Raw genomic sequence first — 72,089 nt, forward strand, 5'->3', positions numbered from 1 at the left:
CACAAATAATTTCTGCTATTTATTTTTTGGAAATTTTATTTTACAGTAAGTAGTTTTTGCATGACCCAGATAATCAATTAATCATTAGTATATTTAGAAGCGAATGCAGAAATAATTATGAGTACAAGTAAATATTTCAAATTGCTCCTGTAGAATAATGATCATGTAGTTTTTTTTTACTTTGATCAATGAAGTCCTATCGGACGTCCCAGATATCGCTAGGGCGATGCTGTTGAAGCGGACTTGCGCGATCTCCAGGCCGATAACTGGCGGGAGATGGCACAGGATCGAGACAACTGGCGTCTACTCGTGTCGGAGGCCAAGACTCATTTTGGGTCGCTGCGCCATTAAGTAGTAGTAGTAGTAATGAAGTCAAATTATTATACAGGGTTAATTATAATATAATAATTAGTATAATTCAACTCTTAGCTATACTATACGCGATGAATTTGTACTGAACAACGTTTACTATGCAACCAACTCTGAAATAGCGATTAAAGTTCGGTTCCATATGTAGGCTGATCAGATTCAAAATTTAGAGGTTGGTTCCATTGTGTTTCAGTACGCGGCGTGTAATCGTGAACCTTGTCGGTATGCATGAAGGTTGATACTGGGCTGTCGCCGTGCGCGTCATATGACGTCTTTGGCGGTCAAAAGGTTAAAAAATCACCTTACACAATATGGCTAAGGATTGAAGTCTTATGTCAGATATATCGGAGCGGCTGATGCCCTAAAAAATAACTAAACACGCACGCCTTGACAATAGAGGCGTGTTTAGATATTTGTAAGCACCTTGGCCGCTCCGATATATCTGATGGCGTTGGGTTTAGCCGAGGCGTTAGACTAAAATAAATCACCTTGCAGAGCATGACCGGGCATTGAAAAAATACCCTTAACCGGTAAGACGTTTAGACTAAATTTGAGTGTTTCTACAAACGACAAATGTTAATTTAGTCTACAAGTGATGTAAGTACCTACTTAAGATAATTGAAAGCAGTTACCCATCCAAGAAAATAGCAGCATATTTATTAAAATCAATATGGCCGACGCACGCCATTTTAGCCAAAGCGGATCACGATATCTTTCCCTGCCACGGACAATAAAATAAGCCGCAAGAATTGAATTTTATTTGCTTGTGCAAATAAATGATGATTTAGTGTACACCGACGGTAAACGGATGGTTATCTAACTTTGTGTGTTCCAAGTGAAATATTAATCTTTGAAGCTAGATTTAAAAAAAAAACACCTTGGGAAAAAAGGCCGCTACTGAAAATGATAAGACGTTTTCGCCTGAAGTAGTCCAAGAGTAATGTACAAAGTAAAAAGAAAAGTAAGTAGTAAAGTTGCATGTAGTAACTATAACTATAAGTAGTCTGAATAGACAGGTATTTGAGACCGGATCCCTTTGTTTGGCATAATTATTGAAAGTCATAATGTAATGATAGTCATATTATCATTAGTCATAACTCTGAAACCGTTAACTTTTCAGAAGTTTCCTTAGGTTATCCTATAGATAGGGTCGGTTAGGTTTGTTTTATGGCAATCCTGAAAAGTTACGCGTTTCTGAGAACCAAATTATGGCTAACGAAAATGCGGACAAACAATACATTATGACTTAAAACTTTATGGGAAACATTCGACACCCATTTGAGACCGTTATTCCAATGTTTGATAACATGTTTGTTTCCTTTTATTACTATGTATGGATAGTAACTAATTAAGTAAATATTCTTTATTGCACCACAAAGAAAACAAATTTAAAAAACAGATTTACAATGTAAAGAAAGGTAGCAACAGGCGGTCTTATCGCTGTAAGCGATCTCTTCCAGACAACCTTAGGGTAGCAGGATATAAAGAACAGTAAGTTTTTAGAACAGGTAGTGCACGAATGAATTAGAGGAATAGGAAAATCACACATACATTAAGCAGACAGTACATACAGTACATTTACAATTTAAATAAACATATAAATATAACAACACATACCTATATTAAAATAAATAAATATTAGATACATATCTAAATATACATACATACATAATATAACACAGCGGCACATTAACACATTCAGTGCCAGCGCGTGCTACGCGCTACGAGCGTAGCCGATAACATGGGAAAATTCGTATGTAGCGAAAAGCGACTACGGACTGAGCGCCCGTCTGGCGGGTTGCTGGCAGTGAATGCGTTAAGCTAAGCAGGATAGATGGTGCCAACCAAAGAGGAAATAACCAGTGCCAACTAAAAGGACAGTCGAGAACGCTGAGATATTTTACATGTCAGGGAAAAGGAGCTAGAGGTCTTTTAAAAAGAGTATGAATAAGTTCAGTAGGTATATCAGGCATTGAAATATATTCTTATTACGACCTGTCTGGTCTAGTGGGCAGTGACCCTGCCTGTGAAGCCGATGATCCCGGGTTCAAATCCTGGTAAGGGCATTTTGTTTGTGGGTTGCGCATGGATATTTGTTCACAACACCCACTCGGTGTTTTCTATGTATTTAAGTAATTATACACCGTGTTTTTTTTTATTTCAAGGGTGCTTTCCTGAGCTTAAATTAAGTAACTTTCTCAAAGACTATATTCCGATAGACCGGTATTCTAAATAACTCCCGGTACTCTTTATTTTTATCCTTTAAGGCCTTTACGAGCGGATACACTTGCCTTAGAGCCTATTTACATATTTATTAGTGTTTAGTACGAGTTTACATTTGGTACATTTGATACAAAACAAAGTACTATCTCGGACGATTGATGTTTGAAATGATATTGATATGTCACATCAATTATTGTATGGAAGGTAGAGTTAAGGAATATAATCTCCATATACCAAAAAGTGTCCGTCAAAAAACTATAAATAGGTGTCGCTACAATATCTAGAATACTTCAGAAAAAAATCTAATCATAGACAGCGCACTTCACTCCGTCAATAACGCCCAGGTCCTTAGCTACTCTAGCGCTACTCTGGAGAGATTTGAAACTATTATTTATAGCTGACAGTTGGATATCTATGCGACAGTCCTGCCTATGGAGATTCTGTTCCTTGCCTCTACCTTCAATAAATTGTTGGTTGAATTAAATGTAATGCCCGTGTTACAACAGCGTTATATACAACATTTAATAACTTCAAATTCACTTTGCCATTTAGTTTCCTTTAACGTACTTACCCATACCCCGGAGTTAAGGATGACTCACGCTACACAGTGCCAGGGCCGGGCCGGGGCGGACCGGAGCGAGCCGTCACACGGACTTTCAGGAGCGCCACCGTCGCCGGACCGTTCCGGGGCCGGGGCGACCGGGCCATCATCTCTATATTATATAGTATCTCTATGCGTTGACACTATCGTTGAGTCTCCGAGCGCGAGACAGGCCGGGCCGGGCTGCCGAGCTCACCGAGCCGTCCAAGCAACGGACTGTTTATGACAAATGTCACAAATGTCAATCATATTGAAAAAATTGGTTCGATGGGAAGCAAGTCGATATAGAAATAAATAATAAAATCAAAATATTGGCCCTGGCTGCCATAATAGCTGATGAAGAGAATACTGCATACTCTGGGCAATTGTGCATTTGGACATTTCGCGGACACTTTCGGAAAAAGGAGAATTACACAACATTATGTGAAGAGCTTTATTTCCACATGACCCGAGACTCTTTCGAAGCCACCGTGTTCTCTGCTTAAGGTAATGGAAATACAATGCGTGTATATTGTCTCAAATAATCATGTGCCGAAGCATATTAAACTATTAAAATGAAAAGGGATGACCGGTTCTCCATACAAACATAGTCCCCATTTTCCTCTCTGGATATTGATATTCCCTTCGTTCTACATCCAATTTTGTAATAGTACATTACGATACAAGTGCGAAAAATAGGAAATTCGAAACAAGTGGCGATAAATTAAAACACGACCGAAGGGAGTGTTTTAAATCGACACGAGTTGCGAATTACTTATTCGCACATGTATCGTACAACGTTTTACAGTACATGGCTCTTTAAATGTTCGACACAGTAACGTAATATGCTAATTTTCGCACTAGTGCGGTAAAGTAGTAACATATGTACTGTAAAAATATTATCCGTAATGGGGACTACGTTTGTATGGAAAAGCGGTCTCGTTTTGAGGTAGGTAACTAGGCAGATTACTTAGAGATTGACTCATCACAAGCTGCCCTAAGTGCTTCTTAGCGAGTAGACAGGCCTATTGTTTTTCAGTATTATTTTCTTCTATTGAGGTGTGCATTTGTGTTGTATTGCAAAAATATATCCGTTGGGGTTCAGTGATACCCGATAGATATTAACCCTGAATCACAAATGATCATTTTGCTTAATGCCGCGTTTTTGCATTATTTTCTCCCATCAATCCTATCATAGACTTGTTCCGTTTCAGGAATGCATGAAAAACTTAAGTTTAAAAGAGAAGATATTTAAAATGGCTGTTAGGAATACCACAACATTTTAAAGTATCGATATAAGATAATCATCTACAAACATTCAGCTACAGAGAAATACGCGTACACCACTAAGAATGTCGGTGGTGCGCTCTCAAAGTAAAAAAATTAACTGTTAAGTTCGGTACACTAAGATAGAATTGTCTAACAAGTACAAAAAATAAACTACTTACTGGCTCACTTACTTCTTGCGAAAAAGGAATTTTTGATCTATAATACGAGTGGGTTAGGTAGTTGAAATTTACAGTGTGCATTTTATGGTTCCGTAGCCAAAATGGCAAAAACCCTTACAGTTTCGTCATGTCCATCTGTCTGTCTATCTGTCTGTCCGTATGTCACAGCTATTTTACTCAAAAACTATAAGATAACCAAAAGAGAAAAGTGGAAAGTAGGTATTTTTTATACTACGTTGGTGGCCCGCCTGATGGTAAGCTACTACTTAGTTTAGAAGTTCAAATGTATAAAAATATAATTTTTAGGCACGCCATACATGTAACTAAAAGTGAGAAGGTTATTCAAGTAAAAGAGTATTAAATTTAAGATTTTTTTTAAGTAAGTGAGATGGCAAAGGAGTCTTGCGTAGCCCGTCATGCTAGCCCGAAATGATATGAACGCTCTGACGTCCGGCTACAGCGGCGGCCTCATATTGAGAAAGTCGGGCGTAGCCCTTGTGCTATGCGTGCTCTAAGGCCCAGGGCCCCCTCATAACAAATGAATCGGGGGTAGCCTTACGTACCTAAGTAGCTTCCTCATACTAAAAAGTCGTGCAGAAGAAGATAACAATATAATTGTTTCAATATGTCAATTCCAGATTTCCTGTGTTTCTTAAATGTATAGTAATGGCAGCAGTTTTCATCTTTAGGGTTCCGTACCCAAACGGGACCCTATTACTAAGACTCCGCTGTCCGTCCGTCCGTCCGTCCGTCCGTCCGTCCGTCCGTCTGTCACCAGGCTGTATCTCATGAACCGTGATAGACAGTTGAAATTTTCAAAGATGACTTACTTCTGTTGCCACTATAACAACATAGTATTGTGTTCCTGCCGGTGAGTAAGGTTGCCAGAGCTCAACGAGGGGAAGGAGGGTTGTTAGGCTCGGCAACGCGCATATAATTCCTCTGGAGTTGCAGGCGTACATAGGCTATGGAGACTGCTTACCATCAGGTGGGCCGTATGCTTGTTTGCCACCAACGTAGTATATAAAAAACCAAATACTAAAAAGTACGGAATCACGTTGGGCGAGTCCGACTCGCCCTTGTCCGGTTTTTGTATTTATTCGTAAGCTTGCATTAATTGCCATGGCACTTTAGGCTTAGCTTGTAAGTACAGTCGAGGAAATTGATTCTTTAGCAGTTAACGTGTCACGTTACAATGGACAGCTCTTACCATAAGTATGTACAGCCAAATTTACTTGAACCGCAAGTTGCTAAAGAATAAATTTCCGCGACCGTACTAATAGGATATTCTTTGGTAATAGGTCTAATAAATACGGACTCTTTTCTTAAACCTTTTTACTTGTATACTTTTTACGACATTTGACGCTGTCATGTTATTCAAATAGTAAAATAAATCTGACAAGAGAGAAAATAGTGATCTTATTTACAGAAAGATACTTAATGTATGAAAAAATAAGCAAAAATAAGAATGAATGTTTTGTGAGTGTGAAACAATTTTATTTTCTTTGACAAATAGAGCACTGCATTGCATTAACGATTATTATTATTTTAATTTGTATGTCTTTCCCATCACGGAACAATGGTATTCCGGACCTTTGAGAAGCGTGCGCCGAGCCCTAACCTAACGTAGAGGCCCTTTTGACACGTTCATGAAATGTAAGATGTACACCGAGCTGATGCTGCCCTTGCCCATGTCATAGGACGCACGCAGAGGCAGGCCCGACAGGGTGTAAGGACTATTGAGAGTTGTTGGAATCTAAAATAAACTAGGTTATTGTGTGAAAGAGATGGGCTAAACACTGAGCTATGGGATAAAAAACCAGACGCCTGCCTAATAAAACGGTATACAATTTTATTTCCGGCAGACGACACAAAAAGCGACATCTGGGATGGCTCAAGAGTAACACTGGTGTGAGCGGCTCAGGGGTATCGAGAGGCGTGCACCGCTTTCAACCCAGTGGCTGTAACAGCCACTGTGCCAACTCGCGTCTTGCACTTCCACCCTTGCAACTTATAGCTCTAACGACTCCACCCTGGCCGGCCGGCCAAGGCAACCCAGAAGCAGATAATCCTGTCCCACCCACCCTCCTTCGAATGACAGAACTCCCTAGGAACACTCGGGTACGTGAGATCGTTACTCCCCAACTGCATGCCACAAGCTGCCCGAAGTTGACTGATTGCACTGGTAAAATCAGCGGGCCATAGATTATTAGTTTGCAGTTCCTAAAAGCCATTGCTGAAAGGATGTGTAGCTGTCATATACAAAAACAATGGGTAGACAGTCTCAAAGGGTATGTCTTATGATAAATAATTTCATGCCGCAGTAAAATAATGTGATTTGTAGTATTTAGTTTTAAAATAATATTTTTATAATGTGTATGCTAATCTTACGGTATTTATCTATGGGCCGCTAGTTGCCTGAAATAAATTATGATAGATAGACGGATAGATGGGGTGTTCTAAGAGAAAGTCGCTTTGAAAATGCTTTTGTCTTGTATGGCAGCTTCCTCAATCAACTGCGTAAAGCTCGAGAAAATACTGCCAAAAGGCTAGGCTAGATAATAAGTTTTTATAAAAGAAACATGTCTTTATGGGACCCATAACATTGAAGCAATACAAAAGTTAGAAATGAGAGTCAAATCTGACAATCGTTATCTACGCACGAAACGCCCCTTATTAAATGATACTTGATCGTGACGTCATGATTAAGTTTAATGCGTTTTATTTGCATTGCATTTACAAAAAGAGGAGCTTTCGAGTTTCGAGGATTATGTTTTTAAAATACGTGGTTTTTTGATTCTAGAAATAATAGTTGTATAGCCTTAATATGTATGTAGGTAAGTACTAAGTACATAAAAGGTACCGAAATAGGTCAGAAGAGCAGTAAATTCAATATTACTATACAGTATATCCAAAAAGAGCGCTATGATAAGTAAAAGTTCCTTTTTAGGGTTCAGTACCCAAAGGGTAAAACGGGAGCCTATTACTAAGACTCCGCTGTCAGTACGTCTATCCGTCTGTCACCAGGCTGTATCTCGTAAACCGTGATAGTTAGTTGATATTTTCACAGATGATGTATTACTGTTGCCGCAATAACAACAAACACTAAAAACTACGGTACCCTAGATGGGCGAGTCCGGCTCGCATTTGTCTGGTATTATTTATATATAGGAGGCAAATGAGGAAAGCCCATGAACAGAGGTCGTACCTATCATAGGATAAGTAGATATATATGTACAAAGAAACAGCGGTATGTTAAGTAGATTTTTTTTATATAGTAGGCAAACGAGCAGAGCCCATGAACAGAGGTCATACTCTTATCATAGAATTGGTAGATATGTACAAAGAAACAGCGCTATGTTAAGTAGAATCGATTTTTTTTAAGTAGGAGCTAAACGAGCAGAACTCATGAACAGAGTTCGTATCATAAGATTTGTAGATATGTACATAGAAATGGCGCTATGTTAAGTAGAAGTATTTTTTTAAATATAGGAGGCAAATGAGCAGAGCCCATGAACAGAGGTTGTATCATAGGATAAGTAGATATCTACAAAGAAATGGCACTATGTTAAGTAGATTTTTTTTTTATATATATGAGGCAAACGAGCAGTGCCCACGAACAGAGCTCGTATCAGAAGATTTATAGAGATGTACAAAGGAATGGCGTTATGTTAAGTAGAAGTATTTTTTTTAATATAGGAGGCAAACGAGCAGAACCCATAACAGAGCTCATATCATAAGATTTGTAGAGATGTACAAAGGAATGGCGTTATGTTAAGTAGAAGTATTTTTTTAAATACAGGAGGCAAACGAGCAGAGCCCATGAACAGAGGTCGTATCATAAGATTTGTAGATATGTACATAGAAATGGCGCTATGTGAAGTAGAAGTATTTTTTTAAATATAGGAGGCAAATGAGCAGAGCCCATGAACAGAGGTTGTATCATAGGATAAATAGATATGTACAAAGAAATGGCACTATGTTAAGTAGATTTTTTTTTTTTAATATAGGAGGCAAACGAGCAGAGCCCACGAACAGAGCTCGTATCAGAAGATTTATAGAGATGTACAAAGGAATGGCGTTATGTTAAGTAGAAGTATTTTTTTTTAATATAGGAGGCAAACGAGCAGAACCCATGAACAGAGCTCATATCATAAGCTTTGTAGATATGTAAAAAGGAATGGCGTTATGTTAAGTAGAAGTATTTTTTTAAATACAGGAGGCAAACGAGCAGAGCCCATGAACAGAGGTCGTATCATAAGATTTGTAGATATGTACATAGAAATGGCGCTATGTTAAGTAGAAGTATTTTTTTAAATATAGGAGGCAAATGAGCAGAGCCCATGAACAGAGGTTGTATCATAGGATAAGTAGATATGTACAAAGAAATGGCACTATGTTAAGTAGAATTTTTTTTTTTTTAATATAGGAGGCAAACGAGCAGAGCCCACGAACAGAGCTCGTATCAGAAGATTTATAGAGATGTACAAAGGAATGGCGTTATGTTAAGTAGAAGTATTTTTTTTTAATATAGGAGGCAAACGAGCAGAACCCATGAACAGAGCTCATATCATAAGCTTTGTAGATATGTAAAAAGGAATGGCGTTATGTTAAGTAGAAGTATTTTTTTAAATACAGGAGGCAAACGAGCAGAGCCCATGAACAGAGGTCGTATCAGAAGATTTATAGAGATGTACAAAAGAATGGCGTTATGTTAAGTAGAAGTATTTTTTTAAATACAGGAGGCAAACGAGCAGAGCCCATGAACAGAGGTCGTATCATAAGATTTGTAGATATGTACATAGAAATGGCGCTATGTTAAGTAGAAGTATTTTTTTAAATATAGGAGGCAAATGAGCAGAGCCCATGAACAGAGGTTGTATCATAGGATAAGTAGATATGTACAAAGAAATGGCACTATGTTAAGTAGAATTTATTTTTTTTAATATAGGAGGCAAACGAGCAGAGCCCACGAACAGAGCTCGTATCAGAAGATTTATAGAGATGTACAAAGGAATGGCGTTATGTTAAGTAGAAGTATTTTTTTTAATATAGGAGGCAAATGAGCAGAACCCATGAACAGAGCTCATATCATAAGATTTGTAGAGATGTACAAAGGAATGGCGTTATGTTAAGTAGAAGTATTTTTTTAAATACAGGAGGCAAACGAGCAGAGCCCTTGAACAGAGGTCATATCTTAAGATTTGTAGATATGTACATAGAAATGGCGCTATGTTAAGTAGAAGTATTTTTTTAAATATAGGAGGCATAAGATCAGAGCCCATGAACAGAGCTCGTATCAGAAGATTTATAGAGATGTACAAAGGAATGGCGTTATGTTAAGTAGAAGTATTTTTTTTAAATATAGGAGGCAAACGAGCAGAACCCATGAACAGAGCTCATATCTTAAGATTTGTAGAGATGTACAAAGGAATGTATGACCTATTATTCACCTCGCAAATTATTTGCAGGTGACTAAATAAACACCCTGTATATATTTGTTGTTGTATCAACAAATCAAGCATTTACATTAAAAAAGTGAGTGACATTTAATTAAGTGGAACTGCTGATGAAGACCAGACGGAACACCTCAACTACGCGTATTTCACGTTTGGCGATATCTTCTTCGTTACGATTGTTCTGCAAGTTATTTTTTAAGCTTCATTTTAGTCAAGATCTATTTCTGATAATGGATCCCAGGAATAATGGATGAAGCTCTTCAAATATTTTACATATAGTATCTTTTTATGTTTGCATTTAAACAGTGCTATTTGGTGAAACGTGTTCATGAAGATTAGAATATAACTTCTCCTTGACAAGTATTTTACGAGTTAGGGCTTAGGTATATTATATGGGCTTACCTATGGGCTATTGTTTTTCATTCAATAGTTTACATATGTGAAAGAGAAAGTATAACAATATGCTTGTTACACTAAAATAGCTTTAGTTTTGTTAATTTCAAAAACTTAGTAGGTGATAATTATAACATAGGTATAGAATCTTCAAAAATAAAACAGTAGATACAAAGCAGGTGTTATTGGCCCGTCTTTATATATAGAAAATCGATGGCATGATTCCTAAGAACAGATCTTCGTATGTGTTATAGTTTCAAACTTTCCCATACTGAACGATCTAAATAGGCCACCACACATTTTATTTCGTTGGATGAATTTAGGGTGTAGGGGAGAAACTACCCAATTATGACCTACTTACTTAAAACTATCATTAATAGACAATTGTAAGGATATTTAACATTGCCAAAATAAGGTTAAAGGTGCCCTCTAGTAGTACTTAGTCGATATTGTGATACAATGAATGGTATTATAAACATTTTTCTTTTTTCATATACTATGGACATTCCTCGATGGCACCAAGCTGCAACTGGAAAGCGATGATCACACGGCAAATAAAATCGTGAAGACTGTAGCAGCCACGTCTAAGGAGGATGAATGTATCCACATTCAATATTTTTTATTTATTTTTTGTTTGCACGTCAATAAGGTGGCAAACTATTATTAACAGAGACCGGAATTATTGTGGCATTCTTGAACTGTCATAGAGAGTTCTCATTTATCGACTTCGGGTACACATATATCGATACAACGTAGAACACAAAATATTAAAAAGTTAATGGATATTTGACTGTAAAAGAAGTAACTGCTTTTTTTGCATTTCTTTTTACTTATTAAAAAATAGCTCTATAGTTAGGGAGTACAAGTCCAGTAAGGGTTGCTAACTTGCTAGATAGCATCTCTCCAGCAACTCTTACTGAGTTTCAACATAATTACTTATATTTTCAAGAAATGAGAGGGGTAAAAAATTATAACTAACCATATTATTCTCAAAATGTTGGATTGTTTTAAGCATGACATCAGTGGAATACATTTTGAGCGCTGGGATTCGGTGGTTAACAGTCATAGTCGGTCTTTCGCATGTATTTTAAAAACGGATGGGAAAGTTACTTACATTTTATTCACAAGAAATGCAAAGTAATTTAATCATTCAAATAATGAAATATTTTATCACCTAGGAATGTAAAATTAACGACGACGACGACTTGTGATGATTTTGAAGTTTAAATATTTTTTGGCGTTGGTGTGGTAATTATACATTAATTCATAACGAGTTCAATTATTCACAACCAGTGGCAGTAAATTAAAACACGATCGAAAGGAGTGTTTTAAATCGAAACGAGTTGCCAATTATCTATTCGCACATATACAACGTTTTACAGTACATGTGGCACTTTAAATTTTCGACATAGGCGCGTAAAGTGCTAATTAACGCCCTAGTGCGGTAAAGTAGTACCATATGTACTATAAAAAATGTTGTGTTTCAGTCGTTAGAAAAAATTGTTTAACCCTCGTGTCTTCAAACCCCCGAAACGCTCAAGATTTCCACTTCTCTAAAATACATAACTGTTTTAGCCAAAAATATTAACTGTTGAACTATATTGAAGGCCCGGTTCACATTGAGTGGGTGCACCACTGTGCACATACAAAGTTTATTCTAACTGTAACTTTTTTTACCACATTATTTTCAATATTTCTCGATTTTTAGCGAGGTAAATTTTTTTTGATGCCATGTACCAAATAATACAAAAAAGGTACTAAAACTGGGAGTAAGCGTCAGGATGTCAGGACCATGATAGCTATTTATATCGTTATAAATAGCTATCATGGTCCTGACACTTACGATACTACAATACAGTAAGGGCTATAACCGCGAACCACTTCATTAGTTCATCTATTCGCCTCTCTATCACTGCGCGATCTTTCTTTGTGCGAAAGAGAGGCACATAGGCTTCCCCTTCCCCCTGACGAAATTATGCGTTCCACGTCTTAATCATTAATTTAAGAACAATAAAACATACGAAGAGTATTATTGTATTATTTCAGTAGTTACAGTAATAATAGGCATAAAATAGGGAATATTACGCAAAACTCTGCGTAGAGGGCGTTACTAACGCACACGGGGCCTACCGCGAAATGGAAAATCTAAATTGTGGTTTCTGCCTCCATCATTCTTGCATATTCGATAGACAGAGAGGCAGATAGGTAACGAAATTTCGTTTCGCGTTAGACCATCTGTAGCCAAAACGCCTTGATGCATCAATGCCATAGTGAAAACTTGTCAAAAAACTGTTTAAGGCATAGTATGCATAAGTTACTCTCAGGTTTATAATACATGCTAGTGCTGCACTCTACAGCCTGATAAAATGTATGGCAATCTATTTCAGGAGAATGCATCGTACGCGAGCAGTTAGCAATAATATCGCCAACGACAGATTGCAAATGAAATATAGGCACCTTTATGAGTAATTCAATAACTGCACTGAAATATGATGTTCGTACTCTCTGCAGGCAGATTTATAGAAAATCAGTTGGACTCTAAATTAAGTAAAAGAAATAGTTTCCCGTAATCTACAAATTTATTAACGAGATATTTCATTATATATAACTTCGTACGAAATGAAAAGTAATACGTGGGAATATGAGAAAAAATTAGCATATTTTTATTAATTTATAACCTACATGCTCATTAATGAATAATTTTTACAAGCAGTAACATTACTAGATATCTCATTTAATATAATCCGACTAAATTACATTTCCGCAACACCTCCGTATTTCACAAAATAAATCAAGACATTATGCAACTTATATAATTTTGACGTATATATCCGAGTCGCCCGTGTTGCGACCGTTGCGACTTTCATGTAGTAACACCTAACATGGAAAAGTAAATAATAAAGACTGAATCTTCACGGATACCGCGTTGTTCGGGAAATATATATAGGTCAAATAAATACTTAACTAAGTCGCTTGTAATAAACCTTGCGTAGATAGATAGATAGATAGATGTATAAATAGAATACTCTTTATTGGAACACCTCAGTAAAAAGATACAAAAGAAAATAAAAAACAAACAATTGATTAAATGTAGAGGCAGACAACAGGCGGCTACGTAACGCCTTAATTATACTTATAGTACGTTATTCTTTTGTTATATAATTTATTTCATTGTCAATAATATGATAATCCGACAATATGTACGAAACGGCAGTATTTAGTTCTTAAAGCTCTGCTTCTTCTGAACATTTTTTTATTCCACTTCATTTACTATTAAAATTGGTAACAAATTCTTAGGCAACTTGTCTGGCGCTATCAACTATCTCAAGTAAAATGTGGAGCCAGCGTGACTAAAATAAATATAAGTACTATTTTTTTATTGCTTTCCACAAAACCGGCAATATGTAGAATTGTGTAGCTTTATTTACAGAAATTTGGTTTCATATAGAGATTGGCAGTCATTGTTAATTAACTTCTCTCTGCGCCGAGTAAAATATAACCCGACCAAGTAATGTATTGGCTATACCATTCATATTTAACAAACAAATTTATGACGTTTTGTAACCTTCTTATTTTGGCAAATATATACCGACACATCCGAGCATGCACATTGCGAAGGGTGGTATTCTGGTTTTTCATCTTTCCAATATCTTGGTCCAATGTGTATTTGCGTCTGACATTTTGCTTAATGAGAGAGTGAGACGCAATGCACATTGGACAAAGATCTTAGACTAGTGGAATATCACCCGAAAGGAAGAATTGAGTCACCGGGTGGCCCGGAGGCTCCGGGAAGTCCGATTTTTGCTCATAGCATGACCGGCTAGTCTCCGGTCCGAGCCCGCACCGGGCCACTACAGAGCTCCGGTGATGACGTAATGCTTTCCATAGAAAACGAAGCGCCGGAAGCTCCGGCCCGGCCCTGCCCCTGTGTAGCGTGAGTCAACCTTTAAAGTAATTTAATAAAAACACGGTGTATATAGGTATATATATATATATCGTTGTCCAAGTAGGTACACAAGTCTTATTGAGCTTACTGTGGGACTTATGCAATTTGTGTAATAATGTCCTATTATATTAATAAAAACATGGTGTACGTATATTAGATATATATAATATATCTTTGTCCAAGTAGGTACACAAGTCTTATTGAGCTTACTGTGGGACTTATGCAATTTGTGTAATAATGTCCTATAATATTAAATTTATTTATTCTTTTTAAGGAGGAGGCGCACTGAATGCTACACCTGATTTTTCTTGTTTATGAAGTTTGTTTTGGTTGTTTTCATTGAAATATTAATAAATTAACATAATATATATATTAACTAGTAATTGATAAAAATAGAAATTTAAGAATATGCGGGTCTATCAAGCAACCACATATTTGCGGCGTTTGCAGTTGAGACTTTGGGACCTTGGTGTCAGGATGCCCATATAGTTTATTTAAGGAAATAAAAAAGATGCTCCTCGACACCACTCGAGACCCTAGGGCTGGCTCATTCCTTGGCCAAAGAATCGGCATTGCGATTCAGCGGGGGAATGTAGCCAGCATTATGGGCACCCTTGCGCAGGGAACAGATTTGGGGGACTTTTTTTGTTAGTTTTAAGTTAGTTTTTATTTATTTGTAATTTATTATATAAGTCAAACTTTAGTTGTTAAGACATTACTATTCTTTAACCAGAATTAGATTTATTTTAAATTGGTCAAAAAAAAAAGAATATAAACTGTTGATAAAATCATGGATGTCCACAAAAAGTGTGATATTACGAAGAAATGAAGGTAAATCGGTTGGTTTACATTTTTTGCAATTTTATTGAACTCTAGGTATACCTACGATGAAATATCTGTCAAGAACGAAAGGAAACTTCTTCCTTTCCATCCTGTTACCCCCTGGTGTAGGGCTCGAACCATTTTCTTCCACTGACTCCGGTCCTGGGCAGCATGGGTAACCTCCTCCCACCCCATCCCCAATACATCCAACTCTTGCTCCACAGAACGGCGCCAAGTAAGTTTATAAGGAAACTACTTATTAAAAATACGATGTTAAAGTGAATCATGGGATAGTGGGTATGTTGACGTTTATATCCAATTGGTATATAATATTTAACTTCAAAGTTCAACTTCAAAAATAATTTATGCAAGTAGGCTTAATAATAAGCACTTTTGATTTTGACAGGTCATAAAAATATAAGTACAATTATAATCATTAAACAAAAAAATAATAGAAATAAATAAAAAAACAATGAAATTGGTAACAATTAACAATAATGTAAAAGACAATGTCAAACACAAAAATAGGAATAACAGCAGAAATTATACAATAATATTAATATTACGAGTGCATATCAACTCAGTCCCAGGCATTTTTGTCGCTAATATAATCCTTGGTATTATAATAAGCTTTACAAATTAATCTACTCCTAATATGTTTCTTGAATCTATTCAGTGGAAGTTCAATTACGCTTTGGCAGTTTATTATAGAACCGTACCTGATAATTTTGAAGCATCTCAAACGACAAGGCGAATAAGCAACAAATGAAATTAGTTACTTAGTCACAAGACCTTACTGGCGGGAACTAAACAACATGTGATTAACTTGATTGGATTAAATAGAAGGAGATACCTCCACTGATCGGATGGACATAGCTGCCAGATGCCTGGATCTAATAATTAATTTAAATTTTATTGATAATGTCGATTTCATAGCTCGCTAACGTTTTACCGTGCGATAAAAATTCCGATTAATATCCTATAATATTATTTTATTTATCTAAAAAACGTTTTTTATTTTTATTTATTTCAACGATTGCTGCAGGCAGAGGCGGCGTTAGGCGTGGGCGACGTGGGCCACCGCCTACGGCCTCGCGGTCCGAGGGGCCTCGCGCATCAAATACATATAACTGGGAAGCAACGTAAAAAATGACTCGTTATTTCTTGCGCCACCAGAGGGCCTCGCTAAATGTACTTTGCCCATCTTGCCCCGCCACTGGCTGCAGGTACGGGTAATTCACTTTAGTACATCATCATTCCCAGCACAAACTTCTCACAGCTTTCACTTAAGTACCTACATGTATGGAAGGCAATCCGCCGCGGCTTCTGCCTTGTGTCGGCGGGTGACCTTATTTGCGACGTCGCCAGTGTCATCTGGGAGGGCGGGGCGGCGCGGCCGGCGCCTAGCACTGCTCACTTACTGCCAAGACGTAGCGTTTGCAGAAACAGTTCTAAGGAAATACATACAAATTGTAGCCAGGATTGCACACGGGACGTCTTTCACGTTTGTGATTCGCTAGCAGGCGTATCATGGCCGTTGTCGTTATCGCGACGATGACTGCGAATCGTACGCCCACTTTAGCTTGTAGCGTTGGGCGACCAGCGTTGGCAGCATGGTTCCAATGTTTTTTATCACCTGTTACTGTGCCTGTCACTTTCGCACTTACATACTTGTTAGAAAGTGACAGGTTTGGTGACAGGTGATAAAAATGCGACCGGACTCACTTTTTGTTTCACGAATACTTTATGCGTAAGTAGATATTGCTACCATCCACAATAAATGCATACAGTTGCTTTAAGCTAAGTAGGTACATATAGCTAAAAGCATTCACTGTAAGTAGGTAATACCTACATAAATAGGTAAATAGATACATTTTAGTGGTAACATTAACAGTACATTCAACAAATCATTTTTATTCCACTTTTACAAACATTTCCAACATAACTTTTTGTGTCAACCCTCCAACTATTTTTACCTTAACGTATCCAAAGTCGACTCATTACAAAAGACATCCCTCCATAAAGCCCCGTTTGCCTCGCGTGACCCGCTTCGTTGCCTCTGCCTTTTCAATCGCTACCCGACCACCAACCAGCTATGACCTGATCCAACCCAACCATGGACCAAGGATCTTCGTCTAATCAGGATCCTCGCTTTGATTTCATAGGATCTTATGCCGTTAAATCCTTAAAACTTAAACCAGAAAAATGGATGCGCGTTTTAAGCGTGGAAGAACACAGGTCTACCTTAAAAGACTTCGTGGACAAGCCTTTCCCAGTTCTTCTAGTGGTTGTTTTAACTCATGCTGCTCAGTTAGTACCGGTGGTATCTTTTCCTTGTTATCTGAAGAATAAGGCGGTGTATTATGTTAAGAAGAGGCCAGATGTGGTGCCGAAGGAGAATTGCTCGGAGATGATCATTTTTGGTAAGTTTTTATTGGTGAGTTATAATGTTAGTGCAGTCAGTAGAGTACCTACAAGCCTTAAAAGCAATGGAATTATAAGACATAACAAAGATTCTGACAAAGAAAATGAGTGGATACCTCACAAGATCCTTGTACCTGTCACTTGAGCGAATTACTCAGAAATATGTGTGCAATCTGATTGCTACGCATAAAACCACCTATCTAAAATTGATTGATAAATGCGAATCGCAGACTTACTTTCAACAAAAAAGTTCCGTTGTAATAAAGGTGTTTATGATGTTTTTGAGTTATGTCTCTAGAAAGCTCATTCTGTGACCTAACTTTTACAAAATATAGGAATTTCAATGGTTACATGTCTAAATAATACTGCAAACTCTAACAATTTCTAGGAGACCTAGCTCCAAGACTCATCGACGAACTAGCCTCCCTAGTAGATGAAGTGTTCGTGCCTCTTCTGTCCAATCCACTCAACCATGAGGGCTGGCCGCTGGTGGTCTCGCAGGACATCCTCAAGCAAATACATAGCCTCAAAAGTACAGTTTATGAGGTAAAAATGTTGTGAAACTTTTTCTCGTTTATGCTCGGAAATGTTGACCTTATTGTAGCAAAAATAATAGGTACGGGAAGTTCTTCATTATAGAAAAACGTAAAAACTAATTATTGTACTATTTTAGCGGACGGAAAGTTCGTCGAATACTGACGATTAAGGATTAATGTTATGATTATACAATAATGTGAAAACGAGTAATATATACTTAAACTTAGTAAGCATGCTGCTTTTTAGCTGGTTTGATAAGATGAAATAACAATTCTTTCTTTCATATACATACCAAATATATTCCTTCCCTAATTTTTCCTTCCGACAATCATGAAATACTATAATTTCTGACGATTAAATATCCCTTTTTAATGGCGCAAACTAGGTCAAAGGGAAAGTCAACGGACAAACCGTCCTCCCCATGCCCGTGGGTGTAGAATTAGTGTACGAAGCGGAAAAAGGAGTGCTTCGCGGCGAGGAAGTAGACCTGTATCTGAAGAGCGCTATAGAAGGAGTGGTCATAAAGTGGGCACAGCAGATTAATGATGTGATGATGGAGGATTCGTCGCAGGCGTTTGATAATGGGCAGAATCCTGTGCCGACAGTTGGTGAGTTTGGATGGTTTGAATTAGGTAATGTATCCGAGACCCTAATAAGTCATTGCTCTTTGGTGGAGGAAATCTACGCGAGCAAAACTGCATACAAAAATATGTACATCTACTGGCAATCTAGACAATAATCACTTTTCCAATCAAGCCTAAAATTGTACCCCTTTGCTCGGTTAACTAAGGGTTTTGATATGTTTTGAGTCCCACAAAGTTATGGAATGTTCAGCACGTTCTCGTAATGTCATAATGTATCCATCATGACGAGAAATAAAAGCAGATCGGGTAAATTAAAACCGTTTAAAAAAATTTTTTTTCATGCAGAGTTAGCATTTTGGAAGTCAAGATTGAGCAATCTAAACTACATTTACGATCAACTGAGAGGCGATAGAGTTCGTTGCATGGCGGTTATACTTGAGAAGACAACTTCAGCTTACTATCCGTGCTTCAGTAGATTGTTCAAGAACATAGTTTCTGGTAAGTGTAGTAGTTAAGTAGGTTAAGAAATTATACACTTGAACCTTACCCAAGAATCCCTCTATAGATGGGTGAAAAGCGCCTAAAAATCAGTTCAGGGGTTTTTGAGTTTATCGCGAACATACATACCTACACACAGACAGACGCGGTGGCGGTCTTTATTTTATAAGGTGTTAGTGAAATCGTCTTAAGAGTGCGTGACCGCATCTTCATACAAACATTGACCTCAATTTTTCCTTGAATATTAACGTTATGGAAATAGTTATTTGTACAACAAGAGAGCAAAGTTTGATATTTCTTCGAGTGCTTATTTTGAGTCCCGTGCAAGCGAAAGAAGAATCTTGAGCGTAGTAGGGAGCGAGTAGGGACTCAAAAGCGCACGAGATGTAAATAACTTTGATCTCGTGTAGTACACACAATTTTTCACGTCAGTCAGCCATCAAAAACTACAACCTGAAAAAAATTTAATCCGTCTTCATCACTATTTCGCTCATGTTGTCTGAAGGTATTCTAACAATTAACTTTAATTACCGCAATAAGACAAAACGAAACAAATTTCAATAAAATAATACGAAAATAATGAATTAACGAACATCAATTGACAGTTCTATCGACATTTTTTTTTGTATTAAAAACTTTGTAATATACGGTCCGAATTGCGGATACTACTATTTGTCAACTATATTAGAGATCGGTAAAAGTAGTTAAGTAAAATTATTTACTGCGTAACAATTGCGTAAATTTGTATAAGTTCATTGTTTTGATTGTATAATCAAATACGTAATAAGATATGGTGTTTTTATTAAATTTAAACTTTTATTTAATTAATTATTACGAATGAAGACTCGTAGGCTGTTTTGGAACGATGCGGTCTAACTTATTTCGGGGGTCTATTATAAACCTTCAATATACCGTTGAATTACGTATGCACTTTTTTGTCTCTTTCTTTTTGCTAATGACGTGAAAGGGACAAAGACAATAGAATCCAAATACTTCGAACTTGTATTAGGCCCCGCACGTTGAAATGACATTCGAATATAAAGGTCACTTGAATGTTATTTCGTCTCACTCAGTGAGCAAAATGCTATTTTGCTCTCTGTTTTTAAGCAGTAAATTACCCTTGTTTGAGCTGCTGACGTGAAAATATGTTAACACCATTTTATGTAGGTATATTTAATCATAGTTCCCTTCGTTTCCCTTTTTCTATTTCTATATTATTATAATAGTTCGAAGCGAAAGTCAATTTCTATTCAAATTCTTAAAAGCTCTTTCTTAACTGTTATAATAATAAAAAAAATCGAAAAAAAAACCGGGCAAAATGGCATAGCTATGGTTTAAGTAAATCAAATTGTGTTAAAATATTACTATAAAGTAAAATACCAGAGAGGAAAATGGTAACTACGTGCATGGAGTGCGTAGTATGGAAAAGCGTTTATGAGCCATCATTCACTTTCTTGGTATCTACATAATTATAGTAAATTTACTTGCTTCTTCACTTGTAAATTCCGACGGAAAGCAATATAAAATCTATCTAGAACCATCTCTTCCAAATTCCGACGGAAAGCAATATAAAATCTATCTAGAACCATCTCTTCCAAATTCCGACGGAAAGCAATATAAAATCTATCTAGAACCATCTCTTCCAAATTCCGACGGAAAGCAACATAAAATCTATCTAGAACCATCTCATCCAAATTCCGACGGAAAGCAATATAAAATCTATCTAGAACCACCTCTACCAAATTCCGACGGAAAGCAATATAAAATCTATCTAGAACCATCTCTTCGCAGCCTGCATCTTGAATGAACAGTGCTCATTCATTTTTGTTTTAGCATTGGCCGAAGCTCAGGAAATAGATTTATATTTAAGAACATTAGTGAAGCATTTTCAAGGTTTAGAAGACACAGATTTCACAGAATGTCAACCTCTGTTCCGACCACTGTTCCACGTCATCTGCATGATATGGAGAGACTCTAAGTACTACTGCAGTTCGTCGAAACTTATGGTGCTTTTGAAACAGATTTGTAATTTGCTTATATATCAGGTAAAACATTCATTTGTTTCGATAAATAATATACAGTGATTAAAGTGCAAATAATTTATAGAAAATTATTATGTTTCAGGCAAAAAAATGCTTAGACCCAAGCACGTTATTCCACAGCGACATTGATGAAGCAACACAACGTATACAAGTTACAATAAACATACTGAAGAAATTTCGAAGCACGTTCGAATATTTCAAGGATAATCTATCCAAATATTTTGTAGACAGAAATGTTGTACCATGGACCTTTCACCCAAACGCGGTCTTCGAAAGAATGAACCGATTCTTAAACCGACTAAATACTATACAGTGGTTTTTCAAAACCGTTATGGAATTTCAGAAGCTAGAGAAAATAGAAATTGGTGGCATGAAAGGAAGGGTCCTTAGTGGACAGATTAGAGAAATATCAGCTGAATTTGATTCATATTTTCACGGGTTTGCCTCTAAATCTTATGACGTCTTGGATCCTGATGATAATAAATTTGATGATGATTTTAAAGAATTTCAAGATAATATTGTAGATTTGGATCTAAAACTTTCTACAGTATTAGTCGAGTCTTTTGATAGCTGTTCTAATCTAGAGGCAGTTTTCAAGGTGTTTATATAGAAATTAAAGTACATAGCTTATAAATAATCGATGATCTATTTAAACGTTGATTACATTTTTCAGTTAATCGACATTATAGGATCAATTCTGGATCGACCATTAATAAAAAATGAATTTACCGCAAAATATTGTGAAATACTAGTTATGCTCGAGAAAGAGATAGACATTTGCGAAGTAAGTATTCAGTGAATTTTAGGAAAGTAAATGAGATTGGCTACTTCGACTGTATTTTCTGTTTCTAGGATCTCTTTAAAGAGCAAAGCCATCGCCTGCAAAAATACGGGCATATGGAGGTGGATGCGTACCTCCCCCCAGTGGCAGGGGGCCTCCTGTACATGACGACGTTAGCAGCAAGGATCACGAAGCCTATAGCCTGCTTTCGCAGTTTGCCGCACCCGTAAGTCATCGGGGTGGGGCAAATTGCGAAAGCTGATTATCTGGCTTTAATTCTTCTGTTTCATTCATTTATTTCTTGTGAGACGTCTTTACTTTACTATTTATTGTAGATTCGATTTTCACAAAACACTAGGTAAAAGTAGCAATAGTACTTAATAACTCCGTTGGCCCTTTTTCTATTTTCGCACTTAATAGTATTTTTTGCAATAATACACACATAATACATACAAGGTAGTTATTCACTTTAGCGATATTCAAGTAAATTTTCTCGCACGTAGGATAAAGGATACGGAAGATGCCTTAAAGCTTTTTGAAAGGTATGAGAAACTTATTGAAGAAATTAACGAATTCAAGAAGAAATACTTTAATGATTGGACAGTAAGTGTACCAAAAATTATTGAAACGAAAACGAAGAATATGATATTGGCGCGGCATGGATCCGATCTAGTTTTGAATTTCAGTCCTATGGTAAGATTACAATATCAATGCAAATAAATCTGTGCAAACAAAAATATTTTACTAATAAATGTATGTTTTTGTAGATTCTGGACATTTTAAAAGAAGTACATCATTTACGGAACAACCCGGACACTGGAGAGTTACTTCCAAAAGAAAGTTTAGAGTTATTTGAAAAACAAGAAACTTACAGACAGTATCGCATTAATCTAGGGATCACAATAGATTGGTATAATCAGATTCGAAAAAACAGTCAGAAAGTAGAGTTCGATTTGGTTGAAAGTGAAATAAAGGCAATCGATTTAAGAATAGATATGGCACAAAATGAACTAAATTGGAAATCTCAAGGTAAAAAAAAAATTAGGGGCTTAATGAAAATGAAAATATTTATTTCAGACACCAAGTATCCATATGTTTGTTTACAACATATGTTAGTAATAATATGATATAAATAGGTATATACCTATTAGTGGAAAGTATAGTTCTCATTGGATCGTACATTCAGAGACATCCAATAAGTGATAAGAGGGCTATCCGTCTTAGCTTAGCCATGCTCTATTTTTTTACAAAATTGATTTACAAACTTTGATTGTAGATTTATGGAATTATTTACAAGAGTTGCATACACTAGTTGGCAGTTTGTATCAAAGAATGTCTAAAATACAAGATAATTTAGTGGAAATAAAATCTGTTATGAGCACTTGGTCATCTCAACCATTATTTGAAAGAAAAGAAGGTAAAAAGGTAAGTTAAGGTGTACGATATGAATGCACCTTTGGTCGATTAAAAGCTACCAACAGTACAAATATAGATGTATTTTCTTATTTCATAGGACACTCTGCTAAATTTAGATGATCGTCAAGAGAAAACTACTAAACGATATAGTGATATAACTTCAACAGCAGAACGAATTAGGGAATTGTTGAAAGAAAATATGGAACTGTTTAACATGCAGGACAATCAAGATAGTCAGATATGGCTTAACTATGTAGAATTTATTGATAATTTATTCGAGGAGTCATTGTTTAAGACAATCGCCACAAGGTAGGTAATTAAATTGAGACAATATCTTTCCAATAAGTTTGGTGATTTAATAAAATTTTATATTTATAAAATTATTTCAGTATTTGCTACATATCTGAACACATGGAACCTAAAAACAAACTAGCGCCACTGTTTCAAGCTCAGCTGGAGTTGCTTGAACCAGACATGGTTTTCAATCCTAGTTTAGATCCAAATGAGAAAAAAAGCTTTACAGCTTTGATAATGGGTCTTATTGATGACATATTAAAAATGGCTACTTTGATAGAAAGAATTTATCCTCAGAAAGAGGAATCTTATGCAGCTCAAATTACTCGTAATTCTGATATAGTAGAAATGAAGGATGATATTTTAAATGGTATAGAAAAGGTATTTTTTTATTTTATCTACTTATTAAAGTATTAACAGTTTGTATGTACCAAATTTCATAAACAGTAAAAAAAATGTATAATATTTTTAGGTCATAGAAGATGCAAATGAATTTTGCAAAACTTTCGAAAACTACTCATTCTTATGGCTAGAAGAAAGAGATGCAGTTATGGAAATCTTCCTTACTTATGGAAGAATTCTTGCTCCTGAAGAGATTGATAAAATCGGCTCTGAGGATAAAGACGTGGTTCCCCCAAAACCATGTCCACCTAAAATGGAAGCTTTTAGGGAACAAATCGATCATTACGAAAATCTTTTTATGGATATTGAAGATATTGAACCTTATAAAGTATTTAACTGCTGGTTTCAGGTAAACAGTTTATTACCAATAAATTCAAGAGAAATGTTGCCTTTTAATGGTTCAGTTGTTTTATCTATGTATGCGTTATAAATATATTCTGTTGTAGGTTGATGTAAGACCATTCCGTCAAGCTTTGCTTAACACAGTTAGGAAATGGGGTAATATGTATAAAGAACATTTGGTGAATAACGTCACTTCAAGTTTAAGCGATCTTGGAAATTTCATACGTGAAGCAGACGAAGGTAATATTAGACGAATCGTAAAATACTTATTATATACAATATTATCAAGTGTATCAGATTATTAATCATTATGAAAATTGGCAGGCTTACTTCAGCCCGTACCAGAAGGAAATTATGACGCTCTAGTGACAGTGATGGGGTATTTAATGAATGTGAAAGAGCGTGCAGTGACTACTGATGATATGTTTCAACCTTTAACAGAAACCATAGAACTGCTCAAATTTTACGATATGGATATTCCTGAAGAAGTAAATGTACTACTACAGGTAAGATATGACTTATTTTACAATTTATCTAAGGAGTAAGACTAATGATCAACTGAACACAATATATTCTGTTTTAAAGGAATTACCAGAGCAATGGCAAGCGACAAAGAAATTGGCTTTAACTGTGAAACAGCAAGTAGCTCCGTTGCAAGCAGCTGAAGTAACAGGGATAAGGAAGAAAATCGCAGCCTTTGACAGCCATGTGACTTATTACAGAGAAGTTTTTAAGCGATACGATGTAGGTTAACAGTTTTTCACTAGAAAATATCATATAATAAAACGTCTTTCGTTTAGTAAAATTAAACATAAAATGATTTCAGTTTTTCAAATACGAATGTGAAGATCCGTATGCAGTGATGTCGAAAGTAGATTATGAGTTGTTGAACCTGGAAGAAGACATGAAGGGTATACAAGAATCGGGTTCATTATTTGAGGTTAATGTTCCAGAATTTAAATTTTTGAAGCAGTGCAGAAAGGAGTTGAGGATGCTCAAGGTAAATAAATATAGGGTATTTTATAATTTGTTTATAATGTGGTTAGGATAAAGTTTAATTGTAATTTTTTTAAATTCTGTTACACTTGTATCATTTTCTTTTAATAGCAACTTTGGGATTACGTGTTCATAGTAAGAACCAGCATCGATGATTGGAAAACTACGCCATGGCGTAAAATCGATGTTGAAAATATGGACATTGAATGTAAAAAGTTTGCAAAAGAAATTAGGTTACTGGATAAGGAAATGAGAAGGTTAGTATTTGTCAATTAAATATTTTTAAGTAAAATATAAGTCAGCATTATTCATTGGCAGAAACAGATATAATATGTATGTTAGTTCTTAAAGTTCTTATGATGTAAGGTAATTTTAGTTGGGACACCTATATAAATTTGGAAGCTACCGTAAAAAATATGCTAACATCTTTGAGAGCAGTTGGTGAGTTGCAAAATCCAGCGATAAGAGAAAGACATTGGGACCAACTAATGAGAAGTACCAAGGTAAGTAAAGTATTTAAAGAAGTAAGAAATTATTACAGACTCAAATTCTGTTCTTCTAATGTATGTACATAATGTCAATGTAAATAATCTCATCTAGCTCCATAGCCAATGGAACGCACACGAATCTCAGTCTAATGTTATGGGTGTGAATATTATGTAATGTACTTTTCATGTATATTTAATGCATTTTGCATGGATCGATGTTGTACTAGCACAATTTTTGCTTCTGTTATGACGAAATTGTCACTGAATTATTTCGTAATTGATATTGACGCATTACTTTGCCTGAAGGGAATGTTTATACCAAAATGTGTTAAAGGAATGTACAGAATGCTCGCAAATGTAAATATGTTTATGATCCACAGAGCTTAGCTGCATTGCCACCTGAAGTCACTGTAAGTACTTCAACGGCACGAGGGGCAAACAAACTTTCGGCATGCCATACTTACTTTCAAAATCAAAATCATACCACTTAGCATGTCCTTGTTTTCCTTCACTATATATTTTACAAATTTTGTAGCACAAACAATTAAGTCTAAACCGTTCACAGCTATGCTTATACATGTGAATCTACAATTTATATGGTAATGTTTATGCTCTCATTTGTGGTGTCGTTCTTGTGTTTTTGTTCCATTATTATTAGATCAGGTCCTTGTGCTGTCATTTTAGTGTGTCGACGTAGGATTGTAATTTGTCTATTTTCCCTATTCACTGTTCCTGGTTTGGTGTTAGACTGTGTATGTGTATTTTATGTATGTAACAGGAAAATTATTAAAATATCTTGAATCATCTAGGTAAGGATAGTTATGGATGCCAATACGACGCTGGCGGACTTATTAGCACTCAACTTACACGAATGCGAGGAAGAAGTGAAGAATATTGTAGATAAAGCAGTTAAAGAGATGTCAATGGAGAAAACACTTAAAGACTTAAATACGACGTGGAGCGGGATGGAATTTGAACAAGAAGTTCATAAGAGAACTGGCTGCATACTTTTGAGAGCAAGTGAAGAGCTGATTGAAACATTAGAAGAAAATCAGGTAATAAGAAAATAAAATAAATAAATATGTTGGTTTTACACATAACAAATGCTTTATAATAACTTTAATTTTAGGTTCAACTACAAAATCTTATCACTTCAAAATTCATAGCTCATTTCTTAGAAGAAGTGTCAAGCTGGCAACAAAAACTTTCCATTGCTGACCAAGTGATCACAGTTTGGTTTGAAGTACAACGCACATGGACACATCTGGAGAGTATTTTTATGAGCTCAGAAGATATTAGGAAACAGTTACCAGATGATTCTGCGAGGTTTGACAGAATCGATTCCGAATTTAAGGCGAGTAAATATATTTTACAAAAAAATAAGGCGCCAGCCCCAAATAAAGTCCGAGAGCGAATGTTAATGAAAAAAAAAAAGAATGATGCTGTTAATTAAAAGTAAAGTTATTTTCCAGATTTTATCAACGGACATGTCCAAAACTCCAAATGTTGTGAAAGGTACAAACAAAGAAGGCTTAGTTGCAAAACTCGACGGCCTTCAAAGCGATCTAATTATCTGTGAAAAAGCTCTAGCTGAGTATTTGGAAACAAAAAGACTGGCATTCCCAAGGTTCTATTTTGTTTCATCGGCAGATTTGTTGGATATCTTATCCAATGGAAACCAAGCAGATTTGGTAATAAGGTAAGATATCTTGCATATACAGTCAGCGTCAAATACTTAGTAGCAGTCAAAGTGGCCAAATAGTTCGGTACACCATACTTAATATATGGTGTGCCGAACTATTTGGCTACTTTGGTTGCTACAAAGTATTTGACGCTGACTGTACGAGTAGATTAAGATACAAAATGTGTTCTCCCTAAACTAAAACCGTACAAAATTAAATTGTTCTCAGGCATTTGACAAAACTTTTTGATTCAATAGCAAAATTGAAATTTATCGAAGCAGCTGACAAACCTGGAAAAATAGCTGCTGGAATGATAGCGAAAGATGGAGAATATGTCCCTTTTCATGGAAGCTGTGATTGTACTGGAGCTGTAAGAACAAGAATTAAACATAAGATCTATGTGAGTTTTTCTCGGATCTCATTGGACAATTATTGATTCACTTATTCAATTTATAGGTTGAAGTTTGGCTCAATAGACTGCAAGATATCATGAGATCCTCCATACGAAATTACTTCGGCGAAGGGATGGTATCTTACGAAGAGAAACCAAGAGAACAATGGTTGTTTGATTTCATGGCTCAAGTCTCATTATGCGGCTCTCAAATCTGGTGGACTACTGAAGTTAATATGGCATTTGCTAGACTAGAGGAAGGCTACGACAACGCACTGAAAGACTACTTCAAGAAACAAGTTGCTCAGCTCAGTACTTTGATTACACTTTTGATTGGAGAACTCACGAAGCAGGATCGTCAGAAAATTATGACCATTTGCACTATAGATGTACATTCAAGAGACGTAGTTAGTAAGATGATTCAAGGGAAAGTTGAAGCTGGATCAGCGTTTCAGTGGCAGTCACAACTACGCCACAGGTCTAAAAAATAGTAGAACATCGTCATCAACATCATCACGATCATTCATTTCAGGTTCATATCCATTTTCACGCCATCTTTGCTTTAATTCTTTTGAATTGCTATGTATATCTTCATTGACATCATTACCATCGTTAATTTAATACAAATAATCATAAACTTCATCTTTAGATTTAATTCAAACTCATTTTTTCATATATTTTGTTTCAGATGGGACGAGAAAGAATTTGACTGTTTTGCAAACATCTGTGATGCACAATTCAGATACAGCTATGAGTATTTGGGTAACACTCCTAGACTTGTGATCACACCATTGACTGACCGATGCTATATTACTCTAACCCAGGTACCAATTTCAATACTTATTTCGCTGAAATAAAAATAATTGAATCCGAATTACCTGTTTTTTTTTTCATTTGTAGTCATTACATTTGATAATGGGAGGAGGTCCTGCAGGACCAGCGGGTACTGGGAAAACAGAAACCACTAAGGACTTGGGAAGGGCTTTGGGTATCATGGTCTATGTATTTAACTGCTCAGAACAAATGGATTATCAGGTACATAGACCCTATAGCTATACTAATTATAAGCATAACAAACATTCTTAAACGTCCATCTTACTGAAAAGTTTAATTAATTCAACTTCTTAAAACATGTCAACCGAAACGCCGTATATGTAATAGTTTCTACATGAGTGGCTTGGTAACAATAATTAGATAATTAATAAATGGATGTTAACGATTATTTGAATCGAAATCCTTGCTTGTTTAAATTCAATTTCTAACTTCGCGTTTTATAAAACGAACAAATAATTAAAGACACGGTTTTGTTTTAGTCTTGCGGAAATATTTACAAAGGATTGGCACAAACAGGAGCTTGGGGTTGCTTTGATGAATTCAATAGGATATCTGTTGAAGTATTATCTGTAGTGGCAGTGCAAGTGAAATCTGTTCAAGACGCTATTAGGTAAATTCATAATGTATAGTAAAAAAAAAAACTGAACCGGCCGATTAATTCTATTTATTATTATTATGATTTATTACAGGGATAAAAAAGAGAAATTCAACTTTATGGGTGAAATAATAAGCTTAGTTCCATCCGTTGGCATCTTCATAACCATGAATCCTGGTTACGCCGGTAGAACCGAACTGCCTGAAAATTTGAAAGCCCTCTTTAGACCTTGTGCCATGGTGGTTCCTGATTTTGAATTGATCTGTGAAATTATGTTGGTAGCAGAAGGGTTTCAAGATGCCAGAGTTTTAGCGCGGAAATTTATAACATTGTACACATTATGTAAAGAACTGCTTTCGAAACAAGATCATTACGATTGGGGCTTGAGAGCAATTAAATCCGTGTTAGTAGTAGCTGGATCTTTAAAGGTAATTCTGATGTTAATTTTATTTAAAATTATTAATACATACATGAAACAAAGTAACTGACAGTAATAGATATTTTATAGAGAGGCGATCCTGGAAGACCAGAAGAAGAAGTATTGATGAGAGCACTTCGTGATTTCAACATACCAAAAATTGTAACAGATGATATGCCTGTATTCATGGGGCTCATAGGCGATTTATTCCCTGCACTTGAAGTACCGAGAAAACGTGACTTGGAATTTGAAAGGACAGTCAAGCAAGCTGCTATGGACCTTTCGCTTCAACCAGAAGACAATTTCATCTTAAAAGTAGTTCAACTTGAAGAGTTGTTAGAAGTTCGCCACTCTGTATTTATTGTAGGCAATGCTGGTACAGGAAAAACTCAAGTGTGGAAATCGTTATTCAAAACCTACCAAAATCTTAAAAAGAAACCTATATTCAACGATCTGAATCCAAAGGCAGTGACTAACGACGAACTATTTGGCATAATTAATCCAGCAACTAGAGAATGGAAAGATGGATTATTCTCTGTAATAATGAGAGATCAAGCTAATATTGTGGGTGAAAATCCTAAATGGATTGTTCTAGATGGTGATATAGATCCTATGTGGATTGAGTCACTCAATACAGTCATGGACGATAATAAAATTTTGACGCTTGCTAGTAATGAACGAATAGCACTTACTCCTACAATGAGATTGATGTTTGAGATTTCGAATCTTCGTACAGCAACTCCAGCTACTGTCTCTAGAGCTGGTATTCTGTACATTAATCCACAAGATTTAGGATGGAATCCGTAAGATCCATACCATTTTTTTTCATTCCACAAAAAGACTATAGCTTGTGTCAATCATGATGTATGAATCAAGCTATAGTCACTTTATTCTAATGCAACAATGTTTTTCAGATACGTTACAAGTTGGATAGAAACTCGAAAAATACCAGCTGAAAAATCCAATCTAGTCATGCTTTTTGATAAGTACATTCCGCCATGTTTGGAGACGATAAGAAACAGATTCAAGAAGATAACTCCCGTAGCCGAAATGGCTCATATTCAAATGCTGTGTCATCTACTAAACTGTTTACTGGTACCCGAAAATACTCCTGCCGATTGTCCAAAAGAGTTGCATGACATGTATTTTGTGTTTGCTTGCGTTTGGGCTTTTGGATCAGCTATGTTCCAAGATACTGCTATTGATTATAGAGTCGGTAAGTATATTTTTGAATCAGTTCTGTCCTCCGGTGTAAAAAAATACTCTACTTTCACGCTTATTTTTTTTACAGAATTTACCAAGTGGTGGGTGAACGAATTTAAAAATGTTAAGTTTCCCGCTGGCGGCACAGTGTTTGATTACTATATTGACACTGAAACTAAACAGTTTACATTATGGACAGAAAAAGTTCCCAAGTTTGAATTAGATTCCGATATACCACTACAGGTAAGAAATTACACAAGAATAATGGGAACCAGTAAACCTGATAAAGAAATTCTGTACCAAATGTATATGTAACTTTATGTGAGTAGGATTGCAGTTCTAAGTTCGTTTTATTTCAGGCTGTATTAGTGCCAACAGCGGAAACCGTTAGAATAAGGTACTTCCTGGACTTACTAATGAAGAATAAACATCCAGTTATGTTGGTCGGTGGCGCTGGTTGCGGCAAAACAGTATTGGTCAACGAGAAATTACAAGGGTACCTTACTCGTATATCTAACATCATATTTTTTTCCTTATATAAAATTTGTTATTACCTATCAACTATTTAACTTTTTCAGACTGTCAGAAAACTACGCTGTCCAGTCAGTACCATTTAATTTTTACACCTCTTCTGAGATGCTGCAAAAGGTTCTAGAAAAACCTTTAGAAAAAAAAGCAGGCCGCAACTACGGTCCGCCAGGCAGCAAAACACTAGTTTACTTCATAGATGACATGAATATGCCTGAAGTAGACAATTATGGAACAGTACAACCTCACACTATCATAAGACAACATTTAGACTACAACCATTGGTATGACCGAACAAAACTTTCCCTGAAAGACATCCATAATACCCAATACGTGTCCTGCATGAATCCAACATCAGGCAGTTTTACCATCAACCCTAGATTGCAAAGGCATTTCTGCGTTTTTGCGATCAGTTTTCCGAATACAGAAGCGCTGAACAATATTTACCATTCTATTTTGAGTCAGCATGTTACCAATCCTGAGTTGCGAATCAGTCCGTCGATTGGCAAGTTGTCATGTAAGTTGATTAATATATTTAAATACAAATAAGCTCAGATGTTAAAAATTGTAATGGTATAGTAAGTCGTTGTTTCGTTGATTATTCACTATATATTGAAATGGTAATAATTGTTAAGAAAACTTATGAAGAGTGGAACTTATATAGTTGAATTATTTCTATTTTTATGTCGATAATATATTTTTGTTTCAGCCAATGTTGTCACAGCTTCTATAGCGCTACACAATAAAGTCTCGCAAGTATTTCTACCCACTGCAATAAAATTTCATTATATTTTTAATTTGAGGGACTTATCTAACATTTTCCAGGTGAGATGAGCATTAAGGAATTACGTTATTTGTTACAAATTAAATGTTCATAAAAGAACAAAAACGTTACGCCTTAATGAAAACAGTTTAATTCAGTACTGATAAAATGTGAAACTTAAAATATAACGTAACATTTTCAGGGTCTCCTATTTAGTTCTAATGAATGTCTTGAAAATGCATCAGATTTAATTCGTTTATGGATGCACGAAACCCACCGTGTCTACGGCGATAAGCTTACCGAAGAAAAAGATATTGATGCTTTTCTGAAGATGCAAGTTGATATTTGCAAGAAAAACTTTGAGGTATTTAGATATTTGTGTATTTCTTAACAGAGAGATTTGGGATAATTTGAATAAGAATACTTTGAAGATCATTTGTCTTTACAGGAAATAGATGAAGGTGTGGTATTCGAGAGACCTAACATTTTCTGTCACTTTGCTGGTGGCATTGGTGAGCCTAAGTATATGTCAGTCGGTAGCTGGGAGAAGTTGAATAAATTACTGACGGAAGCAATGGCGAGCTACAATGATCTTATAGCTGCAATGAACTTAGTTCTGTTTGAAGATGCTATGATGCATATTTGCAGGTAACAAAATAATGGAGTATGATGATAAGGACTCCTAACTACCACAAAAATGCATGTTTGGTTAATTCAAATTCCATAAAACCGGGGTTTGAAGAGTGACCCAGGATACTGTAACCATGGCAACGAGTGATAAGAAAAAGATAATGTACAACCTGACCAAATCTACGTTGCGGATTTGAATTTGTCTAGTGTAAAATTAGTTTATATTGTTCTAGTAGTTTTTTTGTGTAATTAGGCAAGTCACTAGAAGTTATCCGCCTTTTGGTCTCTGTCGACGTAGTATATACATATGTAGCACAAGTTTACGTTCAGGTTACTTATCATTTATTAAATAAGAACTACGTTTTGTTTACAATTGTAGGTTTCACTTCAATTCAATTCAATATTTTTATTTCGGATAATACAATCCATATTAGTGTTAGTACATAGCACACCGAAACGTACTTAAAGTTGTAAAATTTAACCAGTCTTTTTCAACAATGGTAGGTTCTGGAAAATCAACTTTAAACAAACTTCATCAACTTTCGTTTCTACTTTTTTTCCTTTCAGAATTAACCGTATCCTAGAAAGTCCAAGAGGAAGTGCTTTGCTAGTAGGCGTAGGAGGTTCTGGAAAACAATCACTTTCACGCTTAGCTGCCTTTATATCAAGTTTGGAAGTTATTCAAATTCAACTAAAGAAAGGTTATGGGGTCACAGATCTTAAGGTATCACCAATTTTGGAATCATCTTTATTTGAAAACATCAACTAAATCAAAAATTTAAAATATCAACCATGACGAAATGCTAGGTGGTAAATTGTATTGTGTTTTTTAGAAAGAACTATCAAATCTATACATCAAAACTGGACTTAAGAATGTAGGTATAATGTTCTTGATGACCGATGCTCAGGTAGCCAATGAGCAATTCTTAGTTCTTATCAATGACATGTTGGCGTCTGGTGAAGTTGCAGACTTGTTTCCGGATGATGAAGTTGAAAATATTCTTGCCGGTGTTAGAAATGAGGTAATCTTTCAAACTAGTATTTATACATCTTTAGCTTAAATAAAGAAAACAATATAATATTATATTTTGATTTATTTTTCAAAAGATGACAATTTATTATTTGCATAGGTGAAAGGAGCAGGTCTTCCAGACACAAGAGAAGTTTGCTGGAAATTCTTTATAGACAGAGTTCGCAAACAATTGAAAGTTGTATTGTGCTTCTCGCCAGTGGGTTCTACTTTGAGAGTGCGATCTCGAAAATTTCCTGCTCTAATCAATTGCACTTCAATAAATTGGTTTCATGAATGGCCACAAGAAGCTCTTGTTTCTGTGTCTATGCGGTTTTTGGAGGAACTGAGTGTTTTACCGGTAAGATTTTTTTATTTATAATAACGGTACAGCTTGCATAGCAGTTGCCCAATGTAATAGAGTAGCAAGTGATGTATCCCTTGATTTAAACATTTTAAACCTTAGTAATTTTAAACAATTTTTATTGAATTTAATGTATATATTGCAGGTCGCCCTACGGGATTCAATTTCTAGGTTCATGGCATATGTCCATACATCGGTGAATACTATTTCAAAAGCGTATTTAGCGAATGAAAGAAGGTACAATTATACAACTCCAAAAAGTTATCTTGAGCAAATCAGTTTGTATTCAAAATTGGTTTATAATAAAACTGATGAACTGCGAGCTAAGATAACTAGGTAGGTAATTAAAATTAATCATAATTATTTAAGAACTATCTCGAGAAGCTATAAATCTACTTTATTTATTTTATTAATAACGAAAATGTTGAAATATTTTTAGATTAGAAAATGGTTTAGAAAAACTACGCAGTACAGCATCGCAAGTCGATGAATTGAAAGCAAAATTAGCTATCCAAGAAATTGAACTGCAACAAAAAAATGAAGCGGCTGATAAACTTATTGAACGCGTTGGCGTTGAAACAGCTAAAGTACAAAGCGAAAAAGCTTTAGGTAATAAACATGAATGTAGTAAATTATAGTAAATTTTAAAAACGATTATCTATGTGCATTGTTTTAAATTATAGCTGACGAGGAGGAAGAAAAAGTAGCAGTAATTGCAGAAGAAGTATCTAAGAAACAAAAGGATTGTGAAGAGGACCTCATCAAAGCAGAACCGGCGCTTATAGCTGCACAAGAAGCTTTAAACACATTAAACAAAGCTAATCTTACTGAACTGAAGTCTTTTGGTTCACCTCCAGGCGCAGTCACTAATGTTACGGCTGCTGTGATGGTGCTATTAGCTCCCGGTGGAAAAATCCCTAAGGATAGGAGCTGGAAAGCAGCTAAGGTATTTATATAATCTCACAAGACTTTACTAACTGGTAACCCTTTTATTTATTAAACTTTACAAGCCTCGATCAATCAATTTATGTTTTCAGTCCACCTTATAAATATATATTTCAAAATGTCACATACACGTTTAATAGCATATTAAGTCTTGTAGCGCGTTTATGAATAAGACCATAAACTTTAACAATTATTGTTTGTACTGATTAATTTTAATGAACACATTTATTTGTATCGCAGGTTGTAATGGCAAAAGTTGATATGTTTTTGGAGGCGCTTGTGAATTATGACAAGGAAAATATTCATCCAGATGTGATAAAAGCTATCCAGCCGTATCTAAAAGATTCAGAATTTGAACCAGGTATTTTTATTCTAACTTGGATTATCAATATATGAAAACGCCACTTTCCTTTCTCTTGTATAACTAAATGTAGATAGGGAGACTACTACTCAGCAAGTGATTGTTTTGCAGAATTTATTAGATCTAAGTCAGCTGCCGCAGCAGGTCTTTGTGCGTGGGTCATAAACATAATCAAATTCTTTGAGGTGTTCTGTGACGTTGAACCTAAACGGAAAGCTTTGGCAGCTGCTAACGCTGAACTGGCTGCAGCTTCTGAGAAGTTAAAAGCTATTAAAGCTAAAGTTGCCGTAAGTATGAATACTTTAATTTTATAAATAGATACAGTAGAAGTTAACGATACATTAATTCAATTTTTTTGTAGTCTTTAGAAGAACAATTAGCAACATTGACTGCTGATTTCGAAAAAGCAACAGCAGAGAAGCTAAAATGTCAACAAGAAGCCGATGCCACAAATAGAACTATTCAACTCGCTAACAGATTGGTTAATGGTTTGGCAAGTGAGAATGTCAGATGGGCAGAAGCGGTTTCAAAGTAAGTTTATATTCTAAGAAACTAATATTACTCATACACACATATACGCTAGCTAAGTTAACAAAGCTATGTGGAAATTTAGTAAGTAAAACAGTTTTATGTCATCATTATATGTACTTTAGACAACCTTTTAGCAGTTTTCGGCGTTATTAAATTAAGCTTGAAAATATTTTTAGTTTCATGCAGCAGAGTACAACATTACCTGGAGATGTGCTTCTTGTATGCGCGTTCATATCTTATGTGGGCTGCTTCACTAAACAGTACAGGTTGGATTTACTTCATAAAAACTGGCTTGTATTTATGAAGACTTTGGAGGTTAGTATTAACATGAATCATTAAAGTAAAGTTTCGGCTTGTAGTGTTGTAGTGAATATCAAATTGATAACTAAGTAACTAATGACAATTTGGTTTTTTTAGCCACCTATACCAATAACAGAAGGACTAGATCCGTTAACAATGTTGACTGATGATACGACTATAGCGATGTGGCAAAATGAAGGATTACCCTCCGATCGAATGAGTACTGAAAATGCTACGATACTTTCAAATTCAGATAGGTGGCCGCTTATGATTGATCCACAAGTAAGTATTAATTATAAAGGTTGATTATGTGATTAAAAAATAAACGATTCTAATTCAATAATATAAATTTATTTCAGCTGCAAGGTGTAAAATGGATCAAACAGAAATATGGCGATAAATTACGGGTTATACGGTTAGGGCACAAGGGGTATTTGGATACTATAGAGAAAGCTATTATTAAAGGAGAAACTGTTTTGCTTGAAAATATTGATGAAACTGTCGATCCAGTTTTGGATCCTTTGTTAGGAAGGAATCTAATCAAAAAGGGAAGGTTAGTAATAAATACTTCAAGCATGTAACATGAAAACAATCATGGTTGATGGCATGGTAAAAGTAATGATTCATATTTCAGAGCCATCAAAATCGGTGACAAGGAAGTAGAGTATAGTCCTAACTTTAGACTGATCTTACATACGAAGCTAGCTAACCCCCACTACAAGCCAGAAATGCAAGCTCAAACAACTCTAGTCAATTTCACGGTAACTCGTGACGGCTTGGAAGATCAGCTACTAGCTGAGGTAGTCAAAGCTGAGAGACCTGATTTAGAAGAATTGAAAGCAGAATTAACAAAACAGCAAAATGAATTTAAGATACAGTTGAAGGGTTTGGAGGATGATTTGCTATCAAGGCTGTCTTCGGCAGGAGATAATATTCTAGGTGACACAGCTTTAGTAGAAAATTTGGAAACTACGAAGAAAACAGCTGCTGATATTGAGAAAAAGGTATAGATATACTTTACCGTAGTAGAAAGGTATACTTTAATGTCCTCTTATAATCTAACAAACTAGATGTAACAAAATAATGGAAAGTTGAATTCATGCATTTTTATTTATAAATTGTAGGTTGCAGAAGCAAAAGTGACGTCACATCAGATAGACCAAGCCCGAGAATTCTACAGGCCAGCCTCTGCCAGGGCATCTCTATTGTACTTCATCTTAAACGAATTGAATACTATTAATCCCATATACCAATTCTCTCTGAAGGTATACAAGAAAGAATTAAATTTTCTTCCATTTAAAGTACATTACTATTGACGATAGTGAATAAATATAAGTTTCGAAATTTCAGGCTTTCAGCGTTGTTTTCCAAAAAGCAATATCCAAAGCAGAACCTGCAGAGGAAGTCAGCCAACGAATCAAAAATTTAATTGACTGCATCAGTTATTCAGTGTTTCAGTATACTTCTAGGGGGTTATTCGAATGTGACAAACTTATTTTTGCATCCCAGATGACTTTTCAGGTATGTAACAAATTTCTAGGTTCGATAATTTTTTGCCTTAATCGATGAAAAATATTAATACAAAATGTTTTAGGTTCTTCTAATGAGCGAAGAATTATCACCAGCTGAATTAGATTTCTTCCTTCGTTTCCCTATTAAACCCCACGTGACCAGTCCTGTTGATTTCTTATCCCACACAAGCTGGGGAGGCATTTGTTCTCTAGCTGGTAAGGATGAGTTCAGAAATCTGGACCGGGATATAGAGACGTCTCCTAAGAGATGGAAGAAGATTGTTGAAATGGACTGTCCTGAGAGGGAGAAGTTTCCACAAGTAAGTGATAAAAAAGGTATTTCCTAAATTATTAAATAGTTATCGACGTTGGTGGCAATGATCCGCTAAGAACGATATTAATATTATCAATGAGGGAAAAACAATTCCTCATTAATATTTCCATTTTGTTTAAGGAATGGAAAAATAAAACAGCAATTCAGAGACTTTGTATGTTAAGGGCTTTAAGACCTGATCGAATGACATATGCAGTGGCGTAAGTTCTATTAAAGTATTCTTGCTACAGTTTTAGTTACTGTTACGATATATATTGATTTATTCTATGTATTTTTTTCTAGAGCATTTATTGAAGAAAAAATGGGTGCCAAATATGTTGAAAATAGAACAGTAGAATTCAGCAAGTCATTTGAAGAGACCAGTCCAACTACTCCAATATTTTTCATCTTGTCACCTGGAGTGAATCCTTTAAAAGACGTGGAAGCATTAGGGAAAGTAATGGGATTTACAGCTGACAACGGGAACTTCCATAACGTGTCTTTAGGCCAGGGTCAAGAAGTCGTAGCTGAGCAAGCAATGGATGAAGCATTAGCTAAAGGACATTGGGTTGTACTACAGGTATAAAGAATCCAAAAAAATAATCAATTTAATAATGATGCTCGTATACATGAATTATTACACTAAAATGTTGCTTATGAACGCTACTCTTTTAATAGTTCTGAATTCTGTAGCTTAGTTTTGATTTCTAGTTAAAACTTGACTAAAGTAAAGTCGCTAAGCATGGCCCGCTTTTTTTAAGTCTTCTAACTTGCAAGAGCATTATTAAATTCCTGTCCCGGTCGCACAGTGGCTTTAACCGCTGGAATCATCGGCGGGGCAACAATATAATTACGTGTGTGTGATAGAAATAGGAACAGGCGGGTTAATGTCCCAAATTCTTCGTGTTTAGCAGCCTTACTTTAGGTAACTAGTTTTTCAATGGAATTCAAAATAAGATTAGCGTTTTTAAGCGACAATTAGAGCCAGTGATATGCTCTAAATTTACTTGATTTTCAGAATATTCATTTAGTGAAGAAATGGCTGTCCAGTCTTGAGAAGAAAATGGAGAGTTTTGCAACAGGGAGTCACGAGAATTACCGTTTGTTTATGTCAGCGGAACCTGCTGCTACTCCATCAGCCCACATCATTCCTCAGGGAATATTGGAGTCTAGCATTAAAATTACTAACGAGCCTCCGACAGGTATGCAGGTAAGACAATTTTTTTAAAGTAATTATGGTTTATAAGAGTTTTGAGAATTGGTTAAATTCTTCTCTAATATTTTCTAGTATTTGGCTTACAAATTTCTACGGAAATTTCTAGTTATTTTTTATTTTCCATCTGGACTGGTTTTATCTCATTTCAGGCTAATATACACAAGGCTTTAGATAATTTCAACCAAGAGACTCTAGAAATGTGTGGCAAGGAAGCAGAATTCAAAGCAATTTTATTCGCATTGTGCTACTTCCATGCAGTTGTGGCCGAAAGGAGAAAATTTGGGCCTCAAGGTTGGAACAAAATCTATCCATTCAATGTTGGTAAGTAAAATTTTATATCAAGCTAAGCTGGTAGTATAATAACAGGATTATTTTTCATATTATATTTCAATGTTATGTATTTTTTCTGTTCTTAGGTGATCTGACCATCAGTGTGTTCGTTTTGTACAACTACTTAGAAGCTAATTCCAAAGTCCCGTGGGAGGACTTGAGATATCTTTTCGGAGAAATTATGTACGGTGGACATATAACAGACGATTGGGATCGCAGACTATGTAATGCTTATTTGGAAGAGCTGATGCATTCTGATCTGGTGAGTTTATTATTTGTTTACTTATAAATATTTAAACCTTCGACCTTGTACATCCAATTCATTGCAGAAGAAGTTAGTCCAGTCGAAAAATTACATTGATTTCTCAGCTCAGTCAGCATCGGCTCAGTTTCATTGAAATCATTACAATTTGTAAAAAAAATCTGAATCTGAATTTGAGTCTGCAGTAAAAATGGCATTACACGCTTAATCAAAAACTTATAAAAAATGTTATTACAAAAGAGGAGATAATAGCTTCTAAAACAGTTATCCTATACCTATCTTCCATGATTTCTGATTACTGATGGAACACCCAGGATAACCATTTACTGATGGCAAATAAAAACAATTTAACAATCCCGTTGATATATATCACCAGGTCGATGGCGAACTACAACTAGCCCCAGGATTCCCAGCTCCCCCCAACACAGACTACGCCGGCTACCACCAATACATAGAAGATGCTATGCCGCCCGAATCTCCATACCTTTACGGCTTACATCCAAACGCTGAAATTGGTTTTTTGACTACCACTTCGGAGAACCTCTTTAGGACCATTTTTGAGATGCAGCCGAGAGATGCTCAAGCTTCTGGTGCTACTACAGTTACTAGAGAGGATAAGGTAAAATGTGGTGCTTTAATTCGAATGGCTAAAGTCGTTTTTACTCGTTAAGCGTAAGGACCCATTAGACATGGAACGCTGAAGCGTAGCATGTGTATTTGAATATATACATAGTACTGCTTTCAGTGGGGTTATCAACGACCGTTTCTTTCGGCCTCATTTACCAATTATGTTATTTTATTAACTTTCTTTAGAACAAAATTGATTCGTTACAACATACACTTTAATTACGTGTAATTTTTTACCTAACAGTTAATGTTGGATCATAGTTCATCGACAACTTAGGTACTTTGAGTTTGAGACAATAAGTATGTATAATAAGATTGTCACGATCATGGCCTATCTCAGGCATATAACACACAAAATAAATTTAAAAGGGTGACTTTGTATAGGCATTTTGAGTGTCTGTGTCCTTCAGTAAGCTTTTTAGTATTTCTTGCAAAATTTCGCGTTCAAGACATTTCACATATTGACTTGATTACTTCGAATTCTATCTCCATATGACCTGAGCTTTTAAGTTTCATTTGGCCTCATGATCATGATACAGTATTCTTCTTGAAGGTAAAACAAATGCTCGACGAGATTATGGAGAAGCTACCAGAAGAATTCAACATGACAGAAATAATGGGGAAGGTGGAAGAAAGAACACCTTATGTGATCGTAGCATTCCAGGAATGCGAGAGAATGAATTATCTAACAGGAGAGATGAAGAGGTCGCTGAGAGAGCTGGACTTGGGATTAAAGGTAAGGTTTGGAAAATTGAACTAAGGGCCAAATTGTACGAGCTAAGTATAGTTGAAAAATGCGTCTGTATCAAGGATAAAAGTACCCAAAGGTATTGTACATCTTATGGAATAAATTTCGATTGAAGCTGCCTCTACTTTTCCATGATTTCATCTAGCATTTGTTTCCTTAACTGCTAGATGAAATAATGACGAAGCTACCAGCAGATTTCAACATGGAAGAGACAGTGGAGAAGGTGGAAAAAAGAAAACCGTAGGTAATCGTGGCGTTCCAATAGCGTAAGAGGTTGAACTACTTGAACGAAGAGTACGACCAGTCCAATATTACAAACTAAAATAACCAATACTAGGATCATACAATCAGTCTATAAAGGAGGGGATCACCTCTCTCTGCAGCTGACTGTACATAAGTATACAAAATAAATAAAATAACAAGCAAAAAATAAAAATACACACAAAGCATTGGTATTACGGGGATTCGAACCCAGAGCATCTAGATCACTACCAACTGGGCTAAAAGGCCGTTGAAAGACTAAATAAAATAATGAAGGTATATAAAAACGCATAAAAACATGCGATCACACCTAACGACGACAACCTAAGACAAAAGTCAAGGGTGCCCGTCAAGAAAAAGAACTTTAGACCGAAGCCAATATTGAAAATAAATTTCTGTTTCAGGGTGAACTAACGATAACATCAGTAATGGAAGAGCTGGAGAACGCGCTATTCCTGGACCAGGTGCCTGCTATCTGGGCCAATCGGGCTTATCCTTCGCTGCTGGGTCTTTCGGCGTGGTTTGTAGATCTGCTGCTTAGGCTGAGGGAGCTGGAAACGTGGGCTACTGATTTTGTTGTAAGTTAAAATTTCTATGAAATAAATTGAAATGAAAGCAAAATTTCTGATCACAAGTTAAAATAATAAATAAGGTTAAAATAAGGTAAAAATTTAAGTAAGTCACCTGTTCGAATAGACATTTGTTTTTTTTGTGTGTGTCTTTTAAACATGTATTGTCTATTCGAACACGTCACAACTACATACAACAGGTGACTTACTTAAGTTTTTTACCTATAGTAAGTATGCTAGTGGGCGCGCGATTTGGGATTTTTTTTAGACTAATATTACTAATCCAAAAACTGCCAAATTGTATGGTTGTATAATGAGAAAAAATAGCCCCCAAAAATGTTGTGTTTAAATAATATTCGCGATTTTCATTGAATTTGGCTTTATTATGTTCTTAATTCTTATTAAATGCCTAGCACGGCTACCATGAGTTGGTAATTGACATTTAAGTACGCTAGCAGTCTCTCGATCGCCACGAGATCGCACCAATACATCAGTGCGAGCGGTATCAAAATAAATGTCAACTCATGGTAGCCGTACTAATCTAGCACATGGCATTAATACCAACATTATACGATGATAACAATTCCCTTGTTAGCTAGAATTATGTAGCACGTTAATGTTACCCTCTGGCGTCCCACTGTCCTGATACTAGTACTAATTATCGTCAATGCAATAAATTATTACTAAATGAAAAGAGTTGCTTTTGTTTTGGTTCATTCAATTTTAAAATAAAACAAATTAAACTTTATTTCTAATACCATTGATTGGGCCGATTGAAGCTAAAATGTTTTTTTAAAGCCTAATTATGTGACGACTAGCTGAGCAAAGCCCTTACCTTCTTCCAAACATTCAGTCTTTTCCGAGCATACAACCTATGTTATCCAGGTCCATATTTCATAGTGTCCCCATCATCTCAGGGTAGCCCCATCATCTTCATTTAAGTCTGCCCTTACCCCAACCATACTACATACTACTGCGCAACAAAAAGTATCCTGACTTCCGACACCAAAGACCGCCATGCTTCTCTGTCCAAAGTCTCTTCTCAAAGTTTCTGTCCAGTTGACGGCGCCAATTTAGCTAAGTTTTTCTGCACTTCGTCTCTCCAGCGGTACCGGTATGTTCAGATACTCTTCGACCATTTCATACTCCAGAGTACACCCTCCAGACTGCACGATTCCCAACCATCACAAAGCAAAACACATTTTTAATTATTTCCAGTTACCAAACTCAGTGTGGCTGGCCGGGTTCTTCAATCCGCAAAGTCTGCTGACCGCCATCATGCAAAGCACCGCGCGTCGTTACGAGCTACCGCTGGATAAGATGTGTCTTCAATGCGATGTCACCAAGAAAATGAAGGAAGAGTTCACGTGAGTAGCAATATGTTTGGTCACGATATTTGAAGGTTAAATAAAATAAACGGAAGGGACCAGCTCGCCGGACGATATCGGCTTGTCATTTATACGCGATTGTCTACTTTTGCGAATAACTGACAGGCCGATATCGTCCGTCAAACTAATAATCAGCGGGCCCCTTAAGAAGACCCTAAAGACTAATGATGGAATTGAAGTCATTATGACGACAGAAAAATTCAGTTGAAATGCTGCGGTTAAGTTGGCTCAAGCTGTCTGTTTACAGGGGAATAAAACAATTATTAACGATTACTTTTTTTACAGTTAGGCTGTTTAGTTTTTTATTTTTATTTTATTTCTTAGGAAAACTTACAGCTAAAGTAACAAAATAGGTTTCGAAATAAAATCAGTAAGCTAATTACAAGTTTCCACGGGTAGAAACTGCGTAATGTACATGACGTGCGAAATTGCAGAATTAATAATAACTATTATGCTTATAATTATGTTGCTTGACAGTGAGACCGAGTTAAAGATTTAACGAGAAGAACATAAGAACAAAAGATAAATAAATAAGAGGGAATAGCATAAGTGTTAGCAGGAGTTTTGGAGTAGGTACTGATAATTATGTTTTAATAGCAGAGTACTATTCTACTACACAACGAGTAACAAACGTTCTCGTAGGCTGTCCTTCTAAATATTCTTAAGACAGTACCTACTACTAATTGTAAATCCAATCTTTACTCAACAACTCTGAATCTTTATATTTTTATTAATAAAAAGGTTGGACTAAACTGTATGACTCTGTCTAGAGACAATTTTTACTTGGAGCTCCTAAAACTTTTAAATAGCAAAGCTGTCATTGTGTGTTTGATGATATTTAAGATTAGGTGTTATGATTCTTTAACTTATTTTTACCCGTCAACTTTTAAATGAAGCAGGTCATCGAAGGATTTACGATGATGAGGTATAATTAATGTAGAATGCAACAGCATGTTGATGTATTTCTTTATTATTAATTTTTTGCCCGCATTTTTTGTTCCACAATTTTTTTCATGATTAAATAATGCCAAGGTGATTAATCGCATTTGCATATGCATCCAATGCATGATATTTTTTGTGTCACGTCAAATTAATTTTAATTAATCGACAGACAACTTGCAAGATAATATAACAAATAAAACCGGCCAAGAGCATGTCGGGCCACGCTCAGTGTAGGGTTCCGTAGTTGCTCTTCCGTCATAATAAGCTAAACTGGAGCTTAAAGTATAGTAAATTGTTTAAGTTTCACCCGAGTTAAACAAATAGGCAAATTTGCATAATTAGTACCTAAATAATTAAAGTCTTTTTACTATGAAGGGGAAACTTTTTGCGATAATTCAAAAACAGCTAAACTGATCATGTCCGCTATAGTTTTCATTGAATGTCTTTCTTAAGCTCTACTTCCACGATTTTTTTCATATTTTTTGGACCTATGGTTCAAAAGTTAGAGGGGGGGGACACATTTTCTTTTTCTTTCGGAGCGATTATCTCCGAATATATTCACTTTATCAAAAAATGTTTGTTAAAGACCCCTATTAGTTTTCAAAGACCTTTCCAACGATACTCCACACTGTAGGGTTGAAGCAAAAAAAAAAAATCACCCCCACTTTACGTTTAGGGGAGGTACCCTCAAAAAAAATTAATTTTTAGATTTTACTGTACGACTTTGTCGGCTTTATTGTTTTATTTATCCATGCCGAATTTCAGCTTTCTAGCACTAACGACCACGGAGCAAAGCCTCGGACAGACAGACAGACAGACAGACAGACGGACATGGCGAAACTATAAGGGTTCCTAGTTGACTACGGAACCCTAAAAACGTGCATGATTGAATTGATTTAATGTTATTTGGAATTTAAATAAATGTGAAGATATAAAGGGCAGTCCCATTGACGACCGGTTTGGCCTAGTGGGTAGTGACCCTGCCTACGAAGCTGATGGTCCCGGGTTCAAATCCTGGTAAGGGCATGTATTCGTGTGATGAGCATGGATATTTGTTCCTGAGTCATGGGTGTTTTCTATGTATTTAAGTATTTATAAATATTTATATTATATTATATATATCGTTGTCTAAGTACCCTCAACACAAGCCTTATTGAGCTTACTGTGGGACTTAGTCAATTTGTGTAATAATGTCCTATTATATTTATTTATTTTATTTATATTTAGTCCCCGTGATTTGTTGATAAGAATGAAGTGTAAATTATTGTGGATGACAATCTTAAATGTATGTTTTAAAGCATTTAACTGTGCTAAAATCATAATTGTTATTAGCTGGCTGTTTGTTGTAATGTCGTGTCTTTAACACAACAAAACTTTTATAGTACTAATCACCCCTACCTAACTAACTAACTATTGTGGCGCAGTGATCCAAAGAGGGTCTTGGCCTCCAAAACGAGAGAACGCCACCTGTCCCGATCCTGTACCACTTCCTACCAGTTATCGGCTTTGAGTTGGCACAGATCCGCCTGTACACTGTCGCTCCAGCGGCATCTGGGCCGACCCACTGGACGGCGACCAGTCGGTCGTCCCAAATAAGCTCTCTTAACACCCCGATCCTCACCCATCCTACTAAGTAATAATTTCTTAGGGTACATACCCTTAAAAGTTACGCTATCAAAGTAATATTAATGCTTCCAATGATGGCGTGACCATGTGAAAAAAGCAGTTTGTTAAGGATGCGACATGCTTTAGAAGTTATAAAACACCCCGTCCACCGCATGCCACACTAATCCCCATCCTTTCACGGCAGGATCGCTGATTCCAGGTCAGCTCCACGAGATGGCGCCTACGTCCATGGATTACTCATGGAGGGCGCCCGTTGGGATGTTCAAGCCGGGATCGTGATGGATTCAAGACTCAAGGAGCTCTTTCCACCCATGCCTGTCATCAATGTTAGGGTATGTTGTCTTTGGTTGACCCTTATGAGTCTTATGGCGCTTAAAACTTTGGGAAGTATATACAAGCCGCAATTGATGGAATCCCGGCCCAAGGAGTTGTTTCTACCGATGTCAGACATCAACGATCGAGTATGCTGTCCATGGTCGGCTCTGATGACGCTTAAGGTAGGTACCCGTTGGGACACCTAAGCTGGCATTGTGATGGATTCAAGATTAAAGGAAGTCTTCCCATCTATACCTGTCTTCAACGTTCGGGTATGTTGTCTAACTTGTCTAATACGAGTAATAGTCATAGGACTACCATATCCATAGGAGCTGGCATATAAAAATGGCGGGCTTGTGATCTACTTGCCTGTTGGTGCCGTTGGTGGTCGGTTCCGTGGTATCTACGTACATGGTTTATTTATGGAACGGGTCCATTGGGACGTCATGGATCCAGGCCTAAATAGTTATATCCATCGATGGCTGTTATCAGTATTACCTGAACGGTATGTTGTCTTCTTACTTGTTGATGAACAGTCCAGATGATGCCTCATAGAAAACGCAGGCTGGGACGTCGACAGATTCATGGATTCCAGATGACATGGATTAAACAACTATTTTCACCGTTCTTGACGATGTCAGCTTAAATTTTACGAGGAACATGATTAAAAAGAAGTAGAAAAAAATATTGCCTAAAGCTGACCCTTTGCGCGAAATGGTAGAATAATCCGACGATATCGGTTAAGATTAGTTTGAACCTTAGACCAAAACGAACAATGCCTTTTAACCAATCAACCGCCAATGCCAGTTTCGTAACAAGTACCTGCCTTAATTAGTAGTAATTATTTGATAGCGGGAAAACTCGGAAACGTCTGTTTCCTAACGTATTTGCTTCTACTTTTATTGCAACCGTTCACGATATTATTGTGATTATGTTCATTAACAGCGAAAATCTGTTTATAAAACTTGTTTTTTTTTTTTTTTTTTTTTTTTTTTTTCCTAAAAGTGAAATTACATTGGCTATGATCACTTATCTGCCAAACTGCATAGCAGTTTGTTGGCAGAAAACGTATTCTACCCTCGAACATTAAGTAATAAACAATAAACATTAGTAGCAATAACAGACTAACTAACTAGGTTTGTTTACCTATTTAGTCAGTCTGTTACTGCATTGTCATGGGAACAGTAGGTATAGGTGCTCGATTTCATTTCAACCAGACACTGGGAAACAACAAACACACGGAGTGAAGCTAAACAAAGTGTGTGGGATAATGAAGTTATCAGGGTGCAGGATCCCACTGCCCCCTGATAACTTCATTATCCCACACACTAATGATTAAGGTTTAAGCCCAACTAAACCTATGTACATATATTAAACATCATACTTCTTTATATACGACGATCATGATACAAATGCGAATAATAGGGAATCCGCAACGAGTAAAACACGACCGAAAATTTAGAAGGCCATTATGTACTGTAAAATGTTGTACGATACATGTGCGAATAGGCAATTCGCAACTCATGTCGATTTAAAACACTCCCTTCGGCCGTGTTTTAATTTATTCCCATTTCTTATTTTTCGCACTTGTATCGTAATGTACTATTATTACAACCTATTGAAATACAAAAATAAAGTTAAAATGGTGGGCTTAATGTCTAATGGCATTCTCTTCTAGCCAGTCAACCGTAGGGCTAAAGGTTGGGCTTTGCAGTGACAGTTAAAATAGAAACGGTCGAACCCATTTAGTAACTCTTTTAAAATAGTACATTACGATACAAGTGCGAAAAATAGGAAATTCGAAACGAGTGGCGATAAATTAAAACACGACCGAAGGGAGTGTTTTAAATCGACACGAGTTGCGAATTACCTATTCGCACATGTATCGTACAACGTTTTACAGTACATATGGCCCTTTAAATGTTCGACACAGTAACATAATATGCTACTTCTCGCACTAGTGCTATAAAGTAGCCCCATATGTACTGTAAAAGCCTTTACAGTACATATGGTGCTACTTTACCACACTAGTGCGAAAATTAGCATATTACGTTACTATGTCGAACATTTAAAGGGCATATACCTCTATACTGTATAAACGTTGTACGATACATGTGCGAATAGGTAATTCGCAACTCGTGTCGATTTAAAACACTCCCTTCGGTCGTGTTTTAATTTATCGCCACTCGTTTCGAATTTCCTATTTTTCGCACTTGTATCGTAATGTACTATTAAACTCTTTTTACTTACTTTTATTTCATAAGAACTTACAACATGCAATTAAATAAACTACTTCAATACTTGAATACTTGAAAGTTGTAGGTACTGTCCAAGATTGTCAAATAATAAAACAGAGATCGGTCTGTTAAGAACGTACAGCCATTAGGTATTTCTTCAAAGTATAAAAGATAAAAATACAGTTTGTTTGCAACTTAAACCAAAAAAGTATTCTAGCTAGTCAAAACAGGAACAGCTTTGAATATAAATCGATTGGTTCATGTTTTAAACATGTATCTAACATCTGTCTGACATTTGTTCCCACAAGAGGTGGCGTTAAAACTATTTTCCCACAGAATTGACAAGCCTTAAATGGGGAAGTCTTGTGAACAAGAAACTATTAATGTTTCTATTAATAAGATAAGATTGAATGAAGTTCTTAATATTATATCATTTTTAGCTTTATTTCTCAATCAACTTTTTGTAAACTTTAAAGTTAATTGTGTAAATAGCTTTTTCTCAAATTTGCAAAGAAATGTTGATATGACTTACACCTAGGCCTGTAAAGCAACATTATTTTGTTTTTAAACGTCAAATTGTGTCTTGGCATTCAACTATTAAATAGTAGTAGATTCGTAATTTGTTTTTAGCTGTGTAAACCTACGAATAAAACAAATTGACTACAATTTTTTTTTTCATTGCAAGTTTGAGAAAATCACTATACAAATCTCTATATTTACTTGGCCTGCAACCCTTCGTTTCCCGGCCTCTATAGTAATGTACTATTAAGATACGTTTTAATTTAAATTATTGTGAAATTATAAGTATTGTAATGAAATCAAATTAAAATTATGATGTGAAGATATTAAATGAATAATTTTCCCATAAATTTAAGGTCCTGTGGAGAAAAAATATTATTAATTTACGAACGAAATAAAAGTGGATTATTTGAAAATTTTGTGGACTAAAAATATTAGTCTAATATCGTTCGAAATTTTGAGGTTGAAAAGTTTACCTTTAAATTATATTTTCAGGCTATCACCCAAGATAAGCAAGACCTGCGCAACATGTACGAGTGCCCCGTCTACAAGACCCGCACGAGGGGTCCCACCTACGTCTGGACCTTTAATTTGAAGACCAAGGACAAGCCCTCCAAGTGGACCCTGGCTGGGGTAGCACTACTGCTCCAAACATAGATTGTTCTAGAAGGAATCATTCAGAATAAAGTAGAATAAACGTCTCAAAATCGAACTTAACGATACAATTATAAAATAGGGTAATTCCGGGGTAGATGGCCATAAGGGCGAGATGGACCATCGTAATATCTCATGGTTCTGATGACTAGATGTCACTAGTTTTTGTTTAGTACGCTTCACATCATACTTTATAGCAAGGATGTGATCAAAATGTCGGCGAAAAAAATAACTATTGGGTGTGATTTAAGCTATCGGCAGACTTTTCCCATCCAAAATTAGTTTCAGTGCCCTGTTTGCTGGTATTGCGTGGCCTAAATGGGTCTGGAGATAAAAAGGCACTTAAAAACCGGACAAGTGCGAGTCGGACTTGCCCACCGAGGGTTCCGTACTTTTTAGTGTTTGTTGTTATAGCGGCAACAGAAATACATCATCTGTGAAAATTTCAACTGTCTAGCTATCACGGTTCATGAGATATAGCCTGGTGACAGACGGACGGACGGACGGACGGACAGCGGAGTCTTAGTAATAGGGTCCCGTTTTACCCTTTGAGTACGGAACCCTAAAAATTAAACCAAATATATACTAAACTGAAGAGTTAAGTTATGGCCATCTCTACTGTAATGGTATATCACCATCCCGGTCATCTCGGGAGAGATGGCCAATTATAAATTGTTTTTTAAACAATTTTTCAAACTGAATTCAAATATTTTTTTCCTTTCTTTATTTTCGAAAGACAATTGTTCAAAGTTTATACAGAAATAAAAAAAAATTTGATAACAAATTAGATTATAATTTTTTATCGCGTTTCAAAAAAACTATGGCCAAACTACCCCGGACATACCCTATGATTTCAAGCTAACATGGTCATTAATTTAGGTACATTATTATTTACTAAACCGGGACTTAATGGCGTAATAATTAAGTTTTAAAATTACCTCCGATGTTTCGAGGACGGCGTTGTCTCCTTGGTCTCGGAGTCTTATCCGAAAATACGCGATTAAATTCCATTTTAGTAAATAAAACGAGTACAAATCGTGAATGTTTAAATTAATTTACATTAATTGGGTGAATTAGAATTAGGGCACTTTGACCCTTAAGAGAAAATGCCAGAAGAAGGGGTTCTTAATAATACGACTTGAATTGGCTTGTTTCTTTTCGATTTGTTGGGAGTGGCCAATTACTATGAAGTGGCCAATAACTTTAGCAGTCACCTATGATTATTGTGACAAGCCGATATGCTCAATAAGTGAAATGCAATTTAATCTGGTCACTTGGAATGGAATTTATCATTGCACCTTAAAACAAAGTCACCCGCCGCATCTGTCTGTATGTATGTTCGCAATAAACTCTAAAACTGCTAACCGAATTTTCATGCGGTTTTACCTACCACTACCCATTCTTGAGAAAGGTTTAGGTGTATAAATTGTTAAGTTTCTACCTGTGCGAAGCCAGGGCGGGGCGCTAGTATAAATAAATAAATAATAATAAATAAATAAATATTATAGAACATTATTACACAAATTGACTAAGTCCCACAGTAAGCTCAATAAGGCTTGTCTTGAGGGTACTTAGACAACGATATATATAATATATAAATACATAGAAAACACCCATGACTAAGGAACAAATATCCATGCTCATCACACGAATAAATGCCCTTACCAGGATTTGAACCCGGGACCATCAGCTTCCTAGGCAGGGTCACTACCCACTAGGCCAACCCGGTCGTCATAGTATACTTATAAAGAGATCCATAGTAATTTTATCTTAAGTAATAATTATGTATTTTGTTTCAAAACTGCAGAAGAAAAAATAAATTAAGTATTTTATTATAAACAAATACTCCCCAAAGTTTTTGTGGTTAGACGAATGAAAAAACTATTCGATAAACCTATGGCGCCAAAGGCATAATTATACAACAGTAGGAAAAAATTAGTGTAGTAAAAAACACAACTACCTAATCGAATAGACAGCGAATAAACAAATTGTGTCACAAAAAACTGGATTTCTAGAAGCGCAATGTCGACCACTTTTCAAGTGTTACCAATTTGGTGTCTTTGGTTCGCCTTGGTTTTCAAATTAATGGATATTTTATACGGATTGGGATCACTTTTGTCAGATAGTTAATTCACAGTTAAGTAATGACGCCACACCTAATAAAAAAAATTACATGTGAAGAACAACAGATAACACCGACCTACCTAAGTACCTACTAACAGTTTAACAATCATTATTAACTGATATACTTTGTGGTACATATAAGGTCTTGAGAGGTGTCGTGTATTTTTCTACAGTGAACGAAACTAAGATAAATTATTAATTGATAATAAGTATTTTTATTTATTTATTCGTATGGCAAAAAATACAATCGTTCATTCATATGAAATATAGGTAGGTATATTTATTAAAGCAGTACGCCCAATTGCTGGATCCATTGGGTGACATTGTTGTCTAGGGTGAACAAGTCCACTGCCGGGTTGCCCTGGTATTTGGTGAGTGGGCATTCGCGGATAATATGGTCCATGCTCTGCACCGCAGCTCCACAATCGCATGCTGGCAGTATAGTATACACATAATAAGTATTATAAATATATCATTCACATTTATAACGAGAGCTGAGAACCTCACCAAATATCACCAAGGGGGGGTCAAAAGTAGCCGGAAAATTCCTCGCGTGATTTGTGCACAAGCCAAGATCCTGACATAAGTCACATTTTGCGTTACTCTATACAGCACGACTGAGATTGAACCCAACGATTTTTTTTTAAATTTATTTAGGAACCAAACAGTCGTATAAACATATCAACAAATGCAATATAAAATATGTACCACAACAAAAGGAAAATACTACAAAAAGACCTGGAGGTTCATAATTATAAATAAATAAATAATAATAAATAAATAAATATTATAGGACATTATTACACAAATTGACTAAGTCCCACAGTAAGCTCAATAAGGCTTGTGTTGAGGGTACTTAGACAACGATATATATAATATATAAATATTTATAAATACTTAAATACATAGAAAACATGACTCAGGAACAAATATCCATGCTCATCACACGAAAAAATGCCCTTACCAGGATTTGAACCCGGGACCATCGGCTTCATAGGCAGGGTCACTACCCACTAGGCCAGACCGGTCGTCATAAATTATGTTAACTGAAATAAATATAGTTACAGCTAATGCATATTTATTTTGATTTTGCGTATTTGAAACCTATACAAGTACAATACTTCTCGAAAGCAGTCTCAATTCAGTGACTCAATTTAATTTGCCAAATTTGCTCCGACCTCCTTTCATTTTCCAAAATCGGAAGATCAAATGAAAGTTGCTTTCCCCTAATAACACTGTCAAATCTATTGTTATATTTGATTATATTTTATACAATCATCTATAATGATAGGTTTACAACAGATCGGCCTTCAACTAAAGGTCAAAGAATCAAAAATAAGCCTCGAGCAGTTTTTTTAATTATTGAAGATTCTGTCATAGTAGAGTCATCACTTGTTTTTAAGTATGATGTTATTGATTGCTAGTTTTATATAAAAAATATGACAACTGATATGATATCAGCAGAGTCGACGTTTTAGCACGCAATAAAAATCCTTTTAATTTTTTTCCTGCAATATCTTCTTATTTTGACAGATTTTGATACATTACTTAATATTTATACGCCTACACTTGTTACCTTACTGAGTTGAAAAAACCGAAATGTTTCCCCGAAATGTAACATTAAATTTGTTTTTCATTTCTGAAAGAGGGTCGTTGTTGTTCTATAAGGTGTGCAGAAAGTTAAAACAGACACAAAAATAGTTAAAGAGCATTTTACATTCCAAGTAGTTATTTTATTTTTTTACGATAAGCAATTGAAGTTAGATTATAAAAGAAAGGACCAAATGGCGAGAAAGGGGAGGCCTTTGCCCAGCAGTGGGACAGTATAATACATATAGTAGTGTGAAAAAGCGCTGGTGTCCAATGAACCAATGAATTTTGCGGAACTTACGTACGAAATATCGTTTGATATTTACCCGTCGCTTTTCGGTGAAGGAAAACATCGTGAGGAAACCGAACTAATGCCAATAAGGTCTAGTTTATCTTCTGGGTTGGAGGAGAAGGCACTAGTTTCGTAAATTAGTTGCCAAGCGGACCCCAGGCATCCATGAGCCGTGGCAATGCCGGGATAACGCGAGGAAGATGATATAATAGTGATATACTTGAATAACACAAATCATAATATTTTGATTTCTTCCCAATGTTAAATATATATAAGCGCTGGTGGCCTAGCGGTAAGAGCGTGCGACTTGCAATCCAGAGGTCGCGGGTTCAAACCCTGGCTCGTACCAATGAGTTTTTCGGAACTTATGTACGAAATATCATTTGATATTTACCAGTCGTTTTTCGGTGAAGGAAAATATCGTGAGGAAACCGGACTAATCCCAACAAGGCTTAGTTTTACCCTCTGGGTTGGAAGGTCAGATGGCAGTCGCTTTCGTAAAAACTAGTGCCTACGCCAAATCTTGGGATTAGTTGTCAAAGCGGACCCCAGGCTCCCTTGAGCCGTGGCAATATGCCGGGACAACGCTAGGGAGAAAAAAAAAAAGTTAAATATACCGGGTGTTTTCTGTAACAGGAGCAATAAATGACATTAAAAACTTTTTAACAAAAAATATAACCGACTTCAGAAATTACCAAAAGCGCCATACATGTACGTATAACAAGAGTTCCCTCGATTTCTCCAAGATCCCATCATCAGACCCCGAATTGGTGCCAACGGGACCATCTCGGGGTTATACCCGTTCGATAAAAAACAAATTTTGAAAATCGGTTCACGATTCTCGGAGATATCGAGTAACATACATACAAAAAAAAAGTCGGTTCATTAAACTGTAGGCTGTACTCCTCAAAATGACCAACATTTGTTCAACAACTTTGAAAAATAACCTATGTTTTGATTTTTATTACACGCTGAAGTTAATTCTAAGATGCAATGTATTGCGAATTTTGTGTTGTTTAAAGCGTGACAAGCAACGTCAAACACACTGATGTCAGGCTCGATGAATTAAAGCAGAAAAGACTTCGGACTGCACAGGAACCACCAACAGATTCGCGCTTCACCTGCGATCTTTGTGGCAGAAAGTGCCGTGCTGTGATTGGGCTTTACAGTCACTGGAAAAGATGTGCCGCACCTCCGATCTCCGACGGCGCACGGACCTCTTCTTCTTCTTAATAACCTGTCGCTGCAACAATCATCTGTCAAGATGCTGTGACCAATGATGATATGGTTTAATTATTTGCTCGTGTTACAGGAAACACCCGGTATAAAGTACAATCAACAATTAAAACGAACTTGCTTTCTGAAAAGAAAGTATTTTTGCATAAAGAACGCAAAACTATGTTTGTATAATCCTTGCAATTAAACTAAATACAGGGTCCTAGTCTTGTGGGAGTGTTTATCTTTTTATCACCAATTAATAGTATGTTCAAACTTAAATTCCAAACCGACTCTTTCTAAAAGTGGGCGTAAATTTGCATTCTAGTTAGTGGGCTGTTAGAGGCAAAGACTCGTTAGATTTTAAAATTACAAAATAGCGTAAGTCGACATCTTTTCTGAATAATTTAAGTCTTTTTGTATTTTAGGAGGTAGATTGAGACAAAAACGTGGAAGGAATTGAAATGGGTGTTAATTAGAATATTTATAATGTGTTAATTAATTGATAATATGCGTTTGGATTTAGTGGGTCGTAGTAACAGACCTAAAGGAGGCATACAATTTTCTACGTTTTGGTTATTACGCATTGTAAGCGTTTCCATGAAGTTGATACCGATTTTTTCTACTCATTGATTATTAAGATTTTGTACACTAAACTATAATTGCGTACTTTTCATTTTAGGGCTTCCAACTCAACTATAATACTCCGGGGAGTGACGAAAGTGCGGCTTTCCTCACTCCATGAAATGAGACTAGCTTTCGTCATGATGATGATGCCTTACATTCATGAATGTAAATAGATGTGGTTAACTTTACTTAATGTTGAATTATTTTAACGTTTAATATGTTCTCAGTACTGAGGTGAAAAGTTGTATGTGTCACACAATAACAAAGTTATTTTACATCTCGTGTTTTTGAGTCCCTCGCTACGCTCAAGATTCTAACTTAGAATCTTTCGCTTACTCAGGACTCAAAATCTACACTCGCAAGAAAAACCAACTTTCCTCTCTTGTTGCACAAATAACTATTGTTGTCACAACATAATTGTATCTGCATGAATCTTATTTGTAAGATTATTGTAATTGATAAACTATTGAAAACTCTCCACCTCACACGACATGTAACAATTGTTATTAATAAAAGATTTCATTTCATTTCATTTCCACGTGATAAGCCGTCAAGGTCATCGAAAACGACAACAATCGCATCGGCTAAGAATATAGTTTTACCCCTTTTGGCGTGGAAACAATCGGACCGTGGGGTCCCGGTGCCCTGAAATTCTTTGGGGCTTTGTCAAAGAGGCTTGTGGATGCGACTGGGGACCGTAGGGCTGGCAGCTTCCTCGCACAGCGCATTAGTATTGCAAACCATCGGGGTAATGCTGCCAGCATCTACGGCACCTTGCCGAGGGGTGAATTTTTATTTTAGTTTAGGTTTATGTTCCTTAATATTATTAGAATACATTTTCATAACGTAAATATGATAAACCTTAAATGTGTTCAATATCAAAAAGTGGCGCCATCTAATAGATACCAAAGACCAAAGGTGACGGTATCTTTTCGAGAGTTGATAGAGCAAGTAAATTTACTGTGGCAAGTTTTCTTTGACAATACACCTCTATTTCAAATTCCCTTTGGTCTGGAGTAAGCTATCTAATCTTACTTATCTCTACTTAAGTAACTAAACGGTAAATAGAAAATGAGTACACAGGCGTCCTTGACACCATCCACTATTGTCTGATTACGCGTAGGACGTTACGAGATGATCACACCAAAACATATCGGCAATATTAATTATTTACTACTTTATCTATTTACCAGTTCTGCCTGTGGGTTCTTCCTTGTGGGATTTGTGTGTAGTAGTAGTATTAGTAATTTGTGTTGTGTGTGTTATTTTATAATATTTGTACAAAATGATGATGTTTAAAAATTTATTTTCATTCTTTACTTCTAGTAGTAGTAAATCAATTTAATGTATAAATAAGTTTTTGGCAAAAATTTCATTTATGGTACAAGCTTTTATCGCTGACTGTACTTTTCTTTCCACAGGCAACTAATATTCACCGAGACAATTCTTAAAACCCCAAGCATAATTAGGTTGCGTTGTTTTATCACAGAGTTCCTATGGCCACCTCCTGTCTCCATCATCTGACCAGCGATGGTATCAATGATGGATGGATGGTGACATTATGATATTCCATTGTCATCGTACGTATGTATGCAAATTTTCAGCTACATCGGAAACCGGGAAGTGGGTCAAATTTAACTTGCAATATTTGATCCGTACATACATACATAGGTAAATTGCAAGTTAATAAAAAGCTTGTAAAAAAGGAAAAAAACATACATTATTTGTACATCGCGATCTTATCCCTTTAAGGGATCTCTTCCAGTTAACTCTTGAGCAATTGAGGGATAATTGGAGATGGTAGACATCCCGGACTGTACGAAACGGCATTAAAAAAAGAAAAGTAATTAATGACTGTATCATTACGTCTTCTTTTCCAAGAAGGAAGATTTTTAAAGTTGCTCTAGTATATCCGTTTTCAGGGCTTAATCTTTCTACATGTCAATTTTTTTTAAGCATCTTTAGTGGTTTATTTATGAAAAAGACACAATTCATGAGATGGAAAATCCATCAGCTACCTCGAATATTTCAATTACTCATATTAAAAATATTATGCGTTGTTTTTTCTGTATGATACCTACAGGAAGCAAACCAGCAGACGGATCACCTGATTGGTAAGCGATTACCGCCGCCCATGGACACCTGCGACACCAGAGGGGTTGTAAGTGCGTTGCCGGCCTTTAAGATGGGAGTACGCTCTTTTCTTGAAGGCTTGAAGGTCGTATCGGTCCGGAAATACTGCAGGCACGCAGGCACGCAGGTTAAATCGTAATTAAGTTTAGGAATTAAGTCGTTTATATAAACAAACTTTCAATAAACAAGGTCGATTATTATTTATTGATTCGATGATACGCGGTTTGTTACTGATACTTTAAGTACTAATTAATTAAAGGAAATGGGTATATAAACGTCATTAACCGTGGCATTTTAAGGGAGGCTAGAGCTCTGTTCAGTATGGTGATGGTGGGCATCTGAAGACGAAAATAATGAGCTGTTTAGGTTTTAAATGTTTTAGTGTAAGAACACTTCTCGATGTGTACTATTAAGCGGCATCGTCTTTTAGACTGAGCTCGTTAAATAAAGATAAAAAAAAACCGTGGCATTTTGACAAAACTACCTCCGTGGCTTACCACGTTCCTTACCAAGGACTTATCCTTAGGGTATTATAATTTTCTAAACAAGACTGCCTGTCTGTCTCTCTGTGGCATCATAGCTCTCCAACGGATGGGCCGATTTTTTTTAATACTACGTCGGTGGCAAACAAGCATACGGCCCGCCTGGTGGTAAGCAGTCTCAAAATCAGAATAAAATAAATATTTAAGTAGGGTTCCTATACAACAAACGTGATTTATTTGCCGTTTTTTGCGTGATGGTACGGAACCCTTCGTGCGCGAGTCCAACTCGCATTTGGCCGGTTTTTTGGTAGGGGGTTCTCTAATTTTTTAATTTAATAGTTTGAGGACTTATACTATGGGTGAACTCTTTGGAATGACAAAAGTGTGCCATGTGTGTGTGTGTGTGTGTGTGTGTGTGAGATCTAGCTAGAGCAGAGCCCAACTAGGGTAGTATAACCTTTTTATACCTCCACCTTACAGAACACCGCAGCTAAATAACAGTAGACCCTACTCATAGTGTTGTGTTCCTGCCGGTGAGGAAGGTTGCCAGAGCTCAACGAGGGGGTGGGGGGTTGTTGTTAGGTTAGTGTGTGGAGTTGCAGGCGTACATAGGCTACGGAGACTGCTTACCATCAGGCGGGCCGTATGCTTGTTTGCCACCGGCGTAGTATAAAAAAATGAATGCAAGTGAATCTAGCTCAAAACTCACTTATTTTAATTTTAGAGTAGTTGCCAATGTTGCTATTGCCCTGGTTGACCTTACCTAACAATTTAACATTTTTTATTTTTTTACAAACGAAGAAGATTAATGACCAACGCACGTAACAGTTTATTTTTTTGTGACGTTTTTGCCAGTTTCTAGGTCGTGACATTAGGAAGGTCGAGCTCGCCAATTTTAATTGGCTCCTCAGACATTGGTTTTCTGTTTATTTTTGATCGTTTTGGACTTAGGTTTTATTTCTATGGGCAGGTAAGGCTGTGGTTTTAAAATGTTAGCGGAGCGTGTGGATAAGCTTTGGCGAGGTAATCTGTTGTTAATTTGTGGTATTTTGGATTTAGTTTTCTATCGAGCGTAGTTTAAGTTTTCCTGTAAATTTAACTTTTTATGCCTGTGTCTATTTTAAGTAAGACATCAAAATTGCACAGTTTTTAACGGAACTATCGAACTTACCAACCTTGATTATTAATCAATTTTTTAATTTATAATTTTAATTTACTGATTTCAGGATGAAACTTGGTGTTTGATAGATTTATGGTGATTTTTGAGGTTTGAAACAGTGTATATTATGTACGATTCCCATTGACCGGCTGGAGTCAGACCTGAGCGCATTTTCAATGTGCCTATATATTACGTATGATAGAAGCGATGGAGTCCGTCCGGAGGCGGTCGCGTCCGCGAGAAGTCGACAGGCTTGCGCCGACTCCGCCCGTTCGGTGGGAATCATACTTAAGAGTAACATACATCAAATTATTGGTAGACTTCATCACACCGCAATAATATTTATAAATAATATATTAACAAAATCGACCTATCTACACCAATTCACAAATTACGGCGAAAATTTTGATGCAATTAGTACCATACATTTCGTAAACAAAAGTTCTATATTACCAAACTTTCCGCGTTTTTTTATACTAATACCGCGTAATTAATACGATTGTGAACTTGGTATGGACCCGGGTACGTCCTTAAACTACGTTCAAAAGAGAGGTATGGGCATTGTGAATGTCATCTCGCTTTGTATGGTAGGGAATAGCCAGTGGATGTCATTCCAGGTCTAGAGCAAAGCCCAATTGGGGAACTACCTCCACCTTACAGAAAACCGCAGCCAAATAACACTAGACCCTACTCATAGTGTTGTGTTCCTGCCGGTGAGTAAGGTTGCCAGAGCTCAACGAGGGCGAGGGGGGGGGGGGTTTAGGGTCGGCAACGCGCATGTAACTCCTCTGGAGTTGTAGGCGTACATAGGCTACGGAGACTGCTATACCATCAGGCGGGCCGTATGTTTATTTGCCATCACCGTAGTATAAAAAAAAAAGTTTGGAAATTACCATTTTTTTCTCGCTCCATTTTTGGCCGCAGCCTAAAACGCATCAAAACACTGCACCCAACTCAACCCGGGTGCGACATGGTATTTCCTATTCTGTATTGGCAGCTGACCCAAAAAACGAGTTTTTTACCACACTCCAGAATTCAAATTATCGCCAGTCGATCTGATCATTTGTATTCCTATTGCGATCGAGCTGAATGACTTAGCAAAATAAATAGCCTGCCCGTTCTCCTATTTCTTCTTAAGTTGTGATAATAGTTTTATGTGAAGGTTGTAAGACATAGGAAAAAGAGTAGCTAACTCAAAAACAAAACATTAAATTTTAATATGTGACGTTATCTATTAATATTTATATTATAAGGGACCTTATTGTCGATGGCGCTTCCGCCGTTATTAACATAAACAGTGCTGCGTCCCTTTTCATAGATAATGCCACATACACAAGAATTTCTATATACCTACTTGTACATTTATCTTGTAAGTATTCAAACATTTCGCTTCCTCTATCAGTACTTCAATGAATAAGGTGTGAAAGTGACATAAAAAACTATGATTACTCATTCACTATCGTCTCCGACCGTGCCATCGTCTACACAGTCGACTAATCATTCCTACCTACTACAACATAAACCTTACTGCATTGAAATAAGATCTGTTAATAGTCATAGTGTGTAGTTAGTATTACCTATTGTTGTGTATTAGTTCAATAGCCCCGTTCAAGTTTCCTGTAGTGACGAATATTCTATTACCGTGATTCATTTTCATTCATGAAGTTAATTGTGCGAAGATTCTGACGAGCTTCGTGGAATGTTATTGTCTCTTTTTGTCTGTTTTTTTTTTTACTTAGATGCTGGAAACGCTTTATACACTGTTTGTTTTTCTGTTGAGCTTAAATTAAGTAACTTTCTTAAAGACACCGGTATTCTAATCAACTCAATTTTAGAGATAATCAATAATTTATTTTTATCTGATAAGGTCCTTACGAGCGTGTGGAGGTTTTAGGGCCTGTTTACACATTAATTAGTGCTTCGTACGAGTTTATACATTTGCTACTAAAGGGGCCCACTGACCACCAGTTCGCCGGACGATATCGGCCTGTTAATTGTTTGCGATTGTCAGCTTTTGCGAATAACTGACAGGCCGATATCGTCCGGCGAACTGGTAATCATTGGGCCCATTAAAAGCGTAAGTATTATCTCGGACGATCGATGTTCGAATTGCTGCGGAAGTGGGGACTCTTAAGGATTTTTGTGCATAAAAGTAGCTACTCGTAATTTAAAATACTTAAAAAAGAAAAAGAATTTCACTTTATGCGGACAAAACTTAAACCGAAACTTACTTGAAGCTCTTATTTTTGGCATATCCACATATGAACTTAATTGCTGTGTATGACCCAAATACGCTTGAGTATGTATGATTTAAAAAATGCAATCTTATGCGGTTTCTAAATGTCTTGACCACAGACAAAAAAAGACAAACTAACTCATCTTCACCAAAATCTAGGTCGCAAAACCTTAAAAAGGTCATTGCCAGCTTGACTAATGTGGGCGCTTTGTGCTACCTACTCGAACCGCGCTGAGTCAACGTTAGGTTCATGTAGGAAGATTGCCTAATTATAGGGTACAACCTGTTACCTGTTATTGACTGAGTACCTGGTATGTTGCCGGCATGAATACTATTTTTCGCTGCCAAACTTTACGACGTATAGTCGGAGGAGGAGGCAAACAAGCATATGGCCCGCCTGATGGTAAGCAGTATCCGTAGCCTATGTACGCCTGCAACTCCAGAGGGGTTACATGCGCGTTGCCGACCCTAACCCCCTCCCACCCCTCGTTGAGCTCTGGCAACCTTACTCACCGGCAGGAACACAACACTATGAGCAGGGACTAGTGTTATTTGGCCGCGGTTTTCTGTAAGGTGGAGGTACTTCCCCAGTTGGGCTCTGCTCTAGATCTGGAAAGACATCCGCTGTGCTGTGCCCTACCACACAAAGCGAGATGACATTCACAATGCCCATACCTCTCTTACTGTGAGTACTGTAAACAATTAAAAAAATGTACAATATCAGACAGGATCGATCTTTTTCTACTACACACACGCATAGTAATTTTCTTAGTGCTTACGGGGTGTTTTGGATCGTATATTTGTTACACAATTTTGCAGGTAATTTCTACCTAAAGGGGCCACTGATTACCAGTTCGCCAGACGATATTGGCCTGTCTGTTATTCGCGATTGTCATATTTTGCGAATAACTGACAGCCGATATCGTCCAGCGAACTAATCATCAGTACGCCCCTTTAGTATTACAATTTAAGATGTTCAAAGAAAGTTGTTATGCTTTTAACGATAAACACGTTTAAATAAAAACTACATCTCGCATTAATTATTAAAATGCGTTTAATCTAATAACCACTTAGCTAGAAACATTTCAGATGGCTTTCCTATACTTTCTTTCGTCGCCGCAGATTTCTGCAAAGCTATTACATTTGAATCATCAGTTATTATAATCATATATAATCTGTACCGCATTTTCACTCCATTCTGATCTTATTGTACACTTTTAACTGACTTGTTTTGGACCTTATGTGTTGGAGATAAAGTTTAGGAATTGTCAATTTACAATGTGGACGATGGTATACTTAAAATTGGAGCGGACGTTTGTAAACTAGGTTTTGTTACGATCAGTTAAAACTTAAATTCGAACGTTTGTATATTTGTAGATAAATAAAGGTTAAGATAGTTCACTTAACATCCAGAATTTAATCCAGGTGGATTAATTTGAGAAGATTAAATAAACTCTTTATATCAATTTGTGATTGAGATCGTACCTTTATCGTACATTACTCGTACCTACTAGTACTTAATTGTCTAAGCACATTTAGACTTTTGAGAGCGCATCGATTCGTTTGCCTCAAATGGCTTTTGTTCATGGCGCCTTGAGCAAATGAACAACATTTAAGGAAGCTATTATGAATTTTTCGACCTAGCCCCAAACGAAGCAAAGCTTGTACTAGTTATGGGTACCAGGCGACGATAAACATACGTATATCAAACAAATACTTATATACATCACACAAATAAATGCCCTTACCGGGATTCGAACCTGGGACCATCGGCTTTATAGGCAGGGTTACTACCCACTAGGCCAGACCGGTCGTTAAGTCTTTCAACTAGTTGAAAACAAACAAATATTAACTTTTCCGAATTCTTCCCCTTCTCGTAATCATCTGTCGTAAATATGCAAGATGTGTTAATTTAAACAATACTATCGGCCCGATTAGATAAGTTCTCATTTAGATATCGTTTATATGTCGTATAATTGACAGATGCAGCTTGATTCGGGCAGCCAATGGTCACTTTGACGAGAAATATCGTAGATAGATCTTATTGGGATCACAGCGGAATCAAAATAAACATCAATTTTGACATGTCGTTTAGTTATCGATCTTTTAAAGATCCCAAGACCTTAAACGTGTCTTAACATTCTTCGAATCGGGCCGTATACCCAAAATTCTGCGTGTTTTCCGTCAAAGTGTGTTCTCTTGTCCTAAACCATCTGTACACTCGTCAAAGATTATGACGTATCAGTAACGGGAGCATGGCGTGTCCACCGCATGCGCCGTCGCGTGAAATGTAATGGCCAGTGAAAGTGGCCAACTGTACCCGAGCCACACACTTCACAGATCTTTGGTGAACCTTATCTCGTTTTAATAAGGTTTTTAAATGGTCTGTTCTTTCAGTGAATGATAGATCCCGCGATTTAAATGATTAAATCGGCGAAGAGTATCGCGGGCTGCGTCCAGTGCAGGGTTCCGAAGTAACTCGTCCGTCATAATAGGCTGCTTTGAACAGGGGCTATTGGTAAGTATCATGAACAATTGAACTTATCAAGCAAAAGGAAGTGCCTTCGCTGCGCTTTGTACGTCTTTTTAGGGTTCCGTAGCCAAATGGCAAAAAACGGAACCCTTATAGATTCGTCATGTCCGTCTGTCTGTCCGATTCTGTCACAGCCACTTTTTTCCGAAACTATAAAAGCTATACTGTTCAAACTTGGTAAGTAGATGTATTCTATGAACCGCATTATGATGTTTACACAAAAATAGAAAAAAAACAATAAATTTTGGGGGTTCCCCATACTTAGAACTGAAACTCAAAAAATCTTTTTTCATCAAACCCATACGTGTGGGGTATTTATGGATAGGTCTTTAAAAATGATATTGAGGTTTCTAATATCATTTTTTTCTAAACTGAATAGTTTGCGCGAGAGACACTTCCAAAGTGGTAAAAAGTGTGTCCCCACTTTTTACCACTTCCCCGTAACTTCTAAAATAACAGAATGAAAAATCTAAAAAAAATATATGATATACATTGCCATGCAAACTTCCACCGAAAATTGGTTCGAACGAGATCTAGTATGTATTTTTTTTATACGTCATAAAAATTAAAAAAAAAAATTTTTTTCATCAAACCCATACGTGTGGGGTATCTAGGGATAGGTCTTCAAAAATGATATTTAGGTTTCTAATATCATTTTTCTCTAAACTGAATAGTTTGCGCGAGAGACACTTCCAAAGTGAAAAAATGTGTCCCCCCCCCTGTAACTTCTAAAATAACAGAATGAAAAATCTAAAAAAAATATATGATATACATTACCATGCAAACTTCCAACGAAAATTGGTTTGAACCAGATCTAGTAAGTAGTTTTTTTTTATACGTCATAAATGGTACGGAACCCTTCATGGGCGAGTCCGACTCGCACTTGGCCGCTTTTTACTAACTTTAGTTATCGGCTTGCTAGTTTCTACGATAGGGATGTATCCTGTATTTAATAGTATTATATACAATCGTGATATAATAGAGAGCTTTTCAGTCGAGTACCGTGTTTAGGCAACGACGCTTGCTGAGTTGCCTAAGTTAGGTAGAGATTGAAAAGCTTGATTATATCACTATTGTATTCTCTACGAGTCATCTAAAATAACACTTTTTTCACCATAATGCCTAAATAATTAATGATAATTGGTAAGTATCCCAGTAGACAAAAATTTAGTACACAAAACATAAACGCACGAAGGTCCCCCGCCCGCCTGTCCCCCGTTTCGTATTTTGTATGGGAGCGCAGCTGCATGTGATCGGGCAATTATTTTTATAGTTGACTACAGCGATAGATTTCGATAGAAAAGAACATTATAGTTCAGTTCGGAGCGTATACATGATAAGTACGCAATTAAAGTTTGGTCGACGAATAAAGAAAATAAATTATTTCACACCATGCCCGGAATAAAGCAGCAGATAACTATTAGAAAAACATGGACGGCAGTTATTTTTTTACACTATTTCTATTAAATAAATCGGATAGAACTAAAACATATATTGGCGTTGAAACTCTAGGTCAATGGGGTCCCAGCGCGCACAAGTTTTTTGGAGAAATCGCGAAACGTCTGGTTGGCGTAACTGGTGACCGAAAACCTGGCGGCTTCCTCGCACAACGTATCAGTATTGCGATACAACGAGGAAATGCCGCCAGCATCCTTGGGACAATGCCTCAAGGGCCTATTTTAGATATAAGCTAGTTATAGTAATCATCTGTATATATCCATTATGTATATTGTTATTGTCAATAAATAGAATATTTAGCAAACATATATAAACATATTATTTATTAAAACAAATAAATGACTTGACCGTGATGTCACTTGTGCAGTTTTAATACTTATATACCTAAATTCCATATTGGCAAATCGTTTTGACAGTTCTAACGGAGGGTAGGTAAGGAGAACAATCTATGTGTGTGGAAAGTGTCTATCAAAAAAATAGGTGGCGCCATAATTCATCACTGAAATTCAAATCACTGAACAGTTCTTCCATAAGAGATTTTTCTCCTTAGAAATTGATTTGACTAGTAGGAAAGTATTACATACAAGCTACATCAATCGTTTAGGTAATAGTTAACACCTTATAACTTCCTCATGTAAGGGGAACACGCGAGATCGCAGCTCTTACCGTCGTTAGGTGTCAAATGAAATCTGCTACAACATTCACGAAACAGCTAAAACGACAGCTGTTTCCATGCTGTTTCCTAGTATAAGCTGAACTTAGTGGACACGCTATCGGAACTCGTTTTACCTATAGGCAAAATCGAACGTACACTAACATTAGAATGATATTTGAATCATATTTGTTAGATATCTATGTAGTAAACAAAAAGCGCGCAAGAAATTTGAATTACATATATTAGACGTAGATGTCAGTCTCAGTGTACGTTCGAATTGGCCTGTTAACTGTCTTTGAGAGTACGATATGTAGACACACACTTCAGTGTGTGAACATGGTTCAAGAAAAAGCTGTTATTTACTGCGTGTGCCCTCTCTGTTTTAGCTGATTTGGCAGGCTCGTATCTTACTAGAGATCATTAAAAACTGGTTCGCTGAAGGTGACACTTGACAGACTTTCCCCTATTATACAATGATGGATGATTACCGATTAGGTACATGTTAATTACAAAGTGATGACAAAAAGCCGTAACATTGTCACATAGCGCCATCTAGTGGTGTTAGCGTAACTTCGTTGTTTTTTTTATTTCTCTTAGTGTTATTTTTTTTTTAGAAATATGAAACATGATTTAATTTAATTAGTTTGGTTACAAATATAAATAGTTGTATTTCAGCATTTCTTTATGGATATTGTGTCGTTAGGTAATGAAACCTACATGTTTTAAAAGGTAGCACAATTGGACTGACAACACACAGTTCTGGCTGAAAAGAGCACTAAATTTGAAATGTAGGGAAAAAAAGAAGGAGAAGAAAAGACGGCGTGGGTTAGTGTCAGAATACTGATTTGTTACAAAATTAAAATAGATATTTATAAAACTCAGCGTGGAAATTTATTGTCGCCATACGAGTATATAGTTCCGGAGATTCAGATTTTGGTTTCTGGGTAAGCAATTCCCACAAAGTGTTTTCATTGCAAAACAGCTTAATCCAAATTCGGAAGACTAAGTAATTTATTCTTTCCAGATTTTAATAGGTCGAGGCAAATGTTGCTTTCCTTTGCCAAGTTGCTGAGGAAAGAGGAGCGTGCCCTTGAGCGTGGCAGGCTGATGTAAGAGACGGGTCTTCTCTTCGTCCAGTTCGGGACGCCTTCACGGCCATTGTTACGAGTTCCAACCCAAATGCTAATTTTGACTGCAGCAGACTTTTTCTGTCGTCTGTCTTGTTCGTCAGGCGGAATGCAGAGGAGTTAATTCGGAGGAATAAACATCGTCTGTGGCAGCAGGTATGTGTTGGCCCTTTGAAAACCTTTGAAAACTTTAGGAAATCCTTAGGAAATCCTTTGGAAACCCTTAGAAAACCCTTAGGTAGCCCTTAAGGAGCTCATAGTTTACTTGTAGAACAAGTTTTGTCATTGTCAAAGATCGGTAACCTTTTGCTTTTGTCACATTTATAATGAATAATTTTAATATCATAATCAAGGTTTACTAAGGTCTGATGGACAGTGTTGCTCGCCAAATTTAATGCTTAGGTGTAACTTTTCATATAATATTTACCAGAATAAAATTTAATTAAACAACTAGTTTGTTGGTGATTTATCCTTTAGTGTAAGAATACAGATATGAATGAACCAACAGCTCTACCGTTAGCAGTCTGAGCTAGAAGTTGAATTTTTAGGGTATGTAGGAGTTTTGAAAGAAGAAATAAAACAACTATCAAGTGAACTCTTGTGTTTTCTTTCCTTTACTACATCCCTAGGTATTATGTAACCAGCCGGGTACATTTCATAGATTTACAGGTTACATAATTGGCGCCTACAAGGAATCTGTATTTTACAATTCAATTTATAAGGATAAACCATCAATTTTAAGTATTAAAGTGGCAAACAAGACATTTTTCAAAGTATCTACTGTATTCTATAGTTGTAGACAGGGCCAACACAGTAGTATTTGAGTATATTTATAAATAGAACCAATTGTTGCCAATCAATGTTTTTATTTCTTTATGTGTAATTGTTGAAGTGATTCTATAATATTCTGATCAGTAAAACGGTTCACTTTGTATGGTAGGCAATATAAAATACTAAACATAATTTGTGTGTGTATGTGCAAAATATGAATTTAATCTGTGTGTAAAAAAATACTGTAAAATTTAATTGAAATTAAGTGATACATTCAATTAACATATTTTGTGAAGTTTAAACCACCAATTTTACAAATAATTCAAATTGATAATTTTCTCCATTGAAAATAGTAGGGTTCTTTGAAGCAAAATAATTCAGTAGGTAAATATTGACATTTGGAATTATTGTTTTTTTTAGCATTTGATAATATACACATTTAGCAGTGTACAGCTTGTTGGTTAACTTTTCATAATGGAGAAGAGAGAGATTTCAGTTAATCCTTTGTGCAAGGAGGATCTTATTTATGAAGTTGAAATTAGGTCAGAATCTCCGGCTTCTACAGTAGACTTGCTTAAAAAACAACTTAAAAGTTTATTAAAAGACTGTCCACCTGATTCCATAGTGGAAACAGAACTTGACCCGGCCACTGAATCTAAAATAATAGCGGCTAAATTATTAGATTTGGATAATTTATGGAAAAAGTATGAACAATCAAGAGAAAATTACACTTTTATTAAGGCAAAAGCATTGGCTTATCACTTATTTCACAGAATTTCTAGGGTTCGACCAGAGGATACAGGTACACAAACACAAATAAAGGCAAGTAAACAAACACTTGACAGTTTTTTGAATAAGTTTGATAACGTCGGTAAGGTGACTTCTTTGTTAACAACAGGTGAAGGTTCTTCTGGTAATTTTGTGGAAGAACAAGTTGTGTCAGAGTCGGATCGTGGTCATAAAAGTATTTTGAAATGGAATCTCAAGTTCAATGGACACACAGATCCGAAGACTTTTTTTGGAAAATGTTCAAGATCTTCAGCAGGCTGATGGAGTTACAGATTCCAAACTTTTGTACTCTGCAGCCAGGTTGTTCTCGGATCAGGCTCTTATTTGGTTCCGTGCAAACAGGAATAAGGTATCATCTTGGCAAGAACTTGCAGTATTGTTGTTAAGTGATTTCCAGGATCCAGAGTATGATTATAAGTTAGCAAATGAGATTCGTGTTCGTACGCAAGGAGAAGATGAGCCACTTCATCTTTATTTTGCATTAATGTCAGGAATGTTTAATAGGCTGAGTACGCCTTTATCTGAAAAAGAAAAATTGGATATTTTACAAAGGAATATACGTCCGTTTTACACTCAACAGTTAGCCTTGGTGGATATCAGTTCAATAAAGGAATTGCAGGAAAAATGTAGGATTATTGAAGTTACTAGGCAGCGTTGTTTAAACTTTAAAGAACCACAGAAGAATAATTATGCAGTTATCTCACCTGAATTCTTGTATAAACCACAAAAGAAAACACAGCCAGGAGTTTTGGCTGTTTCTTCTTTTAATCAATTAGATCCATCTAATTGCATTAGTCATTCTTTCAGTAATAATAAGTACAAATTTGAAGGAAAACAAATGTCAAATAACGCATCCAATGATGTACCACAGAGTTCACAGACGTCTACGTCAGATATGTCAAAGTCAAACGGAGGCGAGGTACGTTCGAATACTAGGAAGGTTTGTTTTAAGTGCGGGAAATCAAATCATAATTTTAAAAAATGCATTCAACGTGGTTGTTTTAAGTGCGGTAAAGACGATCATTTTAAAGCGGATTGTCCTCAAATGAAGAACAAGGACCAAAAAAACTAGTGGACGACTGTGACAATAGCACGCAAAACATGCAGGTTTTGGCGGCGATTGAAAAATATTACAGCTACGGATCAATTGCCACAGTCTTATTTGCTACTAATGAGGACGATATTAGGCCTTATCTTCAAGTAAGTGTAGGGAAACAACAGGTTATAGGATTGTTAGATTCTGGAGCTTGCGTTTCTTTGTTAGGAAATTCATCTCACACTTATTTTGAAAAGCTCGGATTTAATTTGGTTAAAAAAAATCAAGTTTCTTGCACAGTTGCTGACGGATTTAAAGTAGAGTCGTTAGGGGTAATTTATTTACCGGTCACTTTTAATAATGTAACTCATATAATTAAGTTTCATGTCGTACCATCAATAGTTTCAGATGTAATTTTCGGTTGTGATTTTTGGAAAGCGTTTAGGCTAGCGCCTGAAATTTTTAGTAATATTGATTACAGGAAAGCTCCAAAAACATTTTATAGTTATCAAATTGATGAAAAACAAATTCACACGCTAACATCATTTGATAATTTAATGCCGTTTCAAAGGGAATTAGCATTGTCAGTAATTAAGAGATTTGAAGACATTTCAGCGGAAAACAAAGGTTTGGGTAGGACGACTTTAATTGAACACGTGATAGACACAGGCGATGCCTTACCAATCAAGGCTAAGCAGTATCCTCTTTCGCCAGAAAAAAGAGTTGCTTTAAATAAAGAATTGGATAGAATGCTTGAGCTTGATGTGGTAACTGCTACTGAAAGTCCTTGGAATAATCCGGTCATTTTAGTTAAGAAATCAAACGGTGACTGGCGGTTTTGTTTGGATTGTCGGAGATTAAACTCTGTTACTAAGGCTGATTCATATGCTATTCCATATATACCACAAATTTTAGATAGCCTTAAGGAGGCAAGATTTTTATCATCTTTGGATTTATCATCAAGTTTTTGGCAAATACCATTGAATAAAGATTCTCAAGATAAAACCACCTTCAATGTTGTTGGCAGGGGGCCTTTAAATTTAAGGTTATGCCTTTTGGCATTTGCGGGGCACCTGCGAGGCAGCAACGGTTAATGGATATGCTTTTTCATCAAAATTTTTGTTCAGATGTAGAGAATGGTAAGGTATTTTGTTATATTGATGATATTGTTATTTGTTCATCAGATTTCGATACACATTTGTTACTTTTGAATCGAGTTCTTGAAAAATTAAAGTTAGCAAATTTAACTATAAATCGTAAAAAATGTAATTTTTTCCGAAGCTCATTGAAGTATTTAGGTTATGTGGTCGACGAAAATGGGTTGCGGACCGATCCTGATAAGGTGTCTTCTATCTTGAACTTTCGTACTCCGTCATCAGCTCGTGATGTTAAAGTATTTCTCGGCACTTGCTCGTGGTACAGACGGTTTATTCGTAATTTTTCGACAATTGCTGCCCCATTGAACAGATTAACAGTTAAAAGGGGAAAACATGAGCTTAAATTTAGTTGGTCGGATGAAGCGGAGCAATCGTTCATTAAGTTGAAGGAAGCACTTGTGTCAGCACCAATATTAGCTGTGCCGGACTTTGAGAAGCCTTTTGCTGTTCACTGTGACGCATCTGCTTATGGCCTTGGTGGTATGCTATCACAAGAAATAGAGGGTAAAGATCACCCTATAGCTTATGTCAGCAGGTCGCTAAACAAAGCTGAGATGAACTATAGCGCTACAGAAAGAGAGGCGTTAGC

At 36.2% G+C, this 72,089-nt stretch overlaps 1 protein-coding gene across 1 annotated transcript; it reads left to right on the forward strand.

Moving 5' to 3' along the window:
* Positions 1 to 16,783: 16,783 nt before the first annotated feature.
* LOC133519354 (dynein beta chain, ciliary) lies at positions 16,784 to 51,930 on the forward strand. Its single transcript, XM_061853396.1, has 64 exons — positions 16,784 to 17,663; positions 18,053 to 18,210; positions 18,587 to 18,809; positions 19,131 to 19,283; positions 21,117 to 21,328; positions 21,408 to 21,923; positions 21,999 to 22,109; positions 22,178 to 22,332; positions 22,610 to 22,799; positions 22,874 to 23,135; positions 23,383 to 23,531; positions 23,620 to 23,831; positions 23,912 to 24,197; positions 24,289 to 24,567; positions 24,665 to 24,800; positions 24,885 to 25,066; positions 25,146 to 25,304; positions 25,387 to 25,560; positions 25,668 to 25,813; positions 25,933 to 26,059; positions 26,854 to 27,099; positions 27,174 to 27,402; positions 27,506 to 27,743; positions 27,955 to 28,096; positions 28,183 to 28,595; positions 28,806 to 28,941; positions 29,018 to 29,152; positions 29,431 to 29,561; positions 29,641 to 29,974; positions 30,055 to 30,767; positions 30,879 to 31,180; positions 31,256 to 31,410; positions 31,527 to 31,663; positions 31,746 to 32,212; positions 32,405 to 32,520; positions 32,661 to 32,822; positions 32,907 to 33,106; positions 33,656 to 33,812; positions 33,922 to 34,110; positions 34,219 to 34,458; positions 34,607 to 34,797; positions 34,901 to 35,070; positions 35,145 to 35,407; positions 35,647 to 35,767; positions 35,879 to 36,054; positions 36,129 to 36,298; positions 36,475 to 36,613; positions 36,716 to 36,880; positions 36,958 to 37,151; positions 37,233 to 37,602; positions 37,723 to 37,863; positions 37,949 to 38,119; positions 38,193 to 38,429; positions 38,564 to 38,643; positions 38,726 to 39,002; positions 39,441 to 39,632; positions 39,788 to 39,959; positions 40,055 to 40,230; positions 40,607 to 40,849; positions 41,411 to 41,593; positions 42,271 to 42,444; positions 43,654 to 43,802; positions 46,576 to 46,723; positions 49,958 to 51,930. The coding sequence occupies exons 1-64, from the start codon at positions 17,357 to 17,359 to the stop codon at positions 50,117 to 50,119; spliced, it is 13,443 nt and encodes a 4,480-aa protein (XP_061709380.1). The 5' UTR covers positions 16,784 to 17,356; the 3' UTR covers positions 50,120 to 51,930.
* The last annotated feature ends 20,159 nt before the right edge of the window (positions 51,931 to 72,089 follow it).

Source organism: Cydia pomonella, chromosome 6 (assembly GCF_033807575.1).
Source record: "Cydia pomonella isolate Wapato2018A chromosome 6, ilCydPomo1, whole genome shotgun sequence".
Classification (NCBI taxonomy): Eukaryota; Metazoa; Arthropoda; class Insecta; order Lepidoptera; family Tortricidae; genus Cydia; species Cydia pomonella.

Coding starts and splice junctions, on each gene's coding strand:
- LOC133519354 (XM_061853396.1), top strand. CDS start 17,357: ATGGACCAAGGATCTTCGTCTAATCAGGATCCTCGCTTTGATTTCATA. Junction 27,403..27,505: donor CGATTCCGAATTTAAGGCGA/GTAAATATATTT, acceptor TTAAAAGTAAAG/TTATTTTCCAGATTTTATCA. Junction 40,231..40,606: donor AGCTGATGCATTCTGATCTG/GTGAGTTTATTA, acceptor ATATATCACCAG/GTCGATGGCGAACTACAACT.